Source organism: Solanum pennellii, chromosome 4, assembly GCF_001406875.1.
Source record: "Solanum pennellii chromosome 4, SPENNV200".
Lineage (NCBI taxonomy): Eukaryota > Viridiplantae > Streptophyta > Magnoliopsida > Solanales > Solanaceae > Solanum > Solanum pennellii.
In genome coordinates, this window is record NC_028640.1 from 58644627 (window position 1) to 58716715 (window position 72089).

General features: G+C 34.8%; 1 pseudogene; it reads left to right on the top strand.

Moving 5' to 3' along the window:
• Positions 1 to 26251: 26251 nt before the first annotated feature.
• Positions 26252 to 29342, top strand: LOC107015667 (annotated as a pseudogene).
• The last annotated feature ends 42747 nt before the right edge of the window (positions 29343 to 72089 follow it).

Below are 72089 nucleotides of genomic sequence, written 5' to 3' on the forward strand. Positions count from 1 at the left end.
TTAATGTATATTTGTGATTTTATGTTAATTTGTATATAAATAAAAATATTTTTCCACTGGCCTATGATATCATTTATTCGAAAGATGATGCATCTTGGTCTTGATTTTTTGTACAGCTAAGAAAGGCATATGGGGAAAGGGGTAATATGTGTGTAGTCTCACATAGAAATGAGAGCATCATAAAGGCAATCACAAAAATGTATAACAATCTGCAACATTATGCTTGTATGTGTCACTTGTGGGGTAATGTAGAGAAGAAATTTAGGAAGGCCTCCAAGGAGCTAAGTCATGTGTTTTATACAATGTCAAAGACTTGCAATAAAGTTGAGTTTGATAGGCTGATGAGTACGGTAGAAAAAATTGAAGTAGGTGTTAAAGAGTATTTGGAGCTAGCTAGATATGATAAGTACTCGCCAAGGTTTCATCCAGAAAATCATTGGGGATGGGCTATGTTGTCTAACCTTGCAGAGATTATAAATGTTGCATTAGTGTCTACACGTGAATTATCAATTTTTAATTTTTAGGAAGAGGTTAGACTGATGTTTGGGAGATGGAATCATGACAACAAACACGAGACAGTCTGCACATTCACTACAGTGATTGGAATTTCAGAATATACTGATTGAAAATGAAGTAATGAGCACACGAATGAGGGTATGTTTTATGTTTATGTAGTGTTAATGCATATATAATTGCATAGACTTATACATATACAATTTCATAGACTTATACATATTCGTAAATCTATTTGTATGAATTAGGTTGTGCTATCAACTGATTATATATATAATATGACGAATGATTGTAAGAGTTTTGTGGTCTGCTTAAAGAATAAAACATGCAGCTGTGGAAGGTTCCAATACGAAGAAATACCATGTGAGCATGCTTGGGCTGTACTGAAGCAGAAAAATTTAGTAGCTGATGGAAATTACTCGGATTTGTATAAACCAAAGACTGTTTTGAAGATTTATGAGATACCGATTTATCTGTTGTCTAATGTAGCAGAATGGATGATAGCTAAATAAATACATAATGAATGATGAAGTTCGGCCTCTAAAATTCAAAAGACCTTCAAGGAAGGCCAAAAAGTAAACCTCGTTCAAAAACAAAAAGTGAATTGCTTAGTCTCAAAGGGAAGCATACATGTAGCACATGTGGAGTTGAAGGTTAAAATAGACGTTCCTTTAGAACATCAAAAAGTTTAATAAGCTCTTACAATTATAATGGATTATAAAATTCGATTTTATAGAAACATGAATGTTGTTCTCAACTGACTCTATGTTTAAACTTTATAAGTTGAGATGTTGATGATGAAATAAATTTGTTATGTCCTATTAATTGTGATCAGTTTTGTTTTTCCTTTTGTATGTATCCTCTTGTATATAGTATGAATTACCGTTGGTGTATATTTGTACATCATGTACAGAAAGTCAATATGTATAAGTTAAATTGAACATTTTATTATATTTGTATAAGCTGACTATTGAAATAATATATGTATAAGTTATATTAAACTATATATTTGTACTCTATTTGTATTAGTTATATTGATTTTCCCTTTTTGTAAATATATGATGTTATTGAAGTGGTTTGTATAGTTATACTTTATGAATGATCCTACAAGCCTAATAATGTATATGTATATATTCAACATAAATGTACTCCAAGATTTATATTGTTAGTATATAAATGTCACGTCCGGAGCCTACACCCTGGGTGTGGTCGGCACTCGGTGACCATTGCTGGCCTCGACCGAACCCTTGACCTAACTTACTTAACTCGGTGGAAGACAACAATCATAATTGTAAGAATGAAAGAACTAAACTGAACTGAATAGAAATATTATCTTGACTGTTTTAAAAGTCTTAAACATTCAAACTGGACAAAATGGAAAATAAAGGGTTTAACATAAAATGAAAATGAAGATACTATTGAACTACTAACTGTTTACGAAGTCTTTAAACCGACTAAGATGGATGTTGGAACGAGACCATAACATCCTAATGAACTAAGCTAGAAAAACAATAAAGGGAATGTCCTCTGGAATGCAAGGAGGCTCACCAAGTGACCGTGGAGTGCTGAACGGGATCAATGGTGTGCTGCGTGCTGATCCTGGTTACCTGCATCTGCATCATGAAACGATGCACGCCAACTGGCATCAATACACTGAATGTACGAGTATGCGAGTTGGAATTCTAAACATACTTAAGCTTGAAAGAGAGTAAGAAAGAACACTTACCTTGGCTCTACTCAACTCATGATCTACTAACTCTTATTCAATATACGCAGTTTAAAAGTAATTGCAATATAAAGAAATACAGACTGAAAACATATTATAAACTCTCAATATATACAAGTATACAAATAATATCTGAGATATATCTAAAAATACAAATAACTGATATACATGAAAATACAATACTTCTATGAGAGCTTCTATAACCGACAACCATCATTTAAGAGCTATAGTGATGATATATCGTTACTCAGCCCACGTTGCCCGACCATCCTAACCTTACCAGAGTATAGGACCTGAACTTCCTAATGGATCCACTAGTAAACTATGAAAAGGGTTCATCTAAAAAGTATGACACTTTTCGACCCATGATGGATACATGGTTTACTCGGAGACTTGAGTTTATCTGAACTCGCATCCCCACATCTGTGCTCAATACTACTCCCAATATATATATATATATATATATATATATATATATATATATACATACACACTTTTTATTACAAATAATTATTTTTTTCATAAAAAAATTAACCATGAATTTTTATTTATAGAAATTTGAGGCCCCAAAAATTGGGGGCCTAAGGCATTGGCCTAAATATTCATAGGCAAGAGCCGGCACTGTTTGCAGCAAATTTTAAACTGCCAGAAAATAAATTACAATCACAAAAATATGAAGAAATAACTTTATTCATAAAGATTGTGAGTACAAATCTGTTAATCCCTTGATGCTTTTATCTCTTAAAATTTATCATGATTCAGGGACCATTAGAAGCGGGTTTCTCGAATGTAGGAAGCCACACATCTTGATCTCTTTATGTATATCCCATGAGTTTATGAAATTGAAGGAATATTGATTGTATTGAAGTGTTCACCTAATAAGGGAATACATGGGAGATATATATAGGAGATATAAGAAGGAGTACTAATCCTAATAGGACTAGGATTAAGAAGTACTAATTCTAATAGGACTAGGATTAGTACACAGTAAATACTAATATTATTTAATACTATTTATTTAATACTATCTGTTATTATCCCCCCTCAAGCTGAGCTGATCGGAAGCGAACGGAAGCTTGGAACTGAGGTAATCGTGCTGTCGGCTCGGGAGAGGCTTGGTGAGAATATCANAGTTTAAGCTCTATGGTACTACCTAGTTCCCTTATAACTCATGAGAAATGAACTCCATTTTATGTCATTTGTTACTTGAAACTTAACTCTTAGGGAATACTTAATTCCCTTATAGCATTTGAAAATTTACTCAACTCTATACTCGAACCTTAAACACAAGTTTAAATGTTTCTTTAATGTTTTTGAGTGCTTTAAGAGCTTACTTTGACTTGCTTCTTAACTATTAGACTTGACTCATAGCTTCCTTGACTTTGATCTTAACTTTCCTTGAATTGAATTATGGATTCAAGGATCATGATCTCATTCTTATGGATGATTTCATAATATTTATATGTAATTTAGAGTTTTGGAATCATTTAGGTATTATAGCTACATCACTTAGGAACTAGTCAAAAAAATATAGAGAAAGAACGGGGTCTCTATGGGGTCGTGGCGCTCTGAGAGGTGCGGGGCGCCAGGGCCTGTTGGACAGACCCTGGTCTGGGGCACTCTGGCTGGCGCGGCGTGCCAGGGCCTGTTAGACAGATACTGCCCAGAGGGGCTCGAGCAGGTGCGGCACCCCAGGGGTTTTGTTGGCGGAGTTTCCGACTTTTCTTTTTCGATTTTCAACTCTAAGCCTTGTAAACTCTCATGGATTTTTCCGTTAATACTTGGGATCACTAAGTACTTCATTACACAATAGTTTATACTCGTAAAACAGCCCGAAACACGAATCAACTCAACTAGAACATATTACAACCCATTAAATCAATTAGACATCATGATACCATCTTCATCAATGTCAACAAATTGCGAGTCATGCACTGGGCTCTTTCACATGTATCACTTTAGTATTATCACTTTAGTGTCAATAATATTTGAATTTGATTTTTCAAAGTTCGACATTCATCTATAGTATGCCCTTTCATCCCTGAATGATAGACATATGCTTTAGTAGATCAAGTCATTTTGCCTGTGTACTCATCACAATTTTAGGAATAGGAGTAATATAACCATCAACTCTAAGTATCTCATACAATTAGCCTATTGGCTCAGCCAAAAAAGGTATACTGCTTTGGTGGATTTTTCTCACGCTTAGGTCGGGATTTTACGAATTGAGAGGATGGTCGATGTGTTGGCGGCCTTTTAAAGATATGTGCCTTTTGAAATATAGGTGGAGGATTTTGGAGATATAAAGGTGATCGGTAATGAAGCGGACGCAGATGTGTTTGAAAATGAAAGGACATTTTGACTCATGTGTTGTCAACACAACATTCACTTTTTCTCATCTATGTTTTCACTAATCTTATTAGATTGAGAAGTTTTACTACTAGCCTGTTGTAACACTCCGAAAAGTCGAGAACTAACCTAGAGCCTATCATGAGTTTCTAAAGGTTTAGATACTGTTTTATGACCTAAAATAATGTTTAGAAGTCATCCAGAAGTCTTAGAGCCAAGACGTCAAAGGATATCCATGACGTCCGGTAACAAGCCTAATTGAACTAGTTGACGTCGCTATGTTTGGGGATGGTTTTGGAGGGTCAAATGAAGTCTAAAACTTTTAAAAAGACTTTGGTTAGGTAGATTTTAGTATAGAGAGTCTAATATTCCAACAACGACGCCCCAAGGACCACCCGAAGGGTCATGGAGAAGGACCCCAACATGGGTGGGCATCCTGCAAAAGTCTAGATTCAGTGGGCTGCTGCGCGACGCGCATCCCACACGGGCCTCACTGGTTGAGTCTTTTTTTCATATTTAAAAATGTGTGTTGGCCCCGCAACGCGGAGCCGCTTTCTAGATTCGGTAAAATTGTATTTTTGACATTTAGACTTCACTAATAGACCAATTTAAGTGAGGGATGTTTAGGGTAATTTAGGGGGTGATTATATGTATACTAAGGGTCATTTTAAGTCATTTATCACTCACCCAAACTCAAATTCCCAAAACAAACCCAAAAGCTCTCACCTCTATCTACTTTCGGTCTCCCCAAATCCTCCTTTGAAGAAGGAAGAAAGCTTGAAGAAGAAGTTCAATTTTTACAGGATTTCACTTCAATTTAGTGGATTAATCTTCATTAAGAAATAATTTCTTAACTCTTGGGATTTCTTTTTCCAAGAGGTCCTCTCAAAGTCAATTTCAAATTACCCAATTTCACGGGGTTTTCCAATTCTAATGGTTTTCTTCTAAACTTCAAATTGACGATAAATTGTGATTTTCTATGACTAATTGAGTATACATTATTAATTAATTGACGTTAATTGATTGAATTTCATGGTGATCATGTTCCTTTCCCCAATTTCCCAAATCATGGATCTTGGTCATAAATTGATGGGGATTGAAGAATGAATTGATTATTAGATTTATTTTATCTATTCTAATTCATGTATTGATTGAATAGGGTAATGTATTGTTGGAATTGGATCTAAACTATTGATGAATTCATGATGAACCCTATTTTCCTTACCCTAGGTTATGAATTGATGTTAATTGGGATAGTGATGATGCAATTGACCTAGTTCTTGTGTTAATTACTATTGATTTGTGTTACTACACCTATTGTTGGATTAAATTAGTTGGTTGATGGTAATACCATGATGATGGATATTGAAGGAGATTGAGTAACTCCTTATGATCCTAACCTTTGCTTTAATTATGATGGCTTATGATTTATAATGTAGTTCAATCGAAGTATGACTTCTGATTAGCCTAAGTAAGTGTTGGTATGATGATGAATTGAAATGTCTTGACTATGTGATTGTGAGATTATGCTTAAGATGAAGTACCTATGTGCCTTATTATGACATGATGATAATGCTATGCTAACTTCACATATGAGGGTTGCCATGAAAGGATATTCTCATGCAATTCCTAATGAGCTAATGACAATGACTATACAAGGGATTAGACCATATGACCTACATTAAGCTATGATGATCAATTAAAGACATTTCAAAAGGGACTCTAGCTTAGCACCGAGCGAACTAGAGTGAGGAGTGTCCCTTACCACATAAGGAAGGTAGAATTACTAATGTAATCTTGATATTGGAGACTATAATTCATATAACATAAATAGGGTCCAATTATATCTCCTAGTTCTTGAACTATGTTGCCCCCATAGGAATACTAGCTAGTGGATCCACGTAGTTGCTATGTTCATTTTTTGGTACTACCTTGGCAAGTAGTCCGCCTTCTTTCGGTGTAGGGTTCCATGACACTGGATTCCACATTAGCTCATGTGGTCTATGTAGGTTAGGGTAAGATATTCTCAAAAGTTAAAATGAACTAAAGGAATGAACTCTAACTAAGATAACCAAGGGGTCTAGCTATGTCTAAGTAGGGGCATGGGACCTTACCTAAATATTGCACTAGTTATCCTTGAGCTGAGTCTTAGGAGTATGTTCTTATGTATGAATATGCTTATGATGGTATATGATATGTATATGATGAACTTGCACATTGTTGATACTACATGATGGATTAGTTTCACTATTGTATATGTGTTGGTCTATATGGTTAAAGTAAGATGATATGCACTCTTAAATACTATACTATGTGAAGTAGGATGTTAGTCATGATTTTTGTTGGGTTACTTGATTGAGTAAGGTTATGGGGCTTTGCTTGGTTATTGCACTTGTTCACATGATAGTAGTTCATGGGTAATTGTCTTGTTTTGATCACGTTATAATGAACTCTTATTCGTGCTTGTTGAAGTTATAACTTGATAATTAGAGTTGTCTTGACATTATATGCAAGTATGTTGATATGGTCATTAACTTGACTATACTTTGTATTGTTGATCTTGTGATGTGCATGCCTATGACTTAATGAACATGTCCTATTTGTTCTTATAGCCTTGTTGAATGTGCATAGAGGTTTTTAATGAAAAGTGCGTAATTTATTAAATGTCCCTTTTATAAACATGTTTTCATAGTATGTGTGCATATGGTCTCATACTTAGTACAAGTGGTGTACTAACCCCATTTCTTCCTTTTCCCCAACATTTTAGGTTCAGGTCGTTAAAGGTCTTTTGGAGACGACTTTTAAGAAGACCTGAAATTCTTAATCATCCAAGTTGGGTAGGTCCTTACTTTTAAAGGGCAATGCTACTATCAAGCTATGAAGTTGTTTAGTTTTAAGACTCTGATACAAAACGTTGTATGACCTATATGTGGTCTTATTGTATTGATGTATGGGCTAGGCCCAATTTGATATACTCTTATATTAGATGGTTATGAGTTGCGACGACTATTTTTGAGACTATGTTATAGTCTATATATCTATGTGAAATTAAAGTAGAAGCATAAGTAATCTTCCTATACAAAAGGCCTATGTATACTCGATATATATATATATATATATATATATATATATATATATATANTATATCGATTATGTTTATATAGAGCTCAATGTAAACCTCAATGTTGTGTAGAAAAACGTTTAAAATTTTTCGCTAAACTTGACCTATGGATGTAATGATGTAAGCTAAGAAGCTAGTCTTAGTCCTCAAAAATAACGACAACGTCGGTTACATCTACAAGGTATGCCCGGATATGACACCTATAGCGCCTTCAAATATGTTATTCTGGCTTCCTTTAAACCTTCTTCAATCTTCACACCTATTTTTATGATGTCGGCAAGCTTACGATTCTGTATTAGCATCATCCTCTCATAATATTGTGGCTCTTGGACGCGCATAAAAAGTTCTTTCATATGTAATTCATCCATCGGGGTTCGTACCCTAGCAGTTCTAGACCTCCACCGTATAGCATATTCTCGAAATGATTTTATAGGTTTCCTCTTTAAATTTTGAATGCAAAACTAATCATGTGCATTCTCAACACTAAATTCAAAACTTTTCATAAAATTGATGGCCATATCATCCACTTCAATCATTTATTGAAATATTGATTGATATACCATGACAATGCCTCTCCAGTAAGGCTCATAACTTATAATTTCATGTGAATTTGTTCATTTTTGCAAGCTCGCACCAGCTTTTCACAATACATTTTTAGTTGTCCCTTCGGATCTCCAATTCCGTTGAACATTTCAAACTAAGGTGGTTTGTATCCCTCAAGTAATTCGACATCAAAGATGTATGCACAGGTCCTCAAAACTCAACCCTTCTATCTCTTTATTATCCTCAACATGTTGCCTTCGAACGTTCAACTTCTCCAACTTTTCTGTCATAGCTTGTATCAATTTATCCTTTTGAGAAATCTCTAATTTATAATGGTGATGGACATGATAATCAACATAAATGGAATTCAATCTGTGTTTCCAGAGTAGGAATATAAGAAGCATTGGTAATGGAAGTTTGAGGTATATCGCGGGCATGTAAAGTGGTATGAGAATATGAGGCATTTGGTGGAGCTAAACATATTTTTTGGATATGTCATGTTGTTATAGTGGTGGATGTGTATGATATGGATTTTGGTTTTTTCGAAAAGGAAAGTTATTTGAGGTACTTTTAGGGTACGAGATAAGGTTAGATAAGGAAAAAAGATCTGTGAGCATGGATTGAGGTCTAACAATGGTGTTGACCTCAGAAAGTAATGCATTCGAATTGCGAGCATGAGATAATTGTTATTGTATTTATAAAATCTTTTGTTCCAACCTTGATATCACCTAATTGTTTTAGGTGTATACCCTTCCTTTGAATTCTCTATAATACCGTTGTTATTCTCCATAAAACTTTATCTCAATTACTAGACCAATAAAACGAAATAGAACGCCCTTCAGATCGAGAGTGGTAAGCACGAATCAACCTTAGGGAAGGGAAAACATATATAAGAAAACACAGAGAAGAAGTTAGTAACATAATTGATAACACGAGAACAAACACAAAGGCTTATGAATGGCCTAAAATGCAAGGAACCTTGTTGAGCCTGAGGCAGGCCTAAGACGACACATAAGCGATGCACAATGATTAATTCAAACCTATTTTGTCAATTTGGAGTAATTACGAGTAAAATTCTAAACTCCATTTTGACATGGTTTGGCTTGATTTAACTATTATGATCATATTGACACATAAGTATGCAATTTGTCTAAAGAGTGTTGGAGCCCTTTAGACGATTGGGTGGTTATTAATTATGTGGATTGACACCAAGGGTCAAACCACCTAGGGCTTATGCAACATGTATGACTTAATCAAGATTTCTAAGAATCGGCTTGACACAGACTTGAAAGGGAATCTATGCGAGAAGGCATATGTTTCTACGGTAGTAAAACTATCCACATCAGCCATGCCTCATTCATCTCTCTAAAAAAGGGTGTTTGAAGTGAATTGGAGTATTTGTGAGATGTGCAATCACACACCATCATGAGAAAAAAAAAGAGGGTCCCAATTGGGGGAAGTATGAGTCGAATGCCAATTATCAAAGTAGTAACATTTAGCAATTAGATTGGAAAGCGGTAACATATGACAGTTTATAAAAATGATAAATAAATAATTAAATACAAGAATAAGTAAAGAAAATTAAATATGTTAAAAATCACAAGAATAAGGAAAGAGGGTATAAGATCAAACATGCAAGTAAACAAATTAGGGGAAAGGGAAAGGGTGAAACAAATCAATAAACAAATAAGGAAGAGGGAAAGGATGGAACATGAAAAGTAGACAATAAATAAGGAAAAATAATAATAACAAAACATGTAAATCACCTAACAAATAAGGAGATAACCATATAAAGCAAACCCCACATAAATAACATTAAACACGTAGTGGTTAGAACCTAATATTTCCAGTGGAGTCGTCATTCTGTTGCGCCCCATTTTCATCAAAAACAGATTTTGTGCACAACCTAACAACTTTTTGGGGTTTTGGTCTTTTTAGATAGAAAAGTAAAGGGTTGATCTTACCGTTAGATGAAAATTATATAAGCAACTAGGATTTAATCTACGGGATGGACGGCTGAGATTAAAAATAAAATGAGTCTTAAATAAAGATGGATTGGATATGGAATGACCATAACTTAAATCGAAATTGGCTAGAATTGAAATGAAAGGGTGGTTACTATTGAAATGAAATTTGAATTGGGGTGGTTAAAATTGAAGGAAATTAGAATAGAATGGGCTAATATTTAAAGAATTTTTAGGAAAATTAAGGAATTTGCTATACAATTAAAATACTACAAACATTATAAATTTTTTATATAATTAAAACATCTTAAATTTTAAAACATTTGAATGAAACAATTATTTCAAAATTCATTAATAATGTTGAAACATTCTAATAATATTTACAATAATTTTCTAAAGTAAACATACTAAAATATATAACTTTTTATGAAAAATCGACTAAAATTCTAGACTTAAGATAAATTTTAAAATACGTGTTTAATCGAATAGCATCCTAAAAATGGTTAAAATTTGATAAAAAATGGGTGTCAACAAGAACAATATAGAAAACTTCACAATATCATCATCATTATCCACCCAAACCTTTTTATTAAACTTGTCAACCAATTGACTTTTGGTGACAATTTTCCTACTTCAAAATAATAATGAATAATTTGTTTGGTTCTCTAGTATTAAAGACAAAATCCTTCTCATTGTCTGAATATTCTAACCCAGTTATTATAGCAAAGTAATGAATGGTGAATCGCAGAGTGGTGTAATTCACATGCATCAAGGTTGCAGTTTTTGAGCAATTTCTCTCAAAACATGCACCTAATAAGTTGTGCTTGAACATGACATTTATGAATGCTAGATAATTGGGTAAAACATGTAGTTCTATATAATTATTTATAGTGTGAATCAGTAAGCTTTGTAGCTAACACATTCATTACTTCAATATTTGTGTAACTGCATCTGAGGTATATATGTTGGTTCTCTTTTATCTAAAAACTTAACAACCTGAAAAAAAATGCATATACAATTTTACTAAAACATATTATTAAAATTAAGACACAAATACAGATACTAAAACAAATATTAAAATAGAGAGACAAAAACAGATACTAAAATAGATTATACATTATACAACCACAATTGTAAAAGCAAGAGTATAAGACATGAATCAGCATAAAAATATAAAAATAACATAAAATCAAAACATATACATAAATGATGATTATACGGATACCTTATCATGCTACAATGATCGAGAACCAATAGTTTTATTTTTATCATTGTGTACTGTATAAACGTCATTTTTATATTTCCTTTTCTTGTTTGACCCAGCAACAACATCAGTCTGATCTTTCACACCTCCATCCACTAATCTAATTGGGATATTCCTCAATTTGAATATGATATCTTGCATTGTATTCAATTTGAACATTGCCCAAAATCCTAAGTTTGACCCAAGGAAAACGATAGGTGTTCAACATTATTTTCGACATACAATGGTATACCTCTTGTGAATCTCTTCGATGGAGATTGGGCATCCATTGTTTGAATAAAAAATTTGTACGTATTATGAACTAAAGTGAAAAAGTAGTTTGAAAGAATTGAAAAAAATAAACAAAAATTGATAGAATGAGATGAGTTTTTGGCGGTACCTGAAATTTGATAGTAGTTTTGAAGAGGACGTGCTAGAGAAATTTGAAACTTGAAATTGAATTTGTGGAGAAGATTAGGGAGAAATTGAAGGAAAGGAGAAGAGATTGTATAAAATGAAGGGAAAAGAAAAAACTTCCATTTTTTTTTTGATAATTTATTCAAAATAGTGGGGTCCTATAATAACAAAGTGAGCAAAATTTTGCTTATTAAAGAAAATAACTGAAAGGGTAGCTACTGTATTTAATTTTATTTATTAGTATGTCATTCTCAACAATTATCCCTTGAATTAATTGGTAAATTTGCGTTAAATTTAAATAATAAGAGTTAATACAAATTAATTAATGAGATTCATAATTTTCAATAATTAACTTAATTATAAACTAACTAATTTAACATTAAAACCAAACTAAATTGACAAAATATTTAACTAAGATGTAAAATCTTTTGTGACGATTTTCAAATATTTATAAACTATACTAATTATATACATAACTATAAAAACATATTTATTAGACAAAACTTAAACAAAAAATACTTGAAAAATATTATGAATTTCATAAAAACTCATTAATCTAAAACTATAGCGATCACTTGAGAATAAACTAATTTAATATTAAAATAAAATCCTAAGAGATAATTTTGGAATATCCATGAATACATACAAAATTATATAAAAAAAATATATATTTGTTTAAAATCTTAAAAATTACGAAACTATTTAAAATGACTTGGAAAGTATTTATAAAGTCAATTATTTTAAATCGTTGAAAATTTAAAAAGCTCGATGATTAATTTATATTGTGGAGAGCAAAAAATGGGTGTCAACATGGGTTACGTCCCAATCATTTCTTTTGAATAGGGTGTTTTCCATGTAAAAGTATTGTGTTTTTACTTGTTACTCTTACTTCTTAGCAAAAAACATTACACAAGCTATTTCACTAGTAGTTAGATTTAGAGTAAATTAATAAGCCGTGCAAATTATCAATTGGTGTCATAGAATGTTTTCTAAAAAAGGGTAAAAATAACTCAAATGTATCATCGAACTTTTAAAAAATGTTATTTATATTATTTGTTATTCATTCATGCTATTATTGTTTGATAAAAAGCATTATTTGTTAACTGAAATGACATAGATAAGCCAAAATTTTAATAATGACATATATGACTCTTTTCTAAAAGTTGATGGTATATTTGAGCATTTTTCCTTCAATAAAATGATTTAATTAGTGACCATGTATAAAAATGGTTTCGCAAAATCGTAACTATATTTTCCGTTAATATATAATGAAGTGAATGAGTCTTTTATCAAACAAAAATGAAATAGATGAGATAAACTTCAACAATGACATATATGCGTCTTTTGTCAAAGTCCGATGACATATTTAATTCTTTTTTCTAGAATAAATTTAAAAAATTCAAATGAATTTTCACATTACTAATCTTCTTTTTCTTTTGGTTAATCATATCAGAACATCTGAAGTTAACTCTGCAAATGTACACACTTTTAGAGTTAGGGCAAAGAATAATAAATTAAATCTATACATAACAATGAAATTTGTGTCATTAAACTAGTAAATACTAGAAATATTGCAACAATCATATTTATTTAATTTCAGATATGAGTATTACAATCTTAATGGAATATTTTATATTTATCGTCAATCACTTTTTCTTGACATATACTTGTATTCAAATTTAAGTGACATGATGATATTTGATTTGCCAAAATATGTCACTTGCACACGTGACACATTTTTATTTCACTTTGATTGAGATAGGCATGTAATTCCTTTTTTACACATGACATGCATGATTCTATTGGTTTCTTCATTTGACTTGGCGTGACACGTCATTTAACATGTGACACCGAATTAGACCTGTAGGATGAGATGCCATTGGGCTTGGCAAAGTGAGCTTCTAGTCCAATGAAATTGAAGAGTAATTGAATTCATATTTTTTAGATTCAAATTATTAATTCAATTATATTAATCCACAATATTTATTTGGATTAGTATATCTTGAATATAATACAACCAGAATCTCCAACAAATTTTAAATGTTACAAATGCCGACTACTTCAAGTCTTGTCAAGAATTTTTATCTTTTAAATATTCAACTTGAAGTATTAACTTGATACTTTAATTTTAAAATTAAAAAAATAGATCAATATGGATTATTGTTTTGAATTAAATAATTTTAAAACATTTTTTCTGTAGTTACGTGACAACAAATAGAGGCTTGACTTTGTTGAGCATTAAATTCTAAGTATCACCCCTTTTTCATTCGGATTGTGACAAAGGTACCACTTCCAAATATGCGGTCAAGAACTATAATGTATCATTTCTCAGCTTATCAATTTAAAAAGAACATGCCTCTTTATTGGGTCTATAAATACATGTGGTTTAACAATGTTTCGACACAAATCATAACATCTCTAACAGTAGTTTTGAGTCTGCAAGGTATATTTTTCTCTTTTCTTTGTGATTTTTGTTACTCTTTTTAATTGTAGGTTCATGGAAGAAAAAATTGCATATTCTAGAGATAGGTTACATAATAGAGTGTTTTTAATTATAACACAAGAATTTGATCTTGAGGTTTAAAGGGATGAGTTTAATGTTCCGCCTTAAGATCATACTATTGAGGCTTTATGAGATCCCTGATATTTGAGCATAAGATATAAAGGGATGTGTTTAAGGTTTCCGTCGTGGGACACAAATTTTGAGGCTATATGAGATCCTGAATATTTAAGCATAAGGTATGAAGGAATATGTTTAACGTCTCCGTCTTGAGATCACAAATTTGAGTTTTTGTGAGATCTCAAATACTTAAGTTTAAGGTGTGATGGAATGTGTTTAAACTTCCTCTCCTTGAGATTATAAATTTGAGGTTTTATGAGATCCTGAGTATTTTAGAATAAGATGTGAAGAGATGTGTTTAACAACTCCACCAATTTGAGGCTTTATGAGAACTTGAATATTTAAGGATAAAATGTGAAGGGATGTTTTTACCTTCCCTACCTCTGCTCGTGTGAAAATGTTGCTTTATTTTGAGATATTCTAACTCATTCTTCTTCGAATAATTTTTAGAACCCCTAAGCATAAATATCAAGTCACTATCAAAAGATACATTGTGAGTTACAACTGAGACACAATTTTTGAGGAGGTCTCAAAATTATACAAGTCATGTATCAACAACCGAGGTACACCGAGACATCTAACCGAGGCAAAATTTTTGAGAGGGACTCAAAATTTTTCAAGAATATCCGTCAAATAGAGACTAAAGTTACTTTGAGAATTGAAATTGAGATAGAATTTTTGAGAGATTTTAAAATTTCTTGAGACATCTATCGACGACTTAAGATATTCCAGACATCTAACTTGTACAAATTGTTGAGAATGGCCTCAAAAGCTTCTTCAAGCATCACTAGAATTTTGCAACTAACTTCAAATGATCTCTGGCATCGTTAAAGTTCAAAGTCAACTTCAGTAATCTCAAACACCATTGGATTTTAGAGTCAAATACAAAACTTTCCAACTATGGAGGATTTCAGGAGAACCATGTCAGAAACTTCTCAAGCTTCAAGGATCTTTTCAATTCTCCATAAACAAGTCATTTGACACGCCGAATGTTTTGAACTAAGGATGTTCGTTTAAGCTATGCATGACATGATATTTGACAATGACCTTTGCCAAATCGATTCCCAAAAGATTTTTAATGTGGAATATATTTGGTATAATTCCATCTAATGTCTATCCAGTAGCAAGAGATCGAAGTGATAAATTAAAGATAGCAAGACAAGGAGCAAGCGTTTGAAGAAGTCAACACAAATCAATTTGTTTCAAAAAACTATCAATGTTTCTGTGGATGCAGGTCTATAAGATTACCTCAAGATCATCATATTCATGCGTTCAATAAATAAAAAGTCAAAGGGAGAACACGCCCCAAAATTAACCACTTTTCTGTGATTGTAGAAAAGTCATTGAAGTACTTCAGAAGAAAAAAAGCAGTTCAGAATAAGAGCGAAACACCTTGTTCAAATATCAAACAAAGCTTGAGTCGAAATGAACTCAAAATGTTCAAAATAGGAGCAAACAAAAACACCACTCTCAACATGTACAAGCATCTACAAAAATATCAAATTACATTTTTTCAACATCAAGAACTATTGGAAAATATTTACAAATCTTGTTGATGTCAGACACTGTAACATTCCAGAAAATGTACATGTCTAGTGAAGAGCCTAGTAAGTTTCTAAGAATACGTATTGGGGAACATAGGAATCCCAATATTGAGAAAGATTGGGCATATTATAAAATATTGGCTTAAAAAGGTGCTAGCCAATTTTCTAAGTATTAACAAGCTTGTTCAAGAAATGTACCTGCAATGAAGCCCCTAAGCTAAAATATTGATTATCAATTTAACACATTATGTACGAGGCATCCAAGTGTCAAGCCTAGGTACCATAGCACATGATCATTCAAAATGATCATATAGAGTAAGCAGTGCCCAAGGATATAGTGAGGATCCTTGGGACAAGTAAAATGAGCAGCAACCCATGTGCATGCACATGTACAAGAACTCTGTTAGGGTGGTTAGCTGCAGGCGCACATGTGGTGGTCAAGCCATGTGAGGCTGAGCTTCCTAACCAACTCTAGCTATAACTAACTTATCTAACTAGCTAACTAACCTTGGACTAACCGAAATAAACTAACTAGTGCACCCGAAAACGTAAGACCTAACCAGGTGACACAAACCTAGTAACTAACTCAAGAAACATCCTAGTACATAACCTAGGATAGTCCAAAAGGGTTAGTTATGGCCCTCACGACTTAGGGATACTTTAATAATTACCCTAATTCACTTAATAAATTAAACTAACAACTTAATTAATTAATTTAAATGGGAAAACTGAAATACTTACACTAGACAAGTAACTAACTAAGAAACATCCTAGTACCTAACCTAGGATGGTCCTAAGGGTTGGTTATGGTCCTAAACACTTAGGATTACTTTAGTAATTACCCCAGGTCACTTAATTAATTATATAAAAAACTTAATTAAATATTTTAAATGGTCAAACCGAAATCCTTACACTAGACAAGTAACTAACTAAGAAACATCCTAGTACCTAACCTAGGATGGTCCAAATGGTTGGTTATGGTCCTAACAACTTAGGGGTACTTTAGTAATTACCCTAGGTTACCTAATTAATTAAATTAGCAACTTAATTAATTAATTGTATTGGTCAAAACCGAAACCACTAAGCACTTTCCAGATTTCGGTTAAGTCAAGTGTTATTCTAATTCTAGTGAATTTAGGAGGGACGTTTTAGTAAATTAGCTAATTAATTTATTAATTAAATTGATTAGTCTAAGTTAAATTACTAAATATTCATTTACTATACCTAGACTCACGATTAAACACTAGAAACTCACGACTCAAAATAGAATGCAATCGGGAGAAAAACAAAAAATTTATTAGGCGATATCAAAAAGTTCGTCAAAGTTTACCTGAAAAAGTGCAAGGTGATCTTCATAGATTCAATTCTACATAAGGTATGCATTTTCTCTATTGGATTCTTTTCCCCAAGAGGCTTTTCAAACTTTTATGAATTCAAGAATATCGAAACTAGGGTTGTTCCCAATGACATTGTTGAATGTCTATCTCCTTAGTTATCCTTGTTTTAGATCCTAATAGTATGTAAATGTAATATCGAACATGTTGTTGGTATGTGGTGCTAACTGATCATTATGTGTAAGTTTTATGTGATTTGAATATGTCGAATGAGACCTATAGGTTAGATCCATATAATTAAGTTGTATAATTTGCATTTCTTCATTATTATTTCTTGCTTGTAACTAAATGAAACCCAATTATTCCTATAAGTTTACTCACGGCAATCCCTAATTGTGTTCGAGAAGATGAAATTGTTGTAATTCGTTTATGAAATTCAATTTACTATTGAAATGGGGTGAAGATTTTGATTACTATTTGTATTTTACAGTAGATATGTTTGTAAGTGCTTGGAATGTAATGTTTCCAAGAAAAGATAAGAATGAGAATCAAAGCTAGTTAATGAACCTTCGATGCCAAATTAACTTATTAGCTTAGCCAAACTAAACATTGAATTGTTCATATAAGCTAATCAAATGCAAAAAGTTGGTTGCTTAACATGATGAGATTACTATAACATATACATGAAGTTAAGTGAATTGGCTAATGGTATTCTCATGACCAGTGTCTAGTGAAAGTTTGGCTTATTCCAATAAATTGGCTAACAATGTTCTAGATTATCATAATATATGAAAGTTTGGTCTATGCCAATAAATTGGCTTACAATGTTATTTCCAAAATATGATATAAAGTTAGCTAATGACTAAATCATACCAATCTTACATGACCAACATAAATTATATTGTTTCTTGTGAGGCCAAATACATAATAATGATTAAGCATGATCAATGTAACTCAATGAAACTCATAACCAACGGTATGCCAATGATTGGGAAAAGTCCCAACATACCCTATATAAATAACCAAAAGCTTATGAGTTATGAAATTGACCAGAATGGGGTGTTAAAGGAAGTGACACAAATCCCACTTTCACCTAAACAATTATGCTAAAGATACTTACATAAGAGGGTGTTAGAATTCGTGAGACAAGTCTCACTCAAACCATAATGATAATGTAAGACTTAAATTCACATTTCATCAAGTAAAGAAAGGGATGACAAGTTATCCAAAGAGTTAAGTAAACCTCATAACTAGAAGCAAGCTTCCATAATGTTTGAGTCAAATCTAAAAGTTATAAGAAAAAGAAGTTGAGCAAAGGATCGATAGACTAGCAATGAGCTTCTGCCAGACATGTAAGCCTCATGAGATGAGGCTCCAGCAAGGTGGATAAGAGTCTCCGAATATCACCTAGTCTTCGAACTATGTTGGCAGCATACGAACTAGCCAGTGGATTCCACCTAAGATAGATAGGTATGATGCGGTTTCACTTTGGCCGGTGAAACCACCCCTTTTCGGTGTGGGGAAGACACTATATTTTATGTTTATCTCACATGATATATGTCGGTTAATGCTCAAAGAAAGTATTCGGTTCACTTTAACCGTGAACCACCTCTTTTCAGTGTGAGGAAGACACTGGACTTGGTTTCACTTTAGCCGGTGAACCACCACTTTTTTTGTGTGGGACAGACACTGGATTTCATGTTTAGCTCACATGATATAGGTTCACTTTGATCGGTGAACCACCCCTTTTCGGTGTGGGGCAGACACTGGATTTCATGTTAGCTCGCATGATCTTAATGCTAATGATTGCTTTAAGAAAGTAAGAAAGAAAGAAGAAGAAATGTAAGTTCAAAGTGAGCTAAGGAAGCAAGAGCTTAAGTATGTCAAATGATTTGTGGTTGATAAGAATGAAGTTTTAACAAGTTATTGGCTTGTGCCAAATTAAGATATATGCTCCAATATCTTCACATTATGCAAATGATCAAATAATGGGCATAGTCAAATAAAAATTGGCTTATAATGACTTCTTATATTATGCCAATAAAAGAGAGTAAAACATAATGGCTAATCAATACCCCATAATCTTCATAATATGAAAATGATGAAATAAGTGGCCTAGCCAATAAAGATTGGCTTATAAAGATTTCACGCCCAAATTGTAGTTAAAATATTTCCTTAATCTCTTGGATTACTTACTTGATTCATTGTAGGTATGGGACTATAATGAATCATTGAACTTGTAAGTAAAACATAAGATCAAAGGAAATCATTGAACTATACAACAAAAAGAAGAAAAGACTGAAAAATATACTAAGGTTGGGAGAGGGAGCTCTCGTCCTATTGGGGAGCAAATATATAAATTTTTGCTCGAGTTGTTCTAATATCATGTTCATGATTCCAAGGTCTTATGTTCATATAGAAAATGAGTTGTGTGCTTTGAATGCATTAAAATATGTCATATAAATACCATGATTCACAAATAACGAATTAAGAAAGTCTAGTGACTTCACTTTCCAGAAATGACAAGTTGTTGTAGGAAGAGCTTTCTTTGATCATTCATAGTCTTTACGTGTATATGTGCATACACCCATACTTAGTACAAGTGTGTACTAACCCTATACTATTACTATTTCTATAGGCGCAGGTCAAAGAGCCGATTGAAGACTCATTGAAGCGGTTTGGATTAGCGATCTCCAAACGTCGGTAGGTCCTCTTGAGTTCGAGGATGCTACATCTATCATTCTAGATTAGTACTCTAGACGTAGCTAGTGGAGGTTGTCTCTAGCGTTTCATTTCAGACGTTTTATTCAAAGCTTTATATTAAGGCCGTTTGACAATCTATTACGACACATTGATTCTTCCATTTGAATTGTTTAATCGATTATATATGGTTGTTTAGTTTGAGCTCATTAGAATATTGTTTTATATAGTAATCATATGAAGTCTATGTATACTTCACTATGTTTTAAAAGTTTTAAATTTTCCGCAAATTTAACTATATGATTGTGATGAAAGCTAAGAAGAGGCTTGTCTGCGACCTATGAGAGGTTAACGACGCCGGTTGCGTTCGAATTCCAGAATCCGGGTGTGACAGGCACAGTAATGTGAACCACCTAGAGGGACATCGTATTTGTCACGAGGAAGGCATGCATATCGTATCATCAAAGGAGTTAATATCATTGCCGAGAGGGTCATCCTCTTCTATTGCCAAGAAGGCCATTTCACATTCAAACGTCGGGAGGGCCATCATATTCAAACCGCCAAGAGGGTCACTGCATCTTCAACCGCCAAGAGGGCCATCGACTTTTCTTGCCAAGAGGGCCATTACATATGCAAACTGCCGAGAAGGCCATTATCTTCAAATGTCGAGAGGGCAATTATGTATGCAAATGCCAAGAGGGCCATTGCATCTTCGAAAACTCCAAGAAGGGTGTTACATCTTTTCATTGCTAAGAGGGCCATTACATATCTGAACCGCCAAGAGGGCCATTATATTCTAACGTTGAGAAGGTTGTTACATCTTCGAAACCTCGAAGAAGATTGTTACTTCTTAAAATTCCAAGTGTTCGTTGATAAAAAATTAGACATTGATTTTTTAGGATAATTTTTTTTTTCTATTATTTTATTGATAAATGGTCCTTAATGATTTTTTATATAACATTCTTCAAAATTGAATTCTTTTCGTTCTCTTTGTTAGTATTCATGTTTTTATGATAATCAAATTTTATTGTATTTACTTTGTTTTAAATTTATATTTTTATTTTGATAATGTTGATAGTGCTTTTTCTTGTTGAAAATAACTCTTAAGTTAATTGATTATTCTTATTTAAATCAAATATTAACAAGATATCTTAATATATCGTACACACACACACACATATGTAACTTATCAAAATTTTATATCATCATATATTTTTTAGAAGCCCGCAAAAATCAAATAGCAAGAAAAATAAAAAAAGTTTAAAGTGATGAAAAAATCGACTCAATTAATTTGACTTGATTTGATCATTTGAAAAATTAAATTAATTAAATTTATTTTTGTTTAATTAAAAAATGGTCCAAACTAAATCACGAGCAAAATAATCCTACTAAAAATATGAAGTTTTCAAGTTTGATGAATAAATAATAAGAATAATAAAAAAAATTATGAAGAACCCTAAATAAAAATAAAGGAGTAGAAAAGATACGAAATAAGGAAAATAATAAAGAAAGAGAACTTTTAACACTTCTTTTTAAGTGGGATCTCAATTTCACAGCAGTGTGAATCTAAAAATAATACTTATAGGTTAGACTTTCCACAATAATTTCACTTTTCAAATTTTTTTGGGCACTGTGAACTAAAAAATAATAATAATAGATTAGACTTTTTTGTTATAAATTCATTAAATGAGTGGATAGTCCATAAGGTTGGTACATGAACAACCATCCATATTCACTAGATTCATGAACCGTTTTGGATAAGAATGTATCTATTTATTATGATACTTAATATGGTGACTTTTGGAGTGATTTCTCACTTTATAAATAGGATTGTTCATTCACTATTGTATGATATACAGATGAGACTTACATACACTTGAATAAGAAGAAAATTCCCCTTATTCTATCTACTTCTCTTGTCTTCTTCTCTTTATGATTATATTCTTATGAGCTTGATTTTATAACACGTTATCAGCACGAGTCTCTATCTAATTAAGAGTGATTTCTTGTTTTTCTTTAGCTCATATTTTGGTTGATCTCGTTATGAAGATCAAAGTATTATATGCATAAAATCAGGTATGTATTTTCTAAAATAAAATAAAATAGTGTTCAGTCACTAACAATTATCAGGAACCAAAGACATATACTACTATTGGTTCAATATGACATGCTATACAAAACTTCTTCAATGGAAGAAGGTATAAAATTTTAATAGCACGAGTTTGAATATTATTTTGATTGTTTTGAAAGACTCAAAGAATAAATCATGTTGTACTTCAATTTATTATACCGTTGGTTAAGGGTAAGACGATGGATTCAAGTTTCATCGCACCAAAAGGGTAAGACATCAGGTTAAAGTCCGGATGCACCATAATGAAAAATATTTGAGGATAAGACGACATATTCAAATTCTATTGCACCAAAAGTGTAAGACATCAATTTGAGTTTTGATGCACCGTGATTGAGTTCAAGTCCCATAGAATTATGGTGTAACACGCCTTATATGGGTAAGACATTGAGTTTGAGCCAATGCACCATAGCGATGATAAAATGATGATTAGGAAAAATAATATATTTTTGATGAAATGTCTTGAAATTCATCATATTGAATTTGCTCCATTCCTTGAAAAGAATGTGGTAGCAACATGTGATAACTCTGAAATCCGCCTGTTGACTTGCTCCATTCAAACATATGAATGAGGTAGCAGTGAATGATTAGTCTGAAAGATGACAAATAATTAATGATATGAATAAGGGCGTGGAGTGACAGAATTATAATAGTCATCATTGTGGTAATGATAAAAGGAAGAACACTATGAGTTTTTCAAATAGTCCTTCAAATTGTGAAGGCAATGTTTATTATCAAAAATGGTATGAAAGGTCATTAGACTTGTGAATGTTGTCAACCCAATAATTTGACAAGTTTATAAATCCTCTATCATGATACAAGAAGATAAAGCGATGTTGAGGTGTGTCATGAAAATATGATGAATTTTAAAGCCATGACAATGTGCTTATAATGCAAATTTATGAATTACATATAAATAATTAGTCCATTTCTTGAAGAGAATGTGACTTGTGACGAGTATCGTGAATGCTTGACCATTCTATAAGAGAATGGATACAGATGTGATAAAATCATTATGGGTTGGATATATGCCACAACTCACCTCTATGGAAGGTTTGAAAAAAAAATGATGTATGTCACTTCTCATCTCTACGGGAGATTTGAGAGGAAATAAATTTTATTTGGCAGAAATGGCTAATTGTATTGTGCGTTTTATACGTCACTATGGTATGTTTATTGTGAACTACCGAAAGAACAAAAGAAAGAAATAGTTCTTGCCTATAAGGGTTGTGGTCATTATTGTGTGAAAATACAAATTTGTCATTGATGGTGTACCTATGGTACAACAAAGTAAAGCAAGAAAGACGTCTTGCTCGTAATGATTTTGACCATGACAATAATAATATAATTTCCTCCTTGAAGGAGATGCTCACCATAGGGATGGTTTCATGTAATATGTGATAGTACACAAAATTAATTGCAAGCTCTAACGAGTTGTGCTATTATCAGAGGAATAATATTGGGGTTGTAGTAAGTCTCAAAAGAAACTTTTTAAGTTTCGGATGAATTGAAAATAAATATTGAGACTATAAATTACTACAACCGAAGAGGGTTTTATAAATGTTTATGTAAAAGATTACCCCACTTTTCCTCTTGTTTGTTCCATACAAACATGTTCATGCTGATGAAATCAGATGTAAAAGTAAATTATAAGTGTACTAAAATAAAGATCAGTTGGCATGACTGGTTGACCATTCCGATTAAATGTGATGCAAACGTGATTGAGAATTCAGGTGATTTATATGATGAAGAAATAAAGATTCTTCAATAATTCTCTTGTGTTGCTTGTTCTCTTGGTAAAATGATCATTGTACCAGCTAAGGTTGGGATTGTAATCCCCTAAAATTTTTGGAACATATAAAAGGGTGAATATGGGCCCGTTCACCTGTCATGTGGATCATTTGCAACTATATGATTGATGCATCTATGCGATGGTCACATGTATTTTGTTGTCAACTTACAAATTGGTTTTTGTAAGGTTGTTTGCTCGAATTGTTAAAATTAAGAGCACAGTTCCAAACTATGAAATTATATTGATAATGCTGGTTGATTTAGCAGAAATTGTATGCCTCCAATTATAGCTAAATCATGGTTATGAGAACAAAACTCCCAAATAAGATTTGGTATGAGATAATTTTATTTAACATGTAGCAACACATGTATGCATCAAACCAACAAGGTTTCCCCATTAAAATTGGTTCAGGGTCAGGAACCATATAATTTTCATCTAAAATGTTGAATGTGCGGTTATGATTTTAATTGCTCCACCCCGCACAAAGATGAACTTCCAAATAAGATTGGAATGATGTTAGATTTTCTAACATTAGGGGGAGAGATGATTGACAGCTGAAAATTTTGTGTGAGGTTAATTATGAATTATCTAGATCCTCGTTAAATAAATATGTGAACTTAAAGTTCAAGGGATAATTCAGTTGCATAATGTTGCAAATCAGTTGCCAGATGAATGCACTGACCCTATGATATAATTCAGCTGCAAATGCTCCAATGTGAAGTCCTTGAAGGACAGAGTCTATGATACGCCGGAAGCGTAATAGACCAATCGATTCCAAATATAAAATTCCTTGAAGAAGGAAGGAGCAAATGATCAATATGGTCATGATAATGAGGCAAGTGCTATAAAAGAGCACATTGACATAACACTTCATAAAATCTTGAAAAACGGTTCAGGTACCTGAAATAATGAAAAATGAAGAGATCTCGATAAGTTACTAACAATATTTGACCAGATATTTGTTTTGCTGTAAATTTACTGGCAAGATTCAGTTTCTCCCCGATAAAAGGACATTGAAATGGTGTTGAGCACATGATTGAATATCCTCGAAGGACCATAGTTATGAGTTTATTCTATTCCGAGAAATCCAAGACAATATTGATTGGTTACGCAGATGCAGAATATTTATCTGATCCGCATAAAGCTCTATCTCAAGCACGCTATGTGTTTGCATGTGGAGGCACAATAATATCCTGTCAATCAATGAAGCAAATGTTGCTATGCAGAAATAAAAGTCTTTCATGAAGCAAGTCGAAAGTTTGCGTCTGGTTGAGATAAATAACACACCATATTCAAGAAATGTGTGGTTTTTCTTTGTAAAAGAATATACCAACCACAATGTACGAAGATTGGGGACATCATCACAAGAAATTAAGTGATGTTTTAATCAGGGGAGTATAATACGCGTTGCACTCTTTTTCCCTTGACAGAGGATTTTTTCCACTGGGTTTTCCTGGCAAGGTTTTTAATGAGGCAACAAATAGTGCGTCAAAAGATATGTGTACTCTTTTTCCTTCACTAGAATTTTTTCCCACATGGTTTTTTCTAGTAAGGTTTTAACGAGGCACATTATATATGGACATCCAAGGGGGAGTGTTATAAATTCATTGAATGAGTGCATAGTCCATAAGGTTGGTACATGAACAACCATCCATATTCACTAGATTCATGAACCGTTTTGGATAAGAATGTATCTATTTATTATGATACTTAATATGGTGACTTTTGGAGTGATTTCTCACTTTATAAATATGATTGTTCATTCACTATTGTATGATATACAGATAAGACTTACATACACTTGAATAAGAAAAAAATTCCCCTTCTTCTATCTAGTTCTCTTGGCTTCTTTTCTTTATGATTATATTCTTATGAGCTTGATTTTATAACATTTAAAAATAATTTTACTTATCAAGGATAGTAATTTTTTCTTGAACACTATAAACTGAAAACTAATAATTATAGATTAAACTTTTTAGAATAGTTCTAAGTTATACTTCATTTTATTTTACAAAAAAAATCATCAATTTTGCGACAGAGATTCTCTATTAGTACTATTGCACATAGCGGTGGGCCCCCATTCAGCATGAAAGTGCCATGTGTATTTCCGCTTCCACAAAATTTCTCTATTTATACATTCCCATGGCTTTGCCAACAAAAATACAAGTGGAACTCTTAGCCTTAAAAGTGTCTTCTTCTCCATTTTTTTCAGTCACAAAACAAAAAAAAGTTTCAAAAGTTGTATTTGTGAGTAAAAATGCTTATTGAGAACTTTAAGGTTGAGAGTCCCAATGTTAAGTACACAGAGAGTGAGATTCGCTCTGTTTATGATTATCAAACAACTGAGTTGGTTCATGAGGAAAAAAATGAGACATTTCACTGGACTGTTAAGCCAAAAACTGTCAAATATGAATTCAAAACTATTGTTCATGTTCCAAAATTAGGGTGTGTTTTGAGTTTTTTTATTTTTACCAGATCCTTCATTTTTGCTAAAGATTGGAACTATATTCAAGATTTGAGAAATTAAACCATGGGTCTTTTCTGTTTTGTGATAATTTTTTGTGTAATTTGATTTCTGATAGGGTTATGCTTGTTGGATGGGTGGAAACAATGGTTCAGCCTTGACTGGAGGTGTTATTGCTAACAGAGAGTGAGTTTTTTTCTCTCTTTTTGCTCTGTAATTTCTGTATGTCTTTGTCATGAGTCTTGCATAAACAATGGGTGTTGTTGAAAATTGGCAGAGGAATTTCATGGGCTACCAAGGATGTGCAGCAAGCCAATTACTTTGGTTCTCTTACACAGGCCTCTACTATTCGAGTTGGGTCCTTCAATGGAGAGGAGATCTATGCTTCCTTTAAGAGCATACTTCCCATGTTAACCTTTATTTGTTTTGAAATGACACTTTCTGGTGTTGGTTGTCACTTTTATATACTCTGTTTCAATTTTGACTTAACGCGCTGCTTAAAGAAGCTAAAGAATGAATATTGTGATATGAAAGATGCAAAGTTGAAATTAGAAGTTAACATAAAAGAAAAAGAAATGTTTAACTTTAGAAGTTAACATAAAAAGAAAGAAATAGTTTTTGTAAACGGATAAAAGAAATATTGTTTTAGTCCTGTTTTGAATTGACACGGAGGGGTAAAGCATGAATCTTGTGCTAGAAAGACCTTTTTTAAAAAAAAAATATATACTCTAAAAAAGGGAAGTAAGACAAACAAATGAGACGAGGATTACATTTTTTCTGTTTGTTGATGTGTTTTTTTAATCAATTGATAATGAAATAGGTTAATCCATCCAGATGATGTAGTGTTTGGAGGATGTACATCAGCAACATGAATTTGGCAGATGACATGGCAAGAGCTAATGTTTTTGACATTGATCTTCAAAAGCAACTGAGGCCCTACATGGAATACATGGTCCCATTCCCTGGTATCTATGACCCTGATTTCATTGCTGCAAACCAAGGCTCACGTGCTAACAATGTCATCAAAGGAACCAAGAAAGAACAAGTTGATCAAATTATTGAGGATATTAGGTAAAACAGGGTTGTTTTATTATATCACAAAGTATATAACCTTTTGGTTGCTAATTATAGTGTTGTTTTTGGGTAAATTAGGGAGTTTATGGAGAACAACAAAGTGGACAAGGTGGTGGTCCTGTGGACTGCCAACACTGAAAGATACAGCAGTGTGGTTGTTGGCCTTAATGATACCATGGAAAACCTCTTTGCTTCTGTGGATAGAAATGAGGCCGAAATATCTCCTTCCACCTTGTATGCTATTGCTTGTATTCTTGAAAATGTACCCTTCATCAATGGAAGCCCACAAAATACTTTTGTCCCAGGTATGTTCCAGTTTCAAATTAAAAATCTTGCTTTGTTGTTGTTGTTGTTGTTGTTTCTTTGGGAAATCAGTTGTGTGTTTGTCTTATGTATTCATTGAAAATTTTTTAGGCCTCATTGATTTGTCCATCAAGAGGAACACTTTGATTGGTGGTGATGACTTTAAGAGTGGTCAAACCAAGATGAAGTCAGTGCTGGTTGATTTCCTTGTTGGAGCTGGTATTAAGTTATGGTTATTGCTGCTTCTAATTTCATACAGCTTTTAAACTAATAAAGCACATTTGATATGTAAAATATGGAATCTTGAAAGAGGAAAGTTGAGTGGTGGTGAAACTTGTGTTTTTTTACAGCCAACATCAATCGTGAGCTACAACCATTTGGGTAACAATGATGGAATGAATCTGTCTGCCCCTCAAACTTTCTGTTCAAAGGAGATCTCGAAAAGCAACGTTGTCGATGACATGGTTTCTAGTAATGCCATCCTTTATGAGCCTGGAGAGCACCCTGACCATGTTGTTGTGATTAAGTTAATTGATTACTAATTAAAAAATGTGCAAGGCACAATACTAGTTCTAACATTGGATTTATGGGATTCAGTATGTACCATATGTGGGAGATAGCAAGAGGGCAATGGATGAGTACACATCAGAGATTTTCATGGGTGGAAGGAACACCATTGTATTGCACAATACCTGTGAGGATTCTCGTTTGGCTGCTCCAATTATCTTGGATTTAGTCCTCCTGGCTGAACTCAGCACCCGCATTCAGCTTAAAGCTGAAGGAGAGGTCTGTTTCTTTATCCCTGACTTTTTATACATTTACAAATTACCAGTTGATTTGTCTGAATTACATGAACCATGTCTGATTTTCAGGGTAAGTTCCACTCCTTCCATCCCGTCGCGACCATCCTCACTTATCTTACCAAGGCTCCTCTGGTAAATTCTCTTGAAGTTTCATTTTTCATTTTGTAAAAATAGCAGCAAAACATATGTTCCTTGAACAGTTAATTGGTTAGGCAATACCATAAAAATAACATAAAAATAACACTACAGTTAATTGGTTAGACTAAGATGAACAGTTTTTTATGTTTGTGTTTGTGAATTGGTAAACAGGTACCACCAGGTACACCAGTGGTGAATGCCCTTTCAAAGCAGAGGGCAATGCTTGAGAACATATTGATGGCTTGTGTTGGACTGGCACCAGAGAACAACATGATCTTGGAATACAAATGAAAATCTCATAAGAAGTGAAAGGACTCAAGAAGTTGTGTAGCAGAAGAACCATGTTGTCTTTCTTTACTTTTATTTTTGTAATCTTTTCTTATCATTAGTACTACGGTAAGTAGCTAAATCTCAACCAACTCTTGGAGGTATAGCTGTTGTTTGATGATGGGCTAAGTTGAACATCATTATGATTTCTTTGTTGTCTTTTTGTATTAGCCCTTCATTTTCAAGATGTATTATCAGTGTTGTCTTAGCTCTTTAGAGCCAGCAACGCCTTTCTCTACCTTTCTCTACCGGAAATACAACATATAGTCTTTCTCTAGTTTTCCTCTCTTTTTAATATTTGCTTCCTTTTCATCTGTCTCTATGATTTAAGTTGTAACAGTCAAACAGTATAAAGGATATTATTAGGTAGATAGAAAAAGGAGTGGGACAAAGAAAGAGAGGGTATGCACAAAAGATGAGAAAGAAAAGCTGAAGAGAGAGAAAGTATTGCTAGCATATCCAGAAACAATTCTCTTATTAGGTATGCTATACATTGTTCGCTATCTTGTTTGAGAGAGGTAATGTTGTTGTATTTACTACAGCTCTTTCTTATCAAATTTCTATCATTACATAAATACACAGGACTAAAGAGACAACTAATAAATATGGCTTATGCTGCCATAACATCTTTCATGAAAACACTTGAGGAGATGACAAAGAACTAATAATGGAAGTGCTCCATGGAAAACTTGATTCTTTGAGAACACTTGTTGAAGAAACTTGATTCATGTAAAGGTATCAATGAATGAAAGCTTTGAAATGGCTGCAGAGAAATGCTTGAAAGATCTCATTGCTAGAAGCTTAGTTTTTGTCCATACATACACATCCCGTGGCAAAATCAAGAGCTGTAGAATTCATGATATGGTCTATGGACTGAGATGAAGCTCAAACTACAAACTTCTTGAACATTATCACAGAGAGCAATGTTCAGTACTATCAAGGTTCACAGTCCCTCTTCCTTTTCCCTAGCTTCACATCGACGTCGAATCCAATCTAGCTGGACGGATTATCAATCAGTCATTGATGATGCTACAGGTTATAAAGTGCATTCTATTAGTTATAGTATTTCCTATGACAAAAGGCTTAACTTTTCATGTTTTAAGCTACTAAGGGTATTAGATATAATTTCAGTGCGACAATTACGTTATAAGTCAAATGGTATAGAAGGCTTATTCTGCTTGAGATATCTAGCTTTCTTCGTGGCTGAACATGCATATATTCTAGCCATTGCTAAATCTACAGAGTTTAATAGTTCAGCTTTATCAGCAAAAATTAATACCTCTCTATTTGCCAAAAAATATTTGGGGGTTTACAGAGTTGTGTCATCTCAAGATAAGCCTGATCGTCTTGGGTGATCCTCCATCTGAATACAAGTCTCTTGTTTTGGAACACCTGCACACCCTTTCAGGGTTGAATCCTGCAGGCTGCACACGCTGTACCAAAAAAGGCTTTTAGTGGCATTTAGTTTTCCTTTTAGCGCCAATACTTATTGCGATAAATTTTTTTTGTGGCATTTAATCTATTGCCATTGCATTAGGTGTCGCTAAAGCCTTTAGCGGCATCTATTTAGAGTGCCGGTAAAGACCAATAATACTGCCGCTAAAAGTAAATACTTCCAAGGGCATTTATTTAACGGCAATTACTGTTGCCAGTAAAATCGCCTTAAAAATCTAATATCCAACATATTTTATGGCTTGTTTTATTGCCGGAAAAGTTGCAATAGTCTTTATATTTAATCACACTTTCAAAGCATCAAATGTAAAACTCATAAGAAAATGATATTCTTCTTTTGCTAACTAATTTTGTTAGTAATCACCCAAGAGAACATTACAAAACTATAGTCTAGAAATAACTCATCTGGCTAGCTTGTGACAAGAAGCTGGAAGAAAACACAACTACAAATTGCTAAAGAACAAATCAGAAGATGCATTTTAGCACAATCCTCTTAACACCTAGACAGGGTCTCACGTTGTAGATATTTACTACTTCCACTTCTTGGGACTCTTGAGCACTTATTTGGCAAAATCTTTTCACTTTTTTGGGTTGCTTCTCATGGATCCTTTGATTTCTCTCAAAAATTCAATAAAGAACATTTTGAACATCTGGCAGTTTTTTATCTTTCTTGAGATGTGCTGATTATTGATTGGATGAATAATTCCCAATTCACTGCCATCATTAGAAATCCAACGTCATTGATCGCCGCGATTCACTACAACCATATCACCATGGGAATCAGTTCAATCATTACACAAATTATGTATAAGTATCAGATTTCAACACGCTAGCACAAATCAATCTTGTATCGAATTCTAGACAATACAAGGTAAAAGAGATCAAATAGTAGATAGTAAATTGAGATTTTTAAGCTAAACCATTGATAGTATGACAAAGGTTAAAATAATCACACACATTTGATAAGAATCAAGATAAATTCCAACAAACTCCATTGTGACTATTTGAGAATAGGGCATCAAGGTTGCCACTCATCATAATCAAATACTAAAATCAAGAGGGTCGCAAAGAAGAAAAGATCGTACGAAGTTATCGATAACATACATCAGTACTAAAGCAAAGCAGAGAGTGATAGTGAGGCACTTACATATAGTTCCACATACAAGGCTATCTGTATTATTGATCAAGAAGTTGTGTAGCAGAAGAACCATGTTGTCTTTCTTTACTTTTATTTTTGTAATCTTTTCTTATCATTAGTACTACGGTAAGTAGCTAAATCTCAACCAACTCTTGGAGGTATAGCTGTTGTTTGATGATGGGCTAAGTTGAACATCATTATGATTTCTTTGTTGTCTTTTTGTATTAGCCCTTCATTTTCAAGATGTATTATCAGTGTTGTCTTAGCTCTTTAGAGCCAGCAACGCCTTTCTCTACCTTTCTCTACCGGAAATACAACATATAGTCTTTCTCTAGTTTTCCTCTCTTTTTAATATTTGCTTCCTTTTCATCTGTCTCTATGATTTAAGTTGTAACAGTCAAACAGTATAAAGGATATTATTAGGTAGATAGAAAAAGGAGTGGGACAAAGAAAGAGAGGGTATGCACAAAAGATGAGAAAGAAAAGCTGAAGAGAGAGAAAGTATTGCTAGCATATCCAGAAACAATTCTCTTATTAGGTATGCTATACATTGTTCGCTATCTTGTTTGAGAGAGGTAATGTTGTTGTATTTACTACAGCTCTTTCTTATCAAATTTCTATCATTACATAAATACACAGGACTAAAGAGACAACTAATAAATATGGCTTATGCTGCCATAACATCTTTCATGAAAACACTTGAGGAGATGACAAAGAACTAATAATGGAAGTGCTCCATGGAAAACTTGATTCTTTGAGAACACTTGTTGAAGAAACTTGATTCATGTAAAGGTATCAATGAATGAAAGCTTTGAAATGGCTGCAGAGAAATGCTTGAAAGATCTCATTGCTAGAAGCTTAGTTTTTGTCCATACATACACATCCCGTGGCAAAATCAAGAGCTGTAGAATTCATGATATGGTCTATGGACTGAGATGAAGCTCAAACTACAAACTTCTTGAACATTATCACAGAGAGCAATGTTCAGTACTATCAAGGTTCACAGTCCCTCTTCCTTTTCCCTAGCTTCACATCGACGTCGAATCCAATCTAGCTGGACGGATTATCAATCAGTCATTGATGATGCTACAGGTTATAAAGTGCATTCTATTAGTTATAGTATTTCCTATGACAAAAGGCTTAACTTTTCATGTTTTAAGCTACTAAGGGTATTAGATATAATTTCAGTGCGACAATTACGTTATAAGTCAAATGGTATAGAAGGCTTATTCTGCTTGAGATATCTAGCTTTCTTCGTGGCTGAACATGCATATATTCTAGCCATTGCTAAATCTACAGAGTTTAATAGTTCAGCTTTATCAGCAAAAATTAATACCTCTCTATTTACCAAAAAATATTTGGGGGTTTACAGAGTTGTGTCATCTCAAGATAAGCCTGATCGTCTTGGGTGATCCTCCATCTGAATACAAGTCTCTTGTTTTGGAACACCTGCACACCCTTTCAGGGTTGAATCCTGCAGGCTGCACACGCTGTACCAAAAGAGGCTTTTAGTGGCATTTAGTTTTCCTTTTAGCGGCAATACTTATTGCGACAAATTTTTTTAGTGGCATTTAATCTATTGCCATTGCATTAGGTGTCGCTAAAGCCTTTAGCGGCATCTATTTAGAGTGCCGGTAAAGACCAATAATATTGCCGCTAAAAGTAAATACTTCCAAGGGCATTTATTTAACGGCAATTACTGTTGCCAGTAAAATCGCCTTAAAAATCTAATATCCAACATATTTTATGGCTTGTGTTATTGCCGGAAAAGTTGCAATAGTCTTTATATTTAATCACACTTTCAAAGCATCAAATGTAAAACTCATAAGAAAATGATATTCTTCTTTTGCTAACTAATTTTGTTAGTAATCACCCAAGAGAACATTACAAAACTATAGTCTAGAAATAACTCATCTGGCTAGCTTGTGACAAGAAGCTGGAAGAAAACACAACTACAAATTGCTAAAGAACAAATCAGAAGATGCATTTTAGCACAATCCTCTTAACACCTAGACAGGGTCTCACGTTGTAGATATTTACTACTTCCACTTCTTGGGACTCTTGAGCACTTATTTGGCAAAATCTTTTCACTTTTTTGGGTTGCTTCTCATGGATCCTTTGATTTCTCTCAAAAATTCAATAAAGAACATTTTGAACATCTGGCAGTTTTTTATCTTTCTTGAGATGTGCTGATTATTGATTGGATGAATAATTCCCAATTCACTGCCATCATTAGAAATCCAACGTCATTGATCGCCGCGATTCACTACAACCATATCACCATGGGAATCAGTTCAATCATTACACAAATTATGTATAAGTATCAGATTTCAACACGCTAGCACAAATCAATCTTGTATCGAATTCTAGACAATACAAGGTAAAAGAGATCAAATAGTAGATAGTAAATTGAGATTTTTAAGCTAAACCATTGATAGTATGACAAAGGTTAAAATAATCACACACATTTGATAAGAATCAAGATAAATTCCAACAAACTCCATTGTGACTATTTGAGAATAGGGCATCAAGGTTGCCACTCATCATAATCAAATACTAAAATCAAGAGGGTCGCAAAGAAGAAAAGATCGTACGAAGTTATCGATAACATACATCAGTACTAAAGCAAAGCAGAGAGTGATAGTGAGGCACTTACATATAGTTCCACATACAAGGCTATCTGTATTATTGAAAAATCAAATTTCAGTAGTTAAACGAAAAGCTTGTTTCTACAAATTTACTTGTTAGTTTTTTTTTTAAAACCTTTGGGTACTTAAAATCTTTGAATTATAAGTTAAATAAACAAAACACAATCAGGTAAAGTTGAGAGCTTATGCAAATGAGCTATGAATAGAAATCACGATTTACAACTTACTAAGAGGAGCTGACAAAAAAATTAAGAGGACCATGTTATCTCATGTATTCAAATTAGCAAACCAGAAGAAATAAAAGATGAAAAGAAAAATACAAAGATCTATCCGAGTCCACAGAATTTACTGTGTGTCCTTAAGAAATTTAATCCCCTCAAGTACCCGAGGTTATAGATTAATTCCTCACAAGATAAAACGGATTAACCATTAAAAAGTAGCGGTACCTCAAACTTCAATAATTTCAACGAACTCAAAATGACAGCAACGAATCAAACATACAGACACGATTGATCGATTTTGTTTTGTAAGAAATGTATGCAAAAGAAGGGAAGAATTCAATGCTGAAAAATGAGGGGCAACCTCTCTATTTATAGACAACAAAGGGTAAATGTCACAACACGGAAATGTCACAACACTTTGGAAAATGCACAACCTTTTAAACGGTCACAACTTTTAGCAAGGACACAACCTTTCATAAAGGTCAAAACCCACAGGCAAAGTGACAACCCTTCAGGAGAGTTACAACCTTCATTTTCTGTTCACACCTTTAAAACCCAACAATCCCCACATGAATAGGGAATGCCTATTTTTTCTAAAAAAACACATGCATGAAAAAATGTGTGATTCGTAATAAGGGTTAATCGCATCTGAATAAGTACGTTTCCCTTTAAACTTTCCGTAGTGAACATATATCGGATATACTCGGTCAATCGGTAGATTTGATATCTTTGAACCATCGAGCTTTGGTGTACACCTAGACAACATAAGTCAAACAATCAACCCTTGAATTGTTTTTAGTTCTCATTGTTTTGTTAGTTTCAATTATGAACACATCTCGATTAATAAGTGCTTAGAAAACTAACCTTACCAAATTCTCCTTGAAGCGGCTTACATTTCATACTTAGATAGGTGATTTCTAAATGTGTTATCCCGTAGTTACACCATTTGATATACCCTGTATCAAACTTAGAAACCATTAAAAAGGGCTAATGTCTTTATCCTTGTTACTAAACATTGTCTTATTATGAGAATGAGCCATAAAAAATAATATTTTGACAATGTTGAACCGTCATTAATGACTTTGTTTAATCTATTTGAACCTAGATCTTGGGATCTCCAGTCTTCTAGGTAGAGTTACCGCCACAATGACTTGTTCTCGGCCATAATCTCATTTCCTTTGAGAATCTATCAACTTCCTCTCTAGTTAGGCATTTTATAAGTGGATCCGACACATTACCCTTTAACTTTACATAGTCAATTATGATAATTCCACTAGAGAATTGTTCTCTAACGATATTATGTCTACATCATTTATGACGAGTTCTTCTGTTATACATCATGCTCCGTGCTGAACCTAGTGTATGCATACAAGAGCTAAAGGTTGGGCCAAAAACCTTTCAAGAAATTTCGGAGTCATTCAACTTCTTCACTGGTCTTATCCAGAATGATAAACTCAAATTTTATAGTAGAGTGAGCGATACATTTCTGTTTGAAAGATTTCCAAGAGAATGTTCCTCTACCAATAGTAAATACATATCCACTCATGGATTTTATTTAATTTGACTTGGTGATTCAATTTGCATCATTATATTCTAATAATATTGTTGAATACTAGTTATAATGCAAAGCAATAGTTTGTTAAATATGTTTTTTTTTTAAATACTCAAATCTCTTTTCATTGTCATCCAATGAGTTTGATTTAGATTACTTGTGAACCGACTCAGTTTACTAATCACACATACTATATTTGATCACGTACACTTCATGATACATGTTATACTTCTCAATAATCTAGCATAATCCAATTGCGAGTCACCTTTTCCTTCATTCTTTTGAAGTACAAAGTTCACATTTATTTGAGTCTATTCATTATTGAAATCCAACTACTTGAACTTTTCAAGTACCTTTTCAATAACATCACTAACTTTAATTTCTTTCATATCGAAGTTATTTTCTAGCATATGCTTAGTAGCATTTATGTCATATGTGTCTCTTTTGATGATCAACATGTTATAAACATAAAAATAAATAATTACCTTGTGATTTGGAATGTCTTTAATGTAAAACATTCATTAATCTACAATTCATTTGTCAATGTAGCTTGGTCAAACTTCGCATGTCATTATTTGGGCTCTTGTTTTTAGTCCATAAAGTGACTTAACAAGCTTACGCATTTTTTTAACCACGAACCACTAAGACTTTAGGTTGTTCCATGTAAATTTCTTCCTCCAAAAAATATATTTTTATATCCATTTTGACAAATTCGCAACTAGGGCAATTAACATATGAATTGATGTAATCCTAGTTAGAGGCTATTATATGTAAAAATAATCAAGGATTTGTCATTGTCTAAAGCCTATGACAACAAATCTTACTTTGTATTTGTCAATAGTTTCATAAACTTTTTTTACTTTTGTAGATCCACTTTGAACACAAAAGTTTAGTTCCTGAAGGAAGATCAATCAACTCTCAAGTATGGTTACTCAAGATTGAATCTATCTTAATATTAACAGACTCTTTCCAAAAAGAATGAGCCCACAAAAGACATCTTTTTCGACTATGTGGACTCATTTTCAAGAAGAAATATTACAAAATAAAACTCGGAGGAAGTAATTTGTCCATTGACATTTACTACACCTCTGAATCTCCTTATTAAGTACATTCTCCTTTTGTTGTTTCCAAGGTTTTTTAGACCCTGTAGATGACTATCCGGTGATTCGAACTTATTAACTATATATCAACATGCTTTAATATTTGTAGTATATTCAATGAACATACAATCCACAGTCTTAGGTCCTATTTTGACCTGTTTGGGAATAGTTTCCTCATTTCCATTTCTCTTATGGAATCAACTATATTGAAAATGTTAGATCACTACCTTTCAAGAGTTATTGCTTGTATATAATCTAAGGAACGACAAACATTTTTCTATCAGGATACAACAAAGTCTGATAAAACTTTTTGTTGCTCCCTTTCTTAACAAACAAAGTTTTCGATTTGTTGCTCCCTTTATTAACATATAAAACTTTTTGTTCTCTCTTTTTGAACATTAAAAAGATTGATGTTCTCTTTTGCTATAATGATAGCACCCCCCCCCCCACAAGTTTTGTGGTAAACCTGAACTTATAAGTAGGAGATTCAACATTTTTTTCAAAGTTCAGTTTTTTTTTCTTGTCAAAAATTTCATTAGATTGAGGTGAGTATGTGCAGCAATTTAATGGATGATTCCACTTTCCAAATATATTTTTGCGAAAGAATGTTCATATTCTCCACATCTATCATTTCTAATCATGACAATTTTTTTATCCAACTGATTTTCAACTTTAGTTTTATATTACCTATATATTTCTATTGCTTTATCCGTATCATTCAGTAAATAGACATAACAATGTATAATGCAATTGCTAGTAAAATTTATGAAGCATCTTTCCCACCACGAGATGTTGTTAACTTCACATCACAAATGTCAGTGTTAACCAATTTTAATTTATTCTAATTCATTTCAACAACACATATGACATTGACTTATTGCACCAGAAGTTAGGAAAATCTTCTATGTTGATATGTTTTTGGAAGGTTTATAATTGACATGTCTCAATCATTTATGTCACAAATAATTTGAGTCAAGCAAGTAAGAACAAACAAAAAATACTAAGTTTGAAAAGACCTCCTGTGAGGTAAACTTTTCCCACAAATATTTTGTTCTTTACTTTTCTTTTCTTTTTTTTTAATTATTTTCTTAAATACAAACATTCTTTTACGGTCCTTGTCATATGTCCTTTTCAGAAGGACCTTTCCATAACATTCAGTTTGTTGTAGAATTACCCATGACCATAGTCTCATTGGTCCGATAAGGGAAATATGACCCAAAAGTTTGTTTTACAACACAAACATAACATGTCACTTTTCACCAATGTTCAAGTCTATAAAAAAAATATTTTAATAGAAATATTTTTTCATGATCATAATAATTTAAGTGAAACTTTTTCATGAGAGAATACAATTCTCTTGAACGAATAATATAATTTTGTGGTTTTATACTAGTCATATCATATACTAGTAAAGAGAGACTCAACGACCACAATATCGAATATACTCCCAGAATTTTGTGCGTCTAACATAATACAAGAATGTCATCAAATTTCATATCTTGTACTTTCAAATTTAAATTAGATAGCAAGTCTAATTTTGTCTTTATCACAAGTATAGAACCCCCATATTTTAAATATGTTCTGAAAAGTATTTTTCAAATATTTGAAATTATTTTCCACATTATTTTTCATTCTTTCAAATTGTATACCATCAAATACACACTGAAAACACGAAACCTTCTTTTGGAGATTCAATCCATAGAAACACCCATTGCAGGCACAAAATCATTAATTTTATGTTACTAGTGTTTTTTTTCATCTGTCACAACTAGATAGACCACTTAGTATTTAGAATACTAACAATAACGATTCAATCTTTATACAACTTATTTCTAGTTTAACAATGAAGTTTTTATATTCTTCTTATCGTTAACCGAATGAACCTTGAATTCAGATGAAGTTTTTATGTTCTTCGAATCAGTTTCACATTCAGATAGAGTAGTATACCAAAAAGGTTTTAATCTCAAGAAACCTCAAATACAACACTGTTTCTAGCTAATGATGAAAATTTTATGTTTTTCAAAATCATTTAGCCTTAATATTCGTGATGAAGATTTTGTACTCTTCACGTCAGAATATTCATTGAAACAGATTATCTAACAATTGGTGAAGTTTCTATATTTTTCAAACCACTGGACAATCTGATTTGTTCGTGAAGTTCTTATATTCTTCAAACCAAAGGAGTAAAACAAGTCATAAGATTTTAGTCTCCTAAAGTCAAACACAATAAAAATTTTCATGGAGTATAAAACTATAAAAGTTCTTTTTCCCTTCTTAACACTTGCTTATTTGTATGTCTGATGCTTCATTTTTCATGCTTATGTGATACAAGTTGTTTATTTGTTATTGTTTTCATAAATTATACATTTGTTACTGCTTTATAAACTGACAGTCCATGCATACTTTCTCGAATTTCGGATAATTCACACAATCATACGTGCACACGAGGTGTGTTTTGAGCACCCGCAAATTTCTTTCATAATCCCAAAAATTAGGAGAGTTGGCATATGCGCGGGGTGTTCGTATCTTTTACCGTGTGACCGCGTAGCCTCCTAACTCGAGTTGCCCACTCGAGAGCCTTTTGTCTAGTAAACCCACTCTTAGTCAACTAGCGTAGAGCGAAACCAAGTCCCTTGATTTAGTGCATTGAAGTAAGACGACCCAACACCCAATGCATGTTGGGCCTATTAGAGAGACCACCTTGAGTTCATAACGGCCTACGGTGTAAATGAACAATAATACTTGTGTATTTAAATGGAAGAATGTATACGATGTTTGACAAACATTGTCTCTTGGATTTGGGACAATGAGATGTTCCAAAAGGACGATATACCTCATTCGAATAGTAAGGCCAACCCTTGGCACAAAAGGGTCACATATCTATTTAGAACGCGAATAATTGTTTATGATTTGAGTTTTATGAGATTATGAATACTTGAGTTTAAGGTGTGAGCGGATGTGTTGAACGTCTCCGCCTAGAGATCATAATTTGGAGGCTTCATGAGATCCCAAATATTTAAGCATGAGGTCTGAAGGAATAAATTATTTCCACCTTAAGGCATAAAAAATTGAAGATCCTTTTAAGGATATTAAGGTGCAAACTACAAAGAGGAAACCTGAAAAAATGACACTTAAGAAATATTTTCAAGTATAAATTCATGAAAAGTCATCTTAAGATATTAAGGGAAATTTTGTTTTTTTCCCCAACTTAAGAAAACTAAATTTAAAGGTAATCTTCCGGATCAAAGAGATGGATACTCGTCTCTAACACAGAAAAGATAAATTTAAAGGTAATTTAATGACAAAAAAGGATAGATAGTAATCCCTTCATTGAGAAAGGTAACTTTAAAGGTAAGGCTTGAAGACTTAAACCTTCAGACTCAACGACTTGAAATAATTTGACTTCAAAATATGGTGGATATGAAACTTCAACTTCAAGACTAGGTGGATTTGAGGACTTCAACTTGCATATTTGGAGGATTTTGAAGACTTCTACATGCACATTTGGAAGATTTGAAGACTTCGACTAGCTGAGTTGGAAGATGTGAATACTTCAACTTGCAAACTTAAATAATCTGATGACTTAAACCAACATACTTGGAGAATTTGAATTCTTTAATTCATAAACATGGAGGATTTAAAGACTTAATTTACATCCTTGTAAGGTTTGAAGGCTTATTGCATAGTTGTCTAATTTGAGACTCTAAATTGCAGACTTGAAGAATTTGAAGATTTTAGCTTGCAAAGTTAAAGAATATGAAGATTTGAAATTATGTTGGAGAAAATTTCATTTCATAGGGGTTTTCCCCCCATCGAGCCATAAATAAGTGGTATAAGTCTAAGTTTTGTGAAAGAGTAGTGATAACCTCAACTTTCATGTGAAAGATTAAGTGAGATTATGTATTTTTTGACATCCATGCGATAGAACTTAGAATGTAACTTTAATCGCCCAAGTATCTAAGTGAAGAGTATCAAGTTATAATTTAGTTATCAAACAATGATGTTTTAGTGTGTATCCTAAATTTTTCCTCGGCTGTGTTTTTATAGATTTTTCAATCTAACAAACATTTTTAAAGGTGTCATGCATAGTTTATGCTAATATGATCTAAGAGTAACAAGCAACTTATGTTTAAGATGCAGCAATAGAAATGTTGAATATTGGTTTAAATCTTTTCTCCACATGTAGTTGGACAAAAAATTTTATTATCATCAAATTTATTGCAAATTGATTTTAAACTATTTTGAACCTGTCTTCAAACTCGTTTCATTGAATTATGTGTTCTGATAAACACTTTTGGGTATGAAAATGATTAGGGTGTAATGCAAAAGTTTACAATTGCAAATCATAAGGCGATAAATTAGACGATGCATTACAATATACTAAAAAGCAAAATATTATTGTATGATATGACCAATTGGCCTACATAATTGGAAACTAATAAAAAGACAGTAAAATTGTAAAGAGTAAAATAAATGACTACATTGTGAATGATATTGTGCTATGCTATGAAAATAAGGATCTTCAATTTATAGATCTTCAAACTTCTTCCTCCGAGGAAAGAATAAACCAAATATGGAAGAAAATTATATTTTCCTTTCAGAAATTTCCAGGCATTTTTATGGTGATACTTTGGCTTTTCTTTAGGAAAAGAAAGTTTTAATAAGGAAAGAAAATCAGGGGAAAACCCTAGCATAATCTGGTTTCTGAAGTTGATTCTACGGTTGACCAGTACAGGCCGTACTATGTTTTATGGACCGGACATTCTAACCATATAACCAGTCCAATAGTTTTAATCAACGATGTTTTGAGTCTTTTTCTACACACCCAACCCCTAAACTACGTCGTTTTGATCCTATAACTGATTTAACCCTTCAAAAACCCCTTAAATCTAAATCACTTCATAAAATCCCAAAATTCCCTTCAAGGGTTTCTACAAAAATATTTTCTCAAGATAAAGGAAGATGCAAGGTCTTCAAATCAAGTCGCCCTTTACACCATTTCTTTTGGGGTTAATCACACGGTATGTAGGGCTTCCTCAGTAGGTTGCATTGACCCATTCAGCACCAAGCAGTTCTCATTTCTCCAAGTTCAATTTCATTAGTTTGATTAACTTTTCATGATTAACTTTTCATGGGCTTTAATTGTGTTAATTCATTGTTTGATTAGGTTTCCATGATTAATTTTTCATTGGTTCTAATTGTGTTAATTCATTGTTTGATTTTGACCTTATTGGGATTTCTTTCCAATTTATTTCACCTGAAGCATGCATTTTTAAGTGTTCACTGATCTTATATTCCATATGAGAGCGTTCATTAGGGTTTGTGTAACACCCCAAAAATTTTTGCCGAACTTAGACTTGAACAGTTAATCGTAGTGAGTGAGATTTCACCAAGGAATTAAAATTTTCTTAAGTATTAAGGTCAATTCACTAGATTTAATACCTTGAGTTCCATAAAGAATTAAATTGGAAATAACAAAAATCTGAAATTTGGAAAGTTAAGTAAAGTATGAGTTTTGGGTCAACTTCAAATGATCATAACACCTAGCACATGATTATTTAGGTGTGATACAAGATACTATTGGAAAGATCTTTGAATTATATTTCCAAAGTCGCCAAGTTTGCTAAAATTTCAAGTTTTGATGAGTGAGATATGAACTTTTGAAGTTAGGTTTTTCAGTTAAGGAAAGTTAGCCGAAAATAGAGAGGGGTATTTTGGTCCTTTCCTTATCCAATCAGATTTAACTCGTTTTTAGTAATATTTTACGGGTCTAATCCTTTTAGGTTAAGTTTTATAATCCTAATAAACACCTAGGATTATAGTTGAGAGTTCAAGAAGAGGCAAGAAAAGAAAAGAGGAGAAAATAGGCAAGGATGAAGGTGTTCGTCGACTAAGTCTAGTTGCAGATTTTCGCCATGGATATAACCCTAAGAGGTATGTAAGGTTCCATAATTTTGGGTTAGTTCACCCACACACCAATCATGTATTTTTTCAGCGTACTTCATGCTTAAAATTTAAAGATTAGAGTTCTTGATGAGTTCTTGAAAGGTGTTCTTGAAGTTTGTTCTAAATCTTGTTATTTTGGAGTTTTGATGATTTATTGAGATAAATTGAGTAATTTTAGTGTTGTTTCCAGTATATTAGAGTGTAATTAATTTACGTAATTGAATCCAAGTGATTGGGGAAGAAACCATTCGAATTTAGGCGATTTAGGGTGAGAAAACGAGCAAAAGTGCTCGGCAGAAATTCTTGGTTGGGGCCTGCCGCGGCGCACCTGCCAGAGCGCCCCAAACCCATCTTTGTCCGTCAAGGGTTGGGGATCCACGCTAGCCATAGTCCCAGTGTCGTCTGCCCAGTCTAGTTTGCCTCCGGTAGCTCTGTTTGAGTTCGTTTAAAGTGGACCTTCGCTCCTTTTCGATTCTAACTAATATAAGCTATTTCTAAACACCTAGAATCAGTCCTAAAATGATCATAACCTTGAATTCATAATTCAAATTCAAGGTATAGTTGAGAGTTATGTTTTGAGAATTCTTTCAAACGTTCTAAGAAAGTCCTTTTGACGAGTCTTCCACAACTTCTAGTAACTTGTTTGAAGACTCAAGCAAGTGAGTATAAGAGTGAGGAGAATGTATTCATAATTCTACAATATCACCTAGATCCTCCATGTCATGAACCAAAATTCTTGAATTCATAATTCAAATTCAAGGTATAGTTGAGAGTTATGTTTTGAGAATTCTTTCAAACGTTCTTAGAAAGTCCTTTTGACGAGTCTTCCACAACTTCTAGTAACTTGTTTGAAGACTCAAGCAAGTGAGTATAAGAGTGAGGAGAATGTATTCATAATTCTACAATATCACCTAGATCCTCCATGTCATGAACCAAAATTCTTGAATTCATAATTCAAATTCAAGGTATAGTTGAGAGTTATGTTTTGAGAATTCTTTCAAACGTTCTTAGAAAGTCCTTTTGACGAGTCTTCCACAACTTCTAGTAACTTGTTTGAAGACTCAAGCAAGTGAGTATAAGAGTGAGGAGAATGTATTCATAATTCTACAATATCACCTAGATCCTCCATGTCATGAACCAAAATTCTTGAATTCATAATTCAAATTCAAGGTATAGTTGAGAGTTATGTTTTGAGAATTCTTTCAAACGTTCTTAGAAAGTCCTTTTGACGAGTCTTCCACAACTTCTAGTAACTTGTTTGAAGACTCAAGCAAGTGAGTATAAGAGTGAGGAGAATGTATTCATAATTCTACAATATCACCTAGATCCTCCATGTCATGAACCAAAATTCTTGAATTCATAATTCAAATTCAAGGTATAGTTGAGAGTTATGTTTTGAGAATTCTTTCAAACGTTCTTAGAAAGTCCTTTTGACGAGTCTTCCACAACTTCTAGTAACTTGTTTGAAGACTCAAGCAAGTGAGTATAAGAGTGAGGAGAATGTATTCATAATTCTACAATATCACCTAGATCCTCCATGTCATGAACCAAAATTCTTGAATTCATAATTCAAATTCAAGGTATAGTTGAGAGTTATGTTTTGAGAATTCTTTCAAACGTTCTTAGAAAGTCCTTTTGACGAGTCTTCCACAACTTCTAGTAACTTGTTTGAAGACTCAAGCAAGTGAGTATAAGAGTGAGGAGAATGTATTCATAATTCTACAATATCACCTAGATCCTCCATGTCATGAACCAAAATTCTTGAATTCATAATTCAAATTCAAGGTATAGTTGAGAGTTATGTTTTGAGAATTCTTTCAAACGTTCTTAGAAAGTCCTTTTGACGAGTCTTCCACAACTTCTAGTAACTTGTTTGAAGACTCAAGCAAGTGAGTATAAGAGTGAGGAGAATGTATTCATAATTCTACAATATCACCTAGATCCTCCATGTCATGAACCAAAATTCTTGAATTCATAATTCAAATTCAAGGTATAGTTGAGAGTTATGTTTTGAGAATTCTTTCAAACGTTCTTAGAAAGTCCTTTTGACGAGTCTTCCACAACTTCTAGTAACTTGTTTGAAGACTCAAGCAAGTGAGTATAAGAGTGAGGAGAATGTATTCATAATTCTACAATATCACCTAGATCCTCCATGTCATGAACCAAAATTCTTGAATTCATAATTCAAATTCAAGGTATAGTTGAGAGTTATGTTTTGAGAATTCTTTCAAACGTTCTTAGAAAGTCCTTTTGACGAGTCTTCCACAACTTCTAGTAACTTGTTTGAAGACTCAAGCAAGTGAGTATAAGAGTGAGGAGAATGTATTCATAATTCTACAATATCACCTAGATCCTCCATGTCATGAACCAAAATTCTTGAATTCATAATTCAAATTCAAGGTATAGTTGAGAGTTATGTTTTGAGAATTCTTTCAAACGTTCTAAGAAAGTCCTTTTGACGAGTCTTCCACAACTTCTAGTAACTTGTTTGAAGACTCAAGCAAGTGAGTATAAGAGTGAGGAGAATGTATTCATAATTCTACAATATCACCTAGATCCTCCATGTCATGAACCAAAATTCTTGAATTCATAATTCATATTCAAGAGAGAGAGTTAATAGTAGAGTTCAAGAAAGTCTCTAAGTTAAACTGTGAATTCTTTGAGATCCATCATTGATTTGAACTAAGTTTTGAGGAAGTAAATAAGAGGATGAGAGATTCATATACACGAGTTCCATCTAATTAATTAGACGTTCGAGTCGAGTATCATTGAGAGGAGTAGTATCTCCAAGTTCTAAGTCTTGAGAATTTAATTCCTTATTCCTATCTTGAGTTAAGAAGTACCTTTTAGTTCTTGAGTTGAGTAGTTCATGCTCATTCCGCATGAACCCTTCAAGTTGAAAATCATGAAATCATCCACATGAGAGATCATGAACCTTGAATCCATACTTTTATTCAAGGAAGGTTAAAAGTAAAGTCTATAAGTTAAGACCAAGTCAAAGTAAATTTTTTCTTAAGTTTTCTAAAGTCTTTCATAAGCGTTTTCACTTTGTTTTAAAGACATAAAGTTCAATTCAAGAAAGAGTAAAGAGTTGAGTTAAATTCTCAAAAGCTATAAGGGAACTAAGTATTTTCCAAGATTTAAGTTTCAAGTTAAGTTAAGAGCATGAGTTGAGTTTATTTCGAATATCTATAAGGGAACCAAGTACTCCCAAAAGGTTTATAAATTTTTCATAAGGGAACTAAGAAGTTCCAAAAAGAGTTTTGAACTAAAGAGGGGAACATTGAATCCAAGAGGAACTTTTAAAGCTATAGGGTTCAGTAAATTATCTCAACCCAAAGGAAAGAAGTTTTATTGAAAGTATGAGTTAATGTACATTTTGGGAGTAGTATTGAGCACCGATGTGTGGATGAGAATTCATATTAACTCAAGTCTCCATATAAACCATGTAGCCAACATGGGAATTGACGGATCATACTTTTTAGATAATCACGTAAGGACAGCTAGTGGATCTACTAGTTGAGTAGGGTCCTATATCGATGTCGAGGTGTAGGATGATCCTCTTGCAACGTGAGGTAATATGTTGTATCATTACTTAGTCTCATACTGATAGTTGTTGGTTAGAGAAACTCCTACAGTATTCATTACATGGTTCCTCAAGGAGTTCTGCTTAGTGTGAATGGGGGTATGAGACTTCATTCATGCATTGCACACGTAGACTTTGAAAGGGAGCATTATATTTTTATGATATTATTATCTTGAGTTAACATCACGTTTTTAAACAACTTTTCTTTCTATTGCATTTGTTTTTAAACTACATTTTATTGAAACGAGTTTAGTTAAGTATCATGAGTTGACTATCCTAGTGGACTATCATATCATTGAATTCAATTTTTAATCTCTAAGTTGAGTATCTTATTATGGAGTATTCTTGAGTATTCATTAGGTTTCAAGTTTGAGAAGAGGTAAGTATTTTTTCATATTTTTGTTCAAGTATCAGGCTTATGTCATACTTTATAATTCCCCTTACATACTCGTACATTTCACGTACTGAGCCAATTTCCCTGCATCTTTTCGTGATGCATAAACATGTATACAGGATCATCAACACGAGCTTCGTTGATTCATCCAAGCATTCAAGTTAGCTATGGTGAGCCTCCTTGCTTCTGGAGATAGTCAGTTTAGTTAAGGAGTCTGAATTTTGCATTTATTTTGTTAAATGTTTGAAAGACTAAATTTGCCTATTTTATAGCTAGTTGAATATATTATTTTATTAAAAGTCGTTCATTTGAGTTAAAACTTTTAAAATTTAGTTTAAGAATTTTATTTCACTTTTCAAGGTTTGTATGATTATGTGAGTCTTCCGCTTGTAGTGAGCCAGGATGAGGGTTCGCTTGGGGACCAACAATGGTCTTTGAGTGCCGGCCACATCTAGGGTGTAGGCTCGGTCATGACAAGCTTGGTATCAGAGCAAAGGTTTAAGTGTCCCAGGGTGTCTATGAAACCGTGTCAATAGGATCTTATTTATGGTTGTGAGGGCCCCACTTCTATGAATGAGGTACTATAGGTATTTAAGAAAAGTTTCCCTTCTTTCATACTCTTAATCGTGCAAAAGACCTAAGTCAAAGAGATCCATTCCAACTCGTGCATTCTCATATTCATTTGACTAACAATCATACTAGAGGTGGTTGAAAAGTAATGTTTAAAGATCCTTATGTATGAGTGGTTCTTAGAAAGAGTTTTGAGACAGTAATGAGATTCTAGATGGGCTTGAGAGAATCCTAAGAGTAAGTTAAGTATTCAGTTTTGGAGCATTTCACCCATATTCACATGAATCGTGCGTTTGAGCTAAAAGTGAGCTGTACTCTTTTCCTTAATTCTGGTTTCATATGAGATCTTTACGTGAAATACGTTTAGAGATTGGGTAATAGTTTCACCCCCCAAAAAAGCATGAGCTCTGATATCATGAACATTAGTAGTGAAAGAGCCCATAGTTAGACGAAAGTACACAGAGATACAGAGATTTATGAAAAGGAGATGGTGTTTTGTCGAACTGTTTTGGTATAGTCACGCACCTTAATAATTATTAATGAAACGTTTCCCTTGTGGTATTCTAACAAGTGATGAGTTGTGAAAGGCTCATGCTAAGAGGTAGAGTAAGTGTTTAAAGTCAATGAGTTAGAGTATACCTTACTAGAAAGGGGTTATGATGATGTGTTATTGTGTTACTAATGACCAAGTGTAAGTGGTAAAATATATCCAGGATATTCATAAATTATAGATCTAATCTGGGCTTATGAATTTTGAAAAGAGAATCTCATGGTATTCGGAGGATGATAAAGTTATTTGAGAGATAATGCAAAGTAAGTAAGTAACAATACTTGAGTTGTGAAGTAGAATGTGAGGGTAATTCGAGTATGCAGAGTGAGAGGTAACGATTGACTAATTGTCATAAAGTCCTATTGGAGAAGTGTTTCCAAATTGCCATAGTAGTAATGAGGTATAGGATTGTAGGGGCATGTCCCAACATCTCTAGTAGTTAGAGGCTTTTATTCAGACATAGTTACATTCAATTTTAGATTTGAGGTTGACCTTTCAATTGTTATTGAACTTTAATCTTTATATATTCAGTCTTTATATATCACTTTATATCATGTTTAAGCTTCCGCAAAATATTTTATTTTCACTAAATCTTTAAGTATGCTTGTGATATGCCAGTTCAATGTATGATTGGGTCACTCGTGATTTTAGGTTCCATGTTACCTCAAGGAGGTAGCCTCAGGACATGAAAAACTTGATATCTAAGCACTATGATCAAGAGTCCTAGGATGTCTAAAAAGCCGCACTAAGTAGAGTCTCTTTCATGAGTGTGAAGCTCACCATACCTATGAGGGGGAGGGTACAAAGTGTTTTAGTAAAAACTTCACTTTCTTGTTATTCTTATCATGCATGGATATGATCTCCTTTTTAACTCTACATTATGCTTTTATGCTTTTTTCAGATCATTCCTCCTCGTATAGCTTACCCAAGGAATAATAATACCCCCAACGTTAATGCCACTCTTCTTGTCCCAGACCATGAGGTTTCAAATGTTTAATTTCCCATGCCATTCAATTGTTGGCCTAGAGTGTAGATAACTAGACCAATCAACAGGTTCCACTTCCTACCAATGCTAGCGATAGATCAGCGACAGTTAGGTTTCATTCTTTGTTAGGATAAACACACCTAAATTTCTAGGGTCGCAATTTGGTGAGGATCCCCAAAACATTATTGATGAGGTCAAGAAGATATTTGGAGCTATGCAAGTTACTGGGAATGATAGATTAGAGTGAGAGTCCTACCATCTCAAGGATGTAGCTCACATTTGGTTCACTGAATGGAAGGAAAAAAGGGGTGAGAATGCAACTCCTATGACTTGAGAGTGTTTGACTGGAGCTTTTCTAGACAAGTTCTTTTTATAAGAGATGAGAGAGGCAAAATCTCAAGAGTTCATGAATTTGAGACAAGGTTCTATGTCAGTACAAGAGTATGGACTTAACTTCACCCAACTCTCTAGGTATGCGTCACAAATGGTTGTCGATCCCAAGGCGAAGATGAGTAAGTTTCTATTTGGAGTTTCTGACTTTGTGAAAATAGAGTGCAGAAAGATGATGTTTTTAGAGAACATAAATTTCTCCAGGCTCATGACTCATGCATAGCAGTTTGAGGGAGATAATCCTAGAGAACAAGCTAAGGACAACAAGAAGGGTAGAACAGAGAACTATGAGTACTCTCACTAGAAATCAGGTGGTGGAAATCGCGTGCAGTTTCAACAGAGGTCTTTAACTGCAACACCTACATCATCTAGTGCTTCATCCCCCAGTTTTTGACAGGATAAAAAAAGGTAGGGCATTAGGCTCTAAGTCTCGGGGGAGTGTTTTAGTTAATGGAACCTACCCAGCTTGTCCAAAGTGTGGTAAGAACCATCCGAGCGAGTGTCTTGTAGAAAATGATGGATATTTTGGGTGTGTTCAGATGGGTCACAAGTTGAGGGATTGCGTTTCTTCTAAACAGGGACAAGGAGGTAAGAATAGTAGGGATCAGTCTAAAACTTCAGTAGCACCAGCAGGTCACCCAACCTAGTATGGTACTTCATGCAGTACAAGTAACACTAAACGACATAACATGTATATGCTCTGTAGGCTCTCCAGGAACATAAGATTCTCCTGATGTGGTCACCTGTACGTTACGAGTCTTTCACATAGATGTGTATGCTTTCTTAGATCCATGGGCTACTATTTCTTTTGTAACTTCGTATATAACAGTAAATTTTGGTGTCAGTCTAGAAACTCTTTCAGAACCCTTCTCAGTCTCTACTCAGTCGGTGACCCAATTGTATCTAGATAGGTATACATAAATTGCCCTATCACAGTCTCTCAAAAAGTGACCTCAACATATCTTGCAAAGTTAGGCATAGTTGACTTTGATATCATTTTAAGCATGGATTGGTTACTATCTTATTATGCCTTACTTGATTATAGAACTAGGATAGTTTATTTCAGTTTCCTTACGAGCCAATCTTAGAATGAAGGGTAGTATCTCAGTGCCTATGGGTCGATTTGTATCTTACATTAAGGCCAAAAATATGATCTCTAAAGGATATCTCTTTCATCCAGTTCGGGTCTCCAAAACCCCAACTTTTGAGTCTATTCGAGTAGTAAATGAGTTCCAAAAGTATTTTTAGAAGATCTTCTTGGAGTTCCTCTCAAAAGGGAAATCAACTTCGGAATTGATATCTTTCTAGAAACCCAACCTATTTTTATTCCTCCTTACAGAATGGCTCCAACTGATCTTAAGGAATTGAAAGAGCAGTTGAAAGACCTTCTAGATAAGGGATTTATCAGGCCTAGTATTTCCCCATGGGGTGGACCAATGTTGTTCATGAAAAAAAATGGTTCTCTCAGGATGTGCATTGACTATTGACAGTTGAACAAAGTCACATTAAGAATAATTTCCCAATTCCCAAGATTGATGACTTGTGCAACCAACTTCAGGGTGCTAGTCATTTATCAAAGATAAACCTCAAATCTAGTTATCATCAGCTTATACTGAGAGCTAGTAACATTCCCAAGACAGTATTCCGAACTCGATATAGTCATTAGGAACTTGTAGTTATGTCATTTGGACTAACCAATGCTATTTAAGCTTTCATGAATTTGATGAACAAGGTGTTCAAGCAGTATTCGAACTTGTTTGTTATTATCTCTATTGATGATATCCCCATTGTTTCTAGCAACTCATTTAAGGTTTTCGTACAAAATGTCAAAGATCGCTAGTTATCTACTATGTTTAGAAAATATGAGTTTTGGTTACTCTCAGTTGCTTTTTTGGTCATATAATGTCTAGAGAAGGGATCCGAGTGGATTCTTAGAAAATAGAGGCAGTGCAACAATTACCCAGTGTTGATACCCAATTTTTACCCTTCCCGGGGTAAATTAACCTTCGAGCTTCGTTAGTTTCATACGATTTAAAATAAATAGCTTTACAAAATTCAAAATATTTTAAAAGTTGTTTTAAAGTAATTTTAGTAGCTCTCATGATTATATTTTTTAGAAGATATGTCCTTTATACAATTAACTTATTTTATAAATATTCCAATGTAATCTCAAAAGATTTTTATTTTAGTAAGTGTTTTATTAAAATAATTTAGTTTAAATAAACTTATAGTTTTGAGTTATCAATTTATATTTAAGTTACTTATTTTGTTTCTTTAAAATTCAGAAGCTCATAAATTAATCATACTAATTCGTCTTATTTGATTTTAGTCAAATTCACCAAGTAAATTCAATTTGACTAGTTTTTTTATTTATACTTTTTCAATTCTTGCTCCATCTCAATTTGGGTTAAATATATTCTATTCAAGTAAGCCCAACTTCTCCAAATTAATGATCTCATTCAACCTCCAGTCCATTCTAAAATCCCTAACCCTTTTCTTGACCCAAGCCATTCTTTTACCTTAAGCTGGTCCAATCTTCTTATCAGCAAAAGGAACTTTTGGAATGATGCACGCTCAACATTAACAGCAGCCCATTCAAAGTGTCACCGTCGAGCACTGATAAAACGACAATCAAACAGCGATTCACGGAAAGCTCACGACGTCTACGCGTACAGATAGTACGTTGTCTCTAATTTTCTTCTTCCTCCTATCTCTTTCAGTTTGAAGTCGCACGGGCACGTGGAATCGTCCTTGCGACCTCGAGATGAGGCCACATCACAACAAGGACGTTAGGGACTGGTCCCAAGCGTCCATTCCCCTTCCCTCTTTTGGAACGGTTTCATACTCCAGAGAAAAGATTTTTTATCCATTTTGGTGAAAGATTTTGAAAATTTTGAATTTTTGGAATGGGCTTTGACCCGAATTCTCGTATTCCCCCACCCAAAATTCAACCCTAGAATCCTCTATTAATACCCTCTGCCTCTTCAGTGTTAAGGGTGGAAGAAGTTTTTTGGAGAAAAAACGAATGAATATCGAGAAAGAGTTAGGGAAAAATAAAAAAATGTATAGACAATAGGAAGAGCTATCTGGAATTTTGGGAAAACAAATAGTGAACTGTCGATTATAAAATTGACATACTGATATTTGGGTATATGTTTCGGAAATAGAGTGAGAGTTCAGCTTTTCTCGAGTCATCTACTTCGTTTCTCAGTCCACCGAAACCTCTTGGAGTCGTTGGAAGTCCCTACTCGTCCCGTATCGCAGAATCGCTGCTCCCAAAAAGGTAACACCCCTTTGATTCTTTTGTCTTCGAGTTGAGTAAAATGATGTTTCTCTTCACTATTTTTGGAAATCCGCATTACTGTTGATGGTTTGTTGAATGTTTTATATGTTGATGTGCCTATCTCATCCATGCCAGTGAATTCTTGTCTTGCATTTAATACCATTTGCCCTTTTGGTGATCTATGTGTGAAAATGTCTTAAACTTCATATTTTGTATTTTTTATTAGTTTTCGTTCTTCATCGTCTTATTCACAAAATCATAATATGCATCTTTCGTTGTTATTAGGAGTTAGTTGTCGGTTAGAAGGAAAAGGTTTGTTATATATGTCGCCTCGTGTTATTGTCGAATTAATGGTTGTTCATATTTGCCTCAGTTCTCGAGATCAGTCTTTTGTTTGCATATATTCTATCTAAGAAATTTAGTGACACCGATTCTCTCTTTGGAAAAGCTTGTTCTCAAATGTCTTTTGGTTGTTGATTATCACTGGTAAATGTTATTTTTATTCATTGATAATTTATTGCATAACTATAAAATTTGGTGGTTAATGTGTAATTCAATTGTTTTGTTCAAGTTTTGGTCTTCATTGTCCCATGCCATTCTTGAAAATTACCCCATCACACATATTCTCATCCCTTTTCTCTTTGTAAAAATGAAAAAAAAAAGTAATGAAAAATAAATAATGGTTCAAGTTCGTGCAAGATTTTTAATGAGTGGGTCCTTCTGCTTGAGCTTTTTAATATAGTGGTTTTGTGGAATCTTCTTTTTATTAAAGATCAATATAATAATTTATAATGTACTGATCCTACTTGATATTTTACATGATGCGTGTGATGTGTCCTATGTTTACAACATTGGTGTCTCACCTCATGCTTTGAATATTGTAAATGGAGCTCCCTAAAGATCCCAATATTTGAATAAGCATAGAGTAATTGTGTACATTAATTGATAATTTTAATACCCTGATTTGTTAAGAATGAGTCTTAATTTGATGCCATTGTGTTGAAGCTTGATTGGTAGAATGATCCCATTAGTGTCCTGCATGTTATCTTCCAAAAATTAAGTGGAAGTTTGTGATCATTTGATCATCTTGGCTTTCATCGATTTTCTTTATCTTTCGCACGTAGCCAAGTTTGTTTTGACTAATTCTACTTTGCATCATATAGATCATCTGTTTTAGTTGTATTATGAATGTTAGCTTATCTAATTCTTCTTCTTTACTTTATTTTGATGCATGTGACATTTACCCAAGTCCAATTTGGACTCCATTTCCATTTATCCGAGTTGACTTTCTATCGAGTCGGACCCCATTTTCGAGACAAAGAATTGAAGAATAAGCCCATAAAATTGACGTACATGACCAGAAGCTGAAAAAATTCAAAACAGGGAAAGAAGTTGAAGATTTAGGACCAAGAATTTAATTTTGTAATATTATATTTTATTTTGGGGCCTAAGCTCTTGTTATTTTGTATTGTTATTAGTTTGATTAGTTTAGAACAAGTATAAATAGAATGGTACCAGAGCCCGAATGCAAATGGGGTCCAAATACCGGTCCAGGTGGACAAAAACCGAATTTGGACCCAACCCAACTCTCTCTCTCTCTCTTACTTTATCCTTATTTACTTGTTATTATTTGTCAAATCCCCGCAAGATGCCGCAAGATGCCACTATGCTTTAACTATTTAAACTAAATCGGTCAACTTTATATAAACTAACAAACATTATAAATAAGCTTTGCAAGTTAAACAAACTCACTTAAATAGTAAGTCAATTTCTCACCCTTTTATAGATTTCCAATAAAGTTGAAACTAAATTAAAGCAATTTAAGCCAAATAAGTTAGTTATTGGATAATCGCTAGTTAGTGAGTATTTTAGGTGTCGTAAAACTTTACCGAAATATAAATATGAATCCCGAACCCCCTTAAAACATTTTCAATTGAGTTTTTGCTTAGATCTTTTGAAAACTAAGTTTTCTTGATTTTTCTTTAAAAATTAAGTGGTGATTCTCAAAAAGTCAAAAACCTATAAAAAAAAATTCCAAAAATGTAAAACAGAATGGCGACTCTGCTGAGGATTTGGAGGATTCTAACCTTAAAACTAAACTTAGTTGGCTATGTGAAATAACTGTTTATTTGCTTCTTCATCGTATTGTATCAACTATTGCACTATAATTGCATATGTTTTGCAAAACAGAAAGTAGTTGCATTAGGATAAACGAAGTTATGTGACTTACCACGACTTCTTTCAGAAACACACAAGTCTTTATTTGGAAGTAACAAATTAATAGTTGGCTTGCGGTCATCTAGTGTCATTCTTTATCTTCACCCCCTCGTCTGTTCGACTCGTGTAACTGTCACTTTTGAAACAATTCTAGTCATCCTAAGATAGATCGAAACCAAAACTGAATCTAATCATTAGGGTGATTTGGATTAGTACCCAAGGCGTATTAAGTCCATTTGATAAAAACCGCCAAAATCATGTCCAAAGTCTCCAACCTCACGACATATCATTTTGTTTGACATTTGAATGATGTACATGTGGAAACCAAAATGCGGGGGTGGGTAACTTAACTGGGTTTTGTTTTGTAGGTATGAATCGCTTTCCAGGATTTGACATGGTCGTAAAAGCACTACCTCTACTCAAAATGTGGTATAACGACCTTGATGGAGATCACAGAAGAACCCTAACCAAGTATGTGGGTATCTTGACCGAGTTACTCAACATGAAGGGTTGGCCTGAGCTAATCAAAGTCCTCAAAGGTTATTGGAACAATGAGAAAATGGTGTTCGATTTAGAACTATGGAAATCACCCCGACAATCGAGAAATTTCAATACTGCATCGACTCGGTTGGCAGATGGTTAGAATTAAAGGCGAGAAAGCAGGAAGACATCTTGATTCCCTACAAACCTTCTGTCGAAGATATCACGAGCTGGTTTGGGTTGGGTAAATATTACGCTTACTGGGCCCAAGAATCTAGTGTATCATTCAGGGATCTCTACGTTAGATTTGGGCATGCGAGTTGTTATGCAAATTACAAAAAGAGTTCAGGATCACCTATAGAGAACGGAATGAAATCCGACCTTTAGTATTTGCCATCGCCTTTTCTGGGAACAATGGTCTTTCTCCAAGTCCTGAGCCTGAGTATCAACACACGAGTGATAATCTTTGTGCACACTTTGTTCAATGGGTATAAGAATCAAGGACAAGTGAAGTACTACCACATCCATCCGGTCATATTGTCGGACATATATCGAGCCCTAGGAAAATGCAAAAAAGGATATCACTACTTTCAAGGATGTAATCAACTCCTTCAATGGTGGATACTAAGTCATTTAGCAAAAGGGTCCTGGACTCAGGAATTGCATACTTTGGATAGTAAGAACACTCTAAGGGATTTGAACGATATGTTGTTTTGGACAAATTTGGAAAATCGAAGGACTAGAGAAAGATGGGCTCAAATCTTTTTGGAACTAAGAGAAGAAGACGTCCAATGGAAGCTCAATTGCTTCATCTCACTGGATGTCATCATAGCGGGCCGCAAACAATTCGTACTTCCACTACCAGGTATTCAAGGAATTCGTCCTTACACGCCCTTCCGAGTCCTAAGACAGTTTGGGAGGAGATAAATCACGCCTCGAGAGGCATACCATGGCACCTATGTATATGATATTGGGGATGACAGAGTTATGACGCTACAAAAATTCTAAGGGAATGGAAAGGATCCACGCGAATAAAAAATGACACCATTTCTCCAGATCGGTTTGACGCTAGGTATGACGGAACTTATAAAGCTCGGCTGAAAAAAACATACAAAGTATTTCCTCCCCAGTCCCAAATAGTTGGCGCAGTGTGGAAGACAAAGAGACCAAAGTTGTGATTGAGCCGAGAGAGGTAAGGCAAGATGCCCAAGAAATGTACGCCAAATTCCTCAAAAATCAAAGTACCCTTGAGAAGACAACCCAAGAATTGGAAAGACTAAGACGTAGTTTTGATGAGTTTGACTTATGGATTTAAAGAGAAAATAGAGGGGATGCAATACGAGGATTGGGAAGAGAAAGGACGGGAGAGCGAAGGTTACTTGCTGATAATAAAACACATGTTTCAGCAGTACAAGACACATGAAAGCAGTGGAGGAGCAGGGCCATCACGGACAACATAGTGGATTTCACCCATGTAAGGGTTTTTTGTGTATATATATTTTTTTCATTTTCATCCCCTGCATGGGCTTGCCTTTTTTGCACTTTCGTATATTTTAAATGGCCCCTGTGTGGGGCTGTCTTTTTGTATTTTGTTCCTTATTTCCCCCCGTTCATTCCCCTTGTGAATATTAACTATTCATATGTGAAATTTGTTTAGGGGGTAATTAGTTGGTTCAATTCCATACGTACATCGTTCAAATGCGCTAGGTATACCCTTAGCACAAAAGAGTCCCCTGTATGCTTAGGATGCAATATATGTGTTTTAACTGTTTATGTGATATGTTTCTTTGAATGAGAACATCGCAAATCCACTCTTTATCTGAAATTTCCAGAAATATACAAGTCAGTACTACAAAGTCCGACCAAATTTTACAAGTCTTTAGTTTTCCAAACAAAAGGGAAATCCTATCACCAAATCCTAAAACCCTATTATACCATCTCAGGAAACGTGAAATCACCTTTATGGACAAAGAAAAGAATATCCAGACCAAAACCCAACTGAAGAGGATATGATCGACATAAGGAGGCAGCGCGGGAAATGCCTATATAACATATTATTTCCTCCAAAGGGCCCCGAGTTGGAAAGCATTGAAGAAATTTATGAGGAAGCGATTGCCTGCAAACAATTTCTCGAAGTAGGTCTGTCATAAGAAGACCAAAATGTCACTTTCAAAGGATATCCACAAGAATACCAAACCGGGAAGGAATCTATTCCGTGCGTCTCATTTTCAAGAATTATCAGTCTAGGAGTATGTTGAGGCCCGTCGAAAGAGTATACTCCCAGGTGGGATCAGGGGACATCTGCAAGACTTGTCGGTGTCATCCCAACAAGAAAGGGCACACGATAGAGGAATGCATAGAGTTTAAGAATGCGGTCCGCCATTTGCTTGATATGGACAATATTGCAAATAGTTGGGGTGACGATGTCATCATCGCGTGTGATGAACCGAAGTTCGACATACTGGTCATTTAGAAGACAAAATTTTATCGTTGCTTCTTCACACGTTTCAAGAAAACAATGTTGGAGGTCTATTCTGAATTTGTTCGAAATGGAGTCTTTACCTCTCTCTATTAGGACGTGGGAATGTCGTATTCCCTTGGGTTTGAAGTTCAAAACCCTTGCCCTATCAAAGGTCTGCTGATTATAGCATTGAAAATTGCCTTGCGTTCCGCCACAACATGGAATATCTCGTCAAAATAGGAAAGATTCGAGTCGAGTCTGTTCCCCGTGGCTGATGTAATGATGAGAAGAAATAGCTGAGATGGAGCCACCTTTTATATTTAAAGCTTTCTTGTTCATTTTTCGATTTCCCTGTAATTGTATGTGAATTAATTAAACAAGTATTTCTTTAATTCTCAAACTACGTAAGGCCTGAATTCTTCTTGTGAGATATGTAGGTAGCCTTTCAAGTCCCGACCCCTATCTTTTAAAATTTTCATTCTTGCCCTTTTCATTCTACAAGGAAATGCGAGGCTCAGATCAACGGACGTCAAAGAGATGCAACAAGAAAACCCTAGCTCAACATGATTCAACCTTTCTGAGACAATGTAAAACTAAAACAAGCAAGTTGCTGCTTGTTCAAAAAGTAGTTTCCCTTTACTAGTGGGTTAAAGTGTCCTCAAACAAAAACATTTTTGTGTATTTATCTGTTCTCTATGTGATATCCTACTTTGCGTATTCCAAACTAAAATTAACAAATTTGCCTTTGAGTTGTTTTCCTCCACATGTACTTACAAGCTGATCAGTGTCGATTAAACTGGTTGATCATCCCTGCTTCACTAGATCTAAAGGGCGTGCAGATTCCTTTCCCGGCCAAAGTTCAGATAAGGGAAAAACAGTAATGGGGGACAACAATGAAAAATTAGTCTTACTGATGTTATGGTGGCTCAACCCACCATAGCGAATCAGAATAAAATGATTATGTAATTAATGCAGTAGATCACTGAGATGAGAATGGAAATTCAAAGGAGACAGGATATGCCTACACCAAGTTTTACTCCCAACGCTGCCATTGATGGAAGGCCTCCGCTATACTTTCCCTCTTCAGACATGGAACAGGCTCAAAACGCACCATCTACTCCTGCTCAAAATCCCTCAGTCATCGATTTAACCACACAAAATCCTCAGTATGCCTCGGCCTCCTACCACACTCCACCACCTCCTCAAAACCCAAATCCTTAAATACCATCTCTTCCTTAAAATGCCCATCATCACACTACTCCGCTCCTACAAAACCAAAATACGTTCTATCCCCAAACACCTCTAAATCATCAAAATCAGCACACTAACCCACAAACCTTCCCACAAAATTACCAAGCTACTCAAAACGCCCCAAGTCCATCCGTAGCTTCACCACTACCCATAAAAACCACCTTCCTAATTCCCATTCCGAATGAGCATGAAGTAAATTGATTTGAGCTCTACCATTAAGAGGAGAAGGAAAGAGAGTAGAGTTTGAAAGAAGAGGTCGTGAAAATAGACATAAAGCAGGAGATCCGAAAAGCAATGAAGGAACTTCAGTGCATTCCTGACGTCGTCAGTTTGAACTACTACGACTTATCCATTCATCCGAATCTAGACCTCTATGAAGGATTCAAGATGCCAAAGTTTGACACTTTTGGAGGAAGAGGGAATCCCTTAGCGCACCTGAGGGCTTAGTGTGACCAACTCGTACTAGTTAGGAGGGATGAAACTATGCTAATGCGACTTTTAACAGAAGTTTGAGCGGGAAAGTTTTGGAATGGTTTACATCTCACGAGACCAGACAGTGGCCTACCTGGAATGCTTTGGCTAAGGACTTCATTGAACGGTTTGCGTATAATGTAGCGATTGTCCCTGATTGTTATTCCTTAGTAAATATGAAACAAAAATCCAACGAAAGCTACAAAGAGTTTTCGTACAGGTGGTGCAAGGATGCAGCTAGAGTACGATCTCCTATTCCTGAAAAAGAGATAGTTGAAGTGTTTGTGCGGATGAAAGGATCCCAGTACTATGATAGAATAATGTTGCTCGTTGGACAAAAATTTTCTGAGATAGTCAAGGTTGGTGAGACTATCGAGGATGGTTTGAAAACGGGATGAGCTCGTGTTTCTGCTTACCCGGATCAGTGGGTTTGCTAAAGAAGAAAAGAGAAGATGTTTCTGCTGTCTCTTACGAGGGGAGGAAGACCCCCAGAAGACCATCATCCTACCAAGGTCGTCCTCGACCCTCCTAGAATTCTTACCAGACTTGCTATAGGCAAGCTGGTTATCGAAATACTCCTCCTCCGATATGCCAAAATGCTACCTCCACATACCAAACTGCCCCCTCCAAATTACAAAAATTCATCTCCCGTTTACGAAAATTCTCCTCCACTTTACCAAATTCCATCCCCCATTTACCAAAATGTTGCTCCTAATTGTACCAATGTGCAGTAAAACTATAGACTACCCCCCAATATATCAAGTTCAAGCTCCACTCTACCAAAATACTCCTCCAAATCACCAAGCTCCATTGCCAAATTATCAAACAAATCCTTATCCAAGAAACCAAACTCCCCGTCCAAATACCCGAAATTATCAACAGATGCCTCCTCCCCAACAATGCAACTATAATCCCCTTGACCCAGATTCCAGAAGAAGCCCCCCAAAAACTTTATCACGCTCGTTAAAAGCCGAACAAAGTTGTACGAGCGACTGGATACATTCACCTGGTGGGGCCTAAGCCGATGGATACTAGTTCCAAATTGTATAGACCCGATCAAATGTGTGTGTATCACTCCAATAGCGTTGGACATAATACTGAGGATTATATCAATCTGAAAACACAATATTCAAGATCTGATAAACTAAGAAGTGGTTTCTCTTCAAAAACCGTGCCCAATGTCAACACCAATCCTCTGCCGAATAATGGAGGCGTCAGTATCAAAATCATAGAGATTGATGACTTGTGCATGACTAAGGCGATAACTCCGATTGTTCATGATAAGTTAGAAAGGGATGTGGACTCGCTAAGCGTCAAGGAGTAAATGGAGTTCGTGATCCTGACACCCACAAAGGTAATTACCTTGGTGTCATTAGAAACTCCCACTAGACTGAAGTTTGTGATTGAAACAGCTGCCGCTCAGGGTATGACCTGATCTTGGAGATGTTATACTCTCAAAGAGTTGGATCTTAGAGGGCAGAAGAATGACCAAAGGAAAAGGCCGACAAGTAAGAAAGAGGATGAAGAATTTTGGAGAAAGATGCAGCACAAAGACTATTCAATTGTTAAGCATCTAGAGAAAACCCCAACTCAGATTTTTGTGTGGGCCCTGTTGATGAGCTCCCAGCTTCATAGGCGGAACTTGATGATGGCTCTGGATGACACGTATGTGCCCATGGACACAAATATCGATGATGTAGCGGCTATGATCAACCAAGTTATCTGAGGGCATTGGATTATCTTCTGTGATAAAGAGTTCTTCTTTGAAGGGAGGTCACACAACAAGGCGTTGCATATCACTATCATATGATATGAAGGGTTAATAAACCGTGTCTTGGTGGATGATGGGTCTGGTCTAAACATTTTCCCATTGTCGACTCAGAGGCAGTTAAGGTTTGACTTGGGAAAGCTGGAACAAAACAAAGTCAATGTAAGAGCCTTCGACTGGGTACAAAGAGAAACATTAGGAGCGTTGAATTTGGTCATCCAAATGGGTCCGGCGGAGTACAGTGCATAGTTTCAGGTCTTGGAATTGACACCAGCTATAACCTTCTTCTGCGAAGGCCTTTCATCCACATGTCTGGGGCTGTGCCTTCTACTCTTCATCAGATAATGAAGCTCCTTTGGAAGGACCAAGAACTAGTTATTTACGACGAAAGGAGTCATTCCTGAAGGTAGGCGCCATTTATTGACGAAGTCTCGCGAGGCACAAATTTTTACATGGTGGAGCTGGTAAATGCCACCGGTTAGGATTCGGCCCCACAACCTTCTATGCCTTCTGTCTATAAGATGATCGTCACTGTGATGTTGCAGAATGGATTCGAGCCAGGTTTCAGATTGGGAAGAAATTCCCAAGGAATTATTGAGCCTATTCAAGTTCCTGTCAAAGTAGCGAGATATGGTTTTGTGTACGTCCCAATAGATGATGAGGTGAAGACAAAGAAGAACAATGACCAAGCATTGGCTAGGCCAATCCCTCATTTGTACCAATCATTTCCAGTCTGAGAGTACGTCGATCTTGATGACCTCGGGGAAGGAATTTACAACCTTTTAGAAGAGATCGATGATGTCATAGAGGACGAGGTCGAGATAGCTGGTATCCACGATGCTGATCTTGGAGAGTAACTGAAGAACTAGACTTCTACACCAATCTTTATTTCCAGATGCTTATACATGTTTTTAAAATCGATGGTAGTACAGAAGAGGCCCGAGACCGCCATTTTGATTTTTTTTATTGCTTGAATTTTAAAATCCCCCCCCCCCCAATGATGTTTTAAAAGTCAACATGGCCCTCTGCCATGGTTTAAGTTTGCATTTTTTTTCAATTTGAATGAAAGCCTCTTTTATTGAAAACTTATCTGCTATATTTTAGTTTCCTATCTTTGTCTATTTATGATTTCGGTAATATTAGTTTTAAACTTATCAATGTCATGTCATGTCACGAGCTAAACGAAAAAAATGAGGCAGGTGACGACGAGGGTGAAGAATACGAAGAGGAAAATGGGGTACTGGAATATGTTGCGGAGGAATTTTGGCAGTTCAAAAACTACCATAAGCCGAATTTGGAAGAAACTGAGACTGTGAATCTGGGAGACCAAGAGTGTGTCAAAAAGGTCAAAATCAGTGTCCACTTGAATGAAGTTCAAGGAAAGTATTTGATTCATTTGTTTACTGAGTACATTGATGTGTTTGTCTTGGAAGTCAGCGACATGCTAGGGCTGAGTACCAATGGGTGTCTCCCAAGTTGCCGATTAATTAGGGGTTCAGTCCAGTGAAACAAAAAGCTCAGAAGTTCAAGCCTGAGTTAAGTTTAAAGATTAAAGAAGAAATCATCAAACAAATCGAGTCTCGATTAGTGGAAGTGACGCAATACCCGACTTGGTTGGCCAATGTTGTTCCGATTGCCAAGAAAGATAGGAAGATAAAAATTTGTGTCGATTATAAATATCTCAACATAGCTAGCCCAAAAGATAATTTTCCATTGCCGGACATTCATATCCTGATCGATCATTATGCTAGGCATGTAATGCATTCGTTTGTGGATAGTTATACAGGTTACAAATGGATGAAGAAGATGCAGAAAAGACAACTTTTATTACACCTTCGGGTGTGTATCATTAAAGGGTGATTCCATTTGGTCTAAGAAATGCTGGTGATACTTATATGAGGGCTATGACGGCCATATTGCATGGCATGATCCTCAAGGACATCGAGGTGTATGAAGATGATGTCATAATTAATCTCGCGAGATTTTGGACCACTTGATGCATTTAACGAAGTTCTTTGATCGTCTGTGCCATTACAACTTGAAGTTAAGTCCCAGTAAATGTGCTTTTGGGGTGTCAGCCGGCAAGTTGTTGGGATTTTACTTGCCGGCTGACACACTCCCAAAACACATAATAATTTGGCCGATGCTCTTGCCACCATCGCCTCAATGATTAAGCATCCAGATACTAATAATATTGATCCTCTAGATATAGAGATAAAGGAGCAACCAGTTCATTGTTCCCATGTTGAAATAGAACCAAACGTTTTGCCGGCTTATCCTGAGAATGCGACATTTAATCAGAAGAAGTCGATACGTCATTTGGCCCTCAACTTCTTTTTTAGTGGAGAAATCCTTTATAGGAGGACCCCACATTTAGGTCTTCTCAGATGTATTGATGCTTTGAACCTGCGAAGCTTATTGAACAAGTACACGCTGGAGTTTGTGGTATGCACATGAATGGACTCACTTTGGCGAGAAAGATCATTCGAGCCAGTTATTTTTCGATAATTTTGGAGCATGATTGTTGTAAGTTTGTGCAAAAATTTCATAAATGTCAAGTGCACGATGATTTAATCCAAGTGTCACCTCACGAACTCAATGTTATGAGTTCACCTTGGCCATTTATAGCTTGGGGCATGGACGGAATCGGTCCAATAGAACCAGACGCTTCTAACGGACACAAATTTATGTTGGTTGCCATTGACTACTTCACCAAGTGGGTGGAAGCATCTTCTTACCCATCTGTGACCAAGAAACTGGTAGCTAATTTTGTTCGCAACAATTTGATATGCAGGTTCGGAGTACCAGAATCCATCATTACTTATAATGGTGCAAATCTCAATAGTCACTTGATGAGAGATATATGTGATCAATTTAAGATAACTCACCAAAATTCAACCACTTATCGTCCCCAAATGAACGGAGCTGTAGAGACTTCCAATAAGAACATCAAATAGATTATGGGGAAAATGATTAACAATTACCGAGGTTGGCATGAGATGTTGTCATACACTTTGTTGGGATATCGAACGACTGTCAGAACGTCGATCGGAGCCACTCCATACCGTCTAGTGTATGGAACAGAAGCAGTCATACCTGCTGAAGTCAAGATACAGTCCTTGAGAATCATCCAAGAAGAAGAATTGAGTAATGATGAATGGGTCAGGAAGCGGATTGACCAACTGATATTGATTGACGAAAAGAGAGTGGTTGTCGTTTGTCATTTTTAACTATATCGACAAAGAATGGTTCGTGCTATCCACAAGAGGGTTAGAGCAAGAATATCAGAAGTTGGTCTACTGGTACTTAAGCGCATTTTTCCTCATTAAGATGAGTACAAAGGGAAATTTATGTCGAATTGGAAAGGACCTTATATGGTTCGCAGAGTATTATCTGGAGGTGCTTTGGTCCTGTCGGAGATGGATGGCACCGCATGGAGAAAACCGATCAACTCAGACGCTTTCAAGAAAAATTATGTGTGAAGCTTCAGTTTGTATTTCTATAGTTTCCTTGTCTTCGTTCTGTTTGCTTGTAATTGCTTTTGTTTGAAAAATTTATCCCTCTTGTAATGAACTAGGTCTGACCTGAATTCTCAAGAATGAGATACGTAGGCGGCCTATGTCGGCCTCGGTCACCCCATTTATCCTTTTTAATATTTCTTCGTATTTGAACAATGTTCAACCTAAATTCTCAAAAATTAGATACGTAGGTGGCCTATGTCGGCCTTGGTTGGTTTCTTTACAAATTTCTTATTATTGTTAACCTTTGAAGAGGAACAACGTTTGACCTGATTACTGACTCAACGGGATACGTAGGCGCCACAAGGGTTTGGTCATATCTCCCGTAAGATTTCTATTCTTTATACAATAGAAACTGGGACAAAATTTTTGAAAGGGACTCAAAAATTGTGAAGGAAGCAGATTTTCCTTCAACAAGTCAAGACTGAAGTTACTTAGAAACTTGAAATTGGGACAGAATTTTGGAGAGAATCTCAAAAGATTCTGTGATTTTCTCGCCAACAGTTAGAGATAAACCAAGACAGTTAATTGGATTGAAATTTTGAGGAGGGCCTCAAAATTTAAACATTGTTTTTTCGGCATTCTAGAGTGACCTTTAATACTTCCCAGCGAATGATCAGATAGATCTCCAAACATAAGACTCAAAGAAGTTCGCTAAGCATAACGTGACATGATACTTGGCAGTAACCTTTTTAAAAAAATACTGGTTTTCGAAAATTATTTTTTCTTAAGATTTTCCCTTTATGTATCAGTTGTTTTGGCACAAAATATTTTGTCTTATCTATCAAGAGTCGGGAGATCAGAAAATCAATCGGAGATAGCAGGGAAAGGAGCAAACAAGTGAAGAAATTGTCACAGATTAGTTCATTTTAAAAGTGATGAGTTTTCTGTGGATGCAGGTTTATACGTTTACTTTGAAATTATCAAATTCCTCCAATTGATGAATGTGGAGAAGTCAAGGGGGCGAAAAACTCCCCAAAATTAACAATTTTTTGGTGGATGCAGGAATTATTTTATATTGTTTATATCGAAGACTTGGGAACGTGAACAACATCGTTTCATCCAATTCCTAACAACATAAATTCTATAGCGAAGATACAACTATGTTCAAAGATTAATCAAATAAAAACCCCAAGAAAGACAATTTACGATTTTCATCAAGGACGTCATCTGCATACATGATAGCATTACTACCCAGAATGTCATTATTAATGTATTGCCGATAAGATGATACACTACCTGGAGGGTTATTTTACCATATTGTCAATTGAGACGATATCATTGTCTAGAGGGCACCCAGAAAATCACTATGTTGCTCGATTGAAGCACTATATTCATTTGGTACCAAAGATATTCATGCCTCACAGAAAATGCCATGCACCGCAAAAAGATATTCATGCATTGCGGAAAATGTCATGCACCGCAAGAAGATATTCATGCATTGCGAGTTGATACTCATGCCTCGCAAAAAATCATGCATCGCAGGAAGATATTCATGCCTCGCTGAAAATATCATGCACCACAATAAGATATTTATGCATCGCACAAAATCATGCATCGTGAGATAATATTCATGCATCACGAAAAAACATGCATTGTGGGTTAATATTCATGCCTCGCAAAAAATCATGCATCACGGGAAGGTATTCATGCCTCATGGAAAATGTCATTCACCACGAGAAGATATTCATGCATTGCAGTAAATCATGCATCGCGAGTTAATATTCATGCATCGTGGAAAATTATGTATCACGAGTTAATATTCATGCATTACGGAGAAGAAGTCATGCATTGCAAGAGAAATTCATGCATTGTGGAAAAGTCATGCATTGCGGAGAAGAAGTCATGCATTGCAAGAGAAAATTCGTCCATAGCGGAAAAGAAGCCACACATTGCAAGAGAAATAAATCATGCATCCCAAGAAAATATTTAACCATCAATATCAATGACATTTCCTGTATTTTGATAAGAGCAAATACCAAGAGAATCATCAAAGGCGACATCAGGAGAAATATCAATATTGCATCATCTTTTATTTACTTTGACATCAAATGAAGAGTACATCGAAGATTATATTGCAAACATAAGACATAATCTTTATATGTTTTACGTTAAACCGATCGAGTTGACGTCAAATGCTGAGGGAGAGCAATTAAGTATCAACAGGTAAAAGACACTATCTCCCATTTGAACTGCATTTTTATGCTGACGAGTTTTATCTCAGTCCTTGTCGAGAGGATCCTAGAGGATGAATTCTCCAAAGAAAAAAGTCACAGGTGCGGACGACATAAAAAAAGGATGCAGAACAACGTGGAACTTTTTCTTAGCAGCGAACTTGGACATAGTCCAGATGAGTTACCCTGCTGAGTTGGGCGACTTGTTGGTGTTGTTAAAGTTGTAGACTGAGTTCTACCATTACCACCTCCTTGACCCTATCTAGAAGGACAATCCCTCAACCTGTGACCAGACTGACCGCACCCAAAACATCCTTCTTTTCCTGCGAGACACTTGCCCAGATGGTTATTAACACACTTAGGGCAAGTGGGTAAGTCTTGGTGGCTGAAACACTTCCCTGAGACTTAGAGCCTGGATCTCTACCCTTCTGGTAATACCTGTTCTTAGAGGATGGAACACTAGTTTATGAAGGGGCTGGAGCTGAAAACTTCTGCTGACTCTGCGAGCGATTCCCACCACTCGTATTTCACTGAGAATATTCATAGTTCCTAGTCATAGACTTCTTATTCTCCTTAGCCTATTCCCTAAGCTTATCACCCTCAACCTGCTGAGCATGAGTCATAAGCCTAGAGATGTTCATATCTCCCAGTAACATAGCATTTCGGCACTCAGTTTTCACCAAATTTGACACTCCATACAAGAAAATATTCATCTATGCCCTGGAGTCAGCAACCATGTGAGGAGCATACCTGGAGAGTTGGTTAAACTTCAGCCCATACTCTTGGACTGTCATGTTACCATGCCTCAAATTTATGAATTCCTGAGCCTTTTCTTCTCTCAACTCTATTGGGAAAAACCTGGCGAGAAAAGTCTCACTAAACAATCCTAAGTGATACGAGACGCATTTGCACCCCTATTCTCTTTCCACTGAGTGACTAAATATGAGAAACATCCTTCAACCGGTATGTTGTCAACTCAACCCGATCAATCCTAGTGACTTGCATTACCTCAAATATTTTCTTGATCTCATCCATGAAATTCTGAGGATCCTCATTAGTTTGTGATCCTAAGAAATCAGGCGGATTCGTCCTAACAAAGTCACAGACCCTTGGTGCTACTGATCCACCATTTTCATTCATATGAACATGAACCTGATTGTTCTTGTTAGTCATACTCTAAGACAACATCTGTATATCATTCTTGAACTCAGCATTGGAGACTTCTTGATCTAGGACTGGAGGAGTTACGTTTGCGTTCCTAGCATTCTATTTCCTAGCGCTAGCTCTACGATGAGGCATGATTTGAAACGTAGAACGTCAAGTTAGAATGGAATCACATCTTACCTTACGCACGATAAGAGTAACAACAAAGTGAAGTTTTCCTAAAACACCTCATAGCCTCCCTCTGATTAGATGTGGTGCACTTCACACCCATGAAAAGGAGTCTACTTAGTGAAAATTTTTAAACATCCTAGGACTTTTGAACCTAGTGCTCTGTACCACATTTTGTCACGCCCCAACTACCCCCGGGACGCAGACACGAAACCTAGGACCACAAGTGATCCCAAGCTAACCCTGTTGGCGTGATCATGAGCATACTAAAGAATATAACTAATTTGGAAGCTAAATCATAATTTAAAATAAAAAGATGGGGAATACCCATATTCTATAACTGATATATTTGAAACAATGAGTTTAATATAAAGTAGTTATAAAATCAATACTAAGCTTAAACTAATTGTGTCTGAAATAAGCCTCTAACTGACTAGAAATACTAGGACAAGACCCAACCAAGCCTAGCAAAAACTAAAACTAAATGACTGAAATGAAATCATGACTATTGTCCTCAGAGAATGAGGACTCACCACTGAATCTGCTGAACTGGAGATCATGAGATCGATCTATTCGTGATTTAGATGTTGAGAACCTTAACCTACATAAAGATAAGATATAGTGCACGTATGCGTCAGTACTTGAAAATACTGAGCATGTAGGAAAGAATAAAGCTGAAATAAAACATAACTAAACAAGTATAAATGCTATTATAATAATCTAAACGTGATATACTGAATTCTGAGCTAACTGATGCAATGACCAATTTATAACATGCTAAAACTGAACACTGAGTATACTGATAAATGGTCAATGCAAGAGAGTCTAACTGAACTGTAAGAGCTACTAATAACCGATAATAAAACCACATGATCTAAATGTGGAGTCTGATATATATGCCCTATCAAGAGGACCCAATATACCCTGCTAGAGGTATAAAGACATGCTGGTGTGATCACTAAAGTGATACCCACAGAAGGGACTTACAACCTACTTGGCTAGTAGTTCTGGGACTAATTGGGTACGCTAAACCCTAGTCCAACTCGGTATTATGCTACTCCCATTGATTTATGTAGTTAACTGATTATGTCTGAATTTCTGTAAAATACTGGATAGCTCAAAATGGAACATGCACACTGAGAATGCAACATTTAATTTGATAATAATGCACTAAAAACTTAAGCATGTATAATCATGATATAGGAATAAAAAATCTTACTGAAAACTAGGGACTCAATAGGTGAAAGGAACTCACTAGTGAAAACTCGCATACCTGGTGATGAGATTCACAGAGAAAAACTTAGATTTTGGGGCTGGAACTGCTGGAACCTTGCCGCGTTCTTGAACTAGGGTTCTTGGCCTTTTTCTCCTTTCTTGATTCTACTTTTCTAAGTTTTTATTAATGATTTGTCTTAGGTACTTCTTAATTATGTTTCTAGGCTTAAACTGACTAAATCTGATGATGTAGGGTCAAAATGACGTATCTTATGGTTTAAATGAAGTGGCAAAAGACAAAAAGACCCATGAGTTAATTGCTGTCGGACGAAATGACGACCTGGACTAATGGTCCGTCGTTCAATCGACGGTCTGTCATTTGGGTCTGTTCGACAAACCTTTACTAAAATGGGCATAACTTTTTACTCGAATCTCTGATTTTAGCAAAGTTGGTGGATATGAAAAGCTAATTCAATTATCTATCTGTGGGTATGTCATGGGACACCTAATTCTCTTTGTGATAACAGTTATGATAAATTGAAGTTGACCAAACTGCAATTCTGCCCTAAATGTCTGTTAATTTTCATCTACGGTCAGACCTACCGACCATAGATCGAATGACCGTCCATACTGGTCAACGTGGTTCATATAAGAGAGTGGGTGAATGGGGTATCGACCAACTGACTCAGACTATGGACCGTAGGTCCGGTGCTCGATTAGGACTTAGCCAAATTTTATGAACTGAGTTTATTGGGGGGTTTTTGACTCAATCGACGGATGTGCAGGACGGACCCTGGGTTAGGATACGGTTCGTCGATTGAAACCGTCGACTACATCTGTAGATTTTTTGAAAAGTTGATTTTTGGTCTGTTTTTGATACGGGGTGTTACAATGAGAGACAATTCTTGACACCCAATTTTGACCCTTCCCCGGATAAATTAACCTTCGAGCTTCATTAATTTCATACGATTTAAAATAATTAGCTTGACAAAATTCAAAATGTTTTTCAAGTTGTTTTTAAATAATTTTATTATCTTTCATGATTATTTTTTTAGAAGATATGTCCTGTATACAATTAACTTATTTTATAAATATTCCAAGATAATCTCAAAGAGATTGGATAATCTCAAAGAGATTTTAATTTCATTAAGAGTTTTATTAAACTAATTTAGTTTTAGTTAAACTTATGTTTTGAGTTATTAGTTTATATTTAAGTTAATTATTTTGTTTCGTTAAAATTGAGAAGCTTGTAAATTAATCATACTAATTCGTCTTATTTAATTTTAGTCAAATTCACCCAGAAAATTTATTTTTACTAGATTTTAGATCTGTACTTTTTCAATTCTTGCTCCATCTCAATTCGGGTTAAATCTCTTCTATTCCAGTAAGCCCAACTTGTCCAAATTAATTATCTTATTCAACCACTAGCCAATTCTAAAATCCCAAACCCTTTTCTCAACCCAACCCATTCTTTTACCTTAACCCGGTTCAATCTTCTTATCATCAAAAGGAACTCTTGGAACAATTCACGCTCAACGTTAACAGCAGCCCATTCCAAGCGGCGCCTTTGAGCAGTGATAAAACGACAATCAAACGGCAATTCACGGAAAGCTCACGGCGTCTATGCGTACAGATAGTACGCTGTCTCTATTTGTCTTCTTCCTCTTATCTCTTTCAATTTGCAGTTGCAGGGGCACGCGGAATCGTCCTTGCGACCTCAAGATGAGGACACGTTGCACAAGGACGTTGGGACTAATCCCGAGTGCGTTCCCCTTCCCTCTTTCGGAATGGTTTCAAACTCCAATGAAAAGATTGTTTATCCATTTTAGTGAAATATTTTTGAAAATTTGAATTTTTGGAATGGGCTTTGACCCGAATTCTCGTCTTTTCCCCCAAAATCCAACCCAGAATTCTCTATTAATACCCTCCGCCTTTTCAGTTTTAAGGGGTGGAAGAATTGTTTTGTAGAAAAATTGGAATAACTTCGAGAAAGAGTTAGGGAAACATATTAAAAAAAATATAGGCAGTAGGAAGAGCTATGTAGAATTTTTGGAAATGAAATAGTGAACTATCGATTATAAAATTTACATACAGATATTTGGGTACAGGTTTCGAAAACAGAGAGGGTGAGAATTCAGCTTTTCTCGAGTCACCTACTTCGTTTCTCAGTACACCGGAACCTCTTGGAGTCTTTCGAAGTCCCTGCTCGTCCCGTCCCCCAGAATCGTTGTCCCCGAAAAGGTAACACCCCTTTGATTCTATTGTCTTCGTGTTGAGTAAAATG